Source organism: Polypterus senegalus, chromosome 5, assembly GCF_016835505.1.
Source record: "Polypterus senegalus isolate Bchr_013 chromosome 5, ASM1683550v1, whole genome shotgun sequence".
In the NCBI taxonomy this organism is placed as follows: Eukaryota; Metazoa; Chordata; class Cladistia; order Polypteriformes; family Polypteridae; genus Polypterus; species Polypterus senegalus.
Genome location: NC_053158.1, coordinates 176,673,333 through 176,745,421, shown reverse-complemented (window position 1 = coordinate 176,745,421; position 72,089 = coordinate 176,673,333).

Here is a 72,089-nt window from a genome sequence, read left to right as displayed (position 1 = left end):
TGTTACCATTACAAGGAAAACTTCTGTGAATTTCAAAAAGATGAAATGCTACATGATTATTCATTTTCCAGAGTCCCAAGCCTTCTCAATAAATAAGACATTCAGTTACTTTCAAAGCTGACATAGTTCAAGACACTGCAACAAAAACCTGTAGCCACTGTGGCCTTCACGAACCACGAATGGTCATTGATTCTAAACAGAGTATCCTGCCAGATGGATGGCATGGTATTTCTACTATATAAAATATTATATTATAACACATATAACAAGATATAACTTTCCATGGCATGTCTTAATGTATTGTATGACCTCATTGAAAACAATTACAGGAACAAACACTACACCTTAACACCTAAAAATAAAACTTGCACTAACCCCTCTGTGACAACAGATATTAAAATACATGCTGAATAATTTAATTGGTGTTATTTGCTTCACATTGCCAGGTAAAGTGTGAAGAATTTTACAGTATCCTGTAACAAAAAGGTGTATTTGCCTTGAAGCAGATTTACTTAAGGAGCAGAGCACTAATCCATGACTTGAGAACAACCTTCAAATTATAAATGAAATTTCATTTTACACTGTTTTAAAGCTAGTAGCTGCCATTATTGGGAAAATCATATCCTTGGCCTGCTTGTTTCGTGTGCTTTCAATATATGTATAATTACAAATAAATCCCCTTGTGATTTTTGTAGAGTTTTCAGAATTGTGTTTGTATCTTCTCCATATGCTCAAAAGATAATTCCTCTTTCAAGACATGATTGAAAAGCAAATTTACAAAGTGGAATATGGCCATCTAGTTTTCTGGCTGGTAGCATACAAAATATATGCAAAAAATCACATATAACAAATTGACTAACATTTCTTGTGAGCTATTATTCCTGCTTTAATTTTCATTATATAAATGTCTGCTGATGTAATGCATTTACATTCTGAAACATATATTTACTCTAGAAAAGATTATTTCTGGATATCAGACCATTTCTGCATCCCAGTACCTGCCCTGTATTCATGATGTTATTAAAAGCTGATACTGATAACCTTTACTTATTTTTCTGATTCAAAACAATCAACCCATTTTTTGAATGTGATTAATCAGATTTTTAAGGTTGTGGAGAGATTCAAAGAGTTTTGAAATCACCTGTGGCAAGGCAGGAATCAGCACTGGAGTTAGTAAGCAGTATAGAAGACTAGCATACATGTTTAAAAATAGCACTAATTAAGTTAATTGTTGGATCTTTATTTGATATAACATAATTCACCTTCACAAGGCAAACAAAAGCACCATTGCTAGTTTTTTTTTTCTACCATACTTCATACTCTGCAAATAGCTCCTTTCTGTTGTTGTCAAGCTTTTTCCATCTCCAGATTTAGATTCAAGATGACCATCTTTCTGTTTGTTGAACTTACAACGTACAAAGATCAGGTTCTTTGTCTTCTTCCACTTTTTCTCTTCAAGGAAAGAACAAAAGGACACGGAACACACATGAAATGCATGTTTTCCAAATAACGATATACTTACTGTATTATTTACCCTATACAACCCCAGGCACCTCACATGCAGATAAGGAGCCTTGGATTGAGCTGGGAGACCTTTTTGCCCATTAGCTGAGCTCCATCAAGGCGGGGGATGGGACAGCAGGCTGCTTGTTGCTTCTGTTGATTGACACATTTACAAAACAAAAGACGCTGATGGAGAGGTGCAAAGGGATTTAAGGTGGGCCAGGATTACACGTTTTTTCGCAGGCTTCAGGAATTCATGTGTTAATTACATCTAATGTTTTGAATATACATTACATCATACTCTGTGTCCATCTACCCTTCAAATTCTCAGTCTTATTTAATCTGTGTCAGGGATGTGTAGACCGGAGCCTATACCAGTAGCAGTATGAAATGAAAGGCAGTTCGAGCCCATTTCAGTATACAGTAATATTTCAGATAATGATGTAGGTTATTATAAGAAACTTCACTAAAGAAGGGAGATGTAAAACAAGAAGAATATGGATACATATTGTAATAACCTGGCAGGGATGGAGGTACATTGCTTCCAACGCCACTGTTGCCACCTCGATATTACATGGCGCCTTCCATGTAGCTCTGCATGCTCTACCTATACATGTATGCTGCTGGCTACACATTACAACACTCACTAGGGGTCATTTGCTTCACTTTCACTAGCTCTGGAGAATAACCAGTGGCCATACACTCAGGCCAGTGGATTTTTGCAGAGATGCACCTAATAAATGATTGCATGTCAATGCTCTCCATCTGTGCCCCACTTCCACACTCAGCACTGGCTCCTTTCCAGGCAGTGTGCCAACCCCAATGATTCTGGAATTCCTATTATGCAGCTTCTTCCCTTCTTATAATTTACATTTTGGCTTATAAACATTGTACTATTAATTATTTATATTTATTATTTTAGTATTTTGTGGCATACTGGGCAAATTAAATACAGTATATTAATTTAAAAAACTACTGAAATAACTACAGTACAAGTAAAATAAGATTGTGGTTAGGGTAATAACTTCAATTTCTACTTATACACAGAATTATTAATGGCAATGACGCTCTAACATACTAGTAATTGAACTTACACATGTGATTTGTGTTGGCTTCATTATCATGTGTATATATATATATATATATATATATATATATATATATATATATATATATATATATGCCATACTATACCTGTCAAATAGGTACAAAGAGTACACGATACATGTTTTGCCCTATTTGGGAACCATCAGGTCAGTTGTACCCGCCTTTGCTTTCTTTTGCGGGTACTGAAACTCAGACATAAGTGCCTGACGCAGAGCCTTAGATGTTACACCATGGCAGCTGGTTCACTTACTTTACAGGCTTATTGCGATCAGACGTGTGGATGTAATACTCCGACCTTAACCTCAAACACCCTGTCAAGTAAGCATACCAGCTTTTTATTTTTTTTTACCTTTTTAACCAATAAAGGATACGTTTCGCATTTTTCCAGTCAAAGTTATTTCTTTATAAACATGAAATATATAGATTTGCCGCATGAAATTGTGTTCCAAAGTACAGTGATTTCTATAAATTAAAAAATATATATTTTCCCACACTAGCGCTTTGCAATAGAGGTAACAGGGCATGAAACAGCATGGAAAAATAAAAGCTTCATAATTACTGAATATATCCTCTTTGAGTTTTGATAAAAGAAAACATGTCTTTTGTGTTTCTGATGCATGTTTTTGACAACAAAAGGGATTGGGAAGCAATCATTTTATTGCATATTTCTGGTATTATTTTTCTCAAGGTAAGGATACATTTAATATTCAATTATGTGAGTTCTCAAATACATAAATGAACATCGGTTCATTTTAAATCACCACATATTTGATTAGCAGTACCTTTTTTGTTAACAAAAAGGTGTCAGTATACATACATTGCGTTTGGATTAAGTTTGAGGTACTGTGAAGGTATATAGAGGCTGAGAGTCCTAGCGCTACATGTTTTGTTTATTTGATGAAAAAACATGATATTTAAAATTTTAAATTGACAAATCATCAAAATGTGTTTTTCCTCTCCGTTTCTGGTGGGATCACGGGCTGGGCCACTCAGAGGTTGCTACTGGGCCATATGTGGCCTGTGGGCCACCATTTGAATAGGCTGGATTTAGGGGTTTATGTTGACTCAATATTTTCATCATCTAAGCAATGCACAGAAGCAATTAAAAAGACAAGTAAAATGTTAGGTTATGTCATAAAAACTGTTGACTATAAGTCAAGGGACATTATACTCAAACATTTTAACGCACTACTAAGACCACATCTAGAATATTGTGTGCAGGTCTGGTCATCACATTACAAGAAAGACATAGCAGTACTTGAAGCTGTGCAGAGGAGAGCAACCAAGTGCATCAGAGAACTTAAGGACATGTCCTACTCTGATAGACTCAGAGAATTAAACCTGTTTAGTCTCGAGCAGAGGTGACTGCATGGCAACCAAGTTCATGTGTTTAAAATCCTCAAAGGCGCTGATAAAATAGATCCAGCAATAGTCTTTCAGCTCAAAGGTGAATCATGTACTCAAGGACATCAGTGGAAATTAAGGGGAAGTGCTTCTAATACTGTAGATGGGAAGCAATTTCTTACGCAATGAGTTGTGAAACTCCAACAAACTACTGAGACATGCAGTGGAAGCACCAACCTTGACACCCTTTAAGAAGAATCTGGATGAGATTTTGGGGCAGCTTAGCTATTAGACAAACAAACAAGACTCAATGAAATGAATGGTCTCCTCTCATTTGTCAGATCTAAGTTTATCATGTTAAGTAACGTAGCATTCCTTCATCTGGGCCTTGTTATGAACTTTATCTGTTTTTCTTGAATGAATAGTACACTAAACACATTAAATGGTGTCTTCCCACATTCAAAAAGTGTTGAGTGGTTTTCATCTATAAAATGAGAATGGACTGTTAAGTAAGTGTGACTATTATTGTCTAATTCTTCCACATGAAGCCTGAAAACCATGAAGAGTGATTGAGATCATTTATCTTAGGTAAAATGTCTAGGGTCTCGTGGCCTTGGGACCTCTGCAGATTTTTTTTTTTTTTTTTGTTTTGTTTTTTCTGTCCTCCCAGGCCATCGAACCTTACTTTGATTCTATGTTCTGTCTTTTTTTCTCTTTCTTCATCCTTTAAAGCACTTTGAACCACTTTTGTATGAAAATATGCTATAAAAAATAAATAAATGTTGTTGTTGTGTGCATGCCTGCATGGCATTCCATCCAGATATGATTTTTGGAATAAGCGCTGGTTCCTCTGACACAGACAGAACATTGATAGTCAGGAGATAAATCTGAGTACCCCAAAAATAAAAACAAGCATGCTGACATGGAGAGAGCACACAAACTCCACATAGTCAGTAACCAAAGTGGGATTTGAACCTTCACTAACCTCCTAGACCCACGAAGCAACATCACTAATCATAATGGCACAATATTAAAAAGAAACATCATTAATATTCTTGTCTTATATTTAAATCTCAGTACAAAACAGTTCTACTGTAAAGCTGGATGCTTCAGCAATTATTCTGCACTATATAAAGCATAGATATTTATAGAACAAACACATTAAAAAAACTGTATTTGCGAAACAAGGATATGAAGATGATTTAAAAAGCTCCTTTTTTTGAATGCACATACATATCTATGTATAGACGACATGACAGTTGGTTTTTTTTTTTATGTAAAACACACACAAAGATTATTCAAAATAGATTTTTTTTATTCATGCAAAACTCATAAAGTCTGTAAAAAATTGCCCCTTAAGCTGACAGATCAATGCCTTCTCCTACTGATTTAAATAAAAGGCATCATGTGAATGGTATTTGTATCACAATTGTTCTATTTTGACTTGAAAATCTCTCTAACAGCCTGATATGATTACGAAATAAACAGTTGAGCACTGTGCAGCTCAATGTACTGAATTCTTTACAAAGGTAAACACAACATGGCAATAAATATCAAAAGGTTGTGGAAAAGCAAGAAATCACAAGCAGTTCTGATTTTCATAAAGATTTTGTGATTACTGTTGTCATAAGAAGCTGTCATTGTAATGAAAAAGATTTCTCAGGGGTTTTGATCATTAATATAATGAAGCTTTTAAAGGCACGGCAAACCATCAGAGTGTTTCAGTCGTTTATATCTTATTTATCAGTTCTGCAGTCCAAGACACCGTTTGAAAGATCCCATGTCCAGCATGGAGTATACATCAGGGGATGGAACTGAAGGGTAACCCACAATGAGGGGTGTAAAACATCTTCTAGAAGATCTTATCAGTCTGGGAATTAAAATAAAAATGAAGTAATTCATAATAAAGTTCTAGCTGTCTGTTGTTCAATAGCTATAAAAGACACTAGTTCAAAGCAAAAGCTTTATGTAAATGCTCCATTTTACTTGTCAGCAGAGTTCTGGACTACATGTGAAAGAAAGCAGGACATTTGATGTTATTTGACAAAAGAGGACTGCTTAGAATGGCAGAAGAATACTGTTTGTCTTTGTTTCTCTCTGATGCTTCTCTCATCACATTTTTTCCCTTTCTTTTCATTTTCTGCTTCTCTTCTTGAACTCTTGATTCTTTATTTTTTTAACTCTTATTACCATTCCTCACAATTCTTGTAAAGTTCTTAATTTTCTTAGCCTGATTTTGGTCTAACCGCATTTTTTGTACTTGATTATACTTGTATTTTGACATGATTTCAGCATTAGTATGCACATTTGTATCACAGAGCTTCTTGGTAAATTAACATATATTTTATAATTAATTTCAGATTTTATCAAAATACTGAAAAAAAGATACATTTCTGGTAAAAAAAAAAAAAACCTTAGAAGCCAAATTTGCAAGTTTTCTACTGATTAGCTACAGAATTCTGTTTAGCACTGATGTGTTTTTCTGTTCAGTGTGGACATTCAAAACTGTGCGCTTTCACCAATATATATGCCACAAGGAGCTCTGTGTGTAAATGTGCAAGTTATCCATTTTTTAGTCAACTCAAGTATACACATGTGTGTCATTAGAGTATTTCAGTAATTTCACTCCAAACAATTTATCATCATTGTCATCAGCCTTCAGGTTTTATGGGTAACGGTTCACAATGGCAACATGACAGCCTGAAACAACCAGGGCTCCTTATCTTAAGTAACTTCTTCCATCTTATCCTGAGTAATTCCCAGGCACTGTTAGTTGCACTTGAAAAATATAAACCCTCCAGAAAGACCTAGTTGTTTCTCAGTGAGCCATACCTGGTACACATTCCATGGGTGACATTCAATGCTTGACCAAACCACCTCAAATGAATCATCTTCATCTGGAACAATGGAGTTTTTACTCCAAGGTCCTCTCATACTGACAAATCCCCCATCCTGCTTCTAAAAATTGCCATGTAAATTGAAATGGCATTGTCATCAACTTACTGTAAGTCAAGTACAGAACAGACTGCCTCACCATTTGATTCAGGAACAAAAATCATTAAAAAGCTAAAAATCTACTATGTATTAAAATAATAAGGTACAGTATATGTTTGTTCGATTTTTCAAGGAGCAGTCTGATTGTCAGTCAGTCGGTATGATTGGTCAGTTTGGCTTTGGTGACATGATCAAAAGAGTTTGAGAAACACGATGAAAAGAAAAGGGGTAGGAAGCACGCTGAGAGTCACCTTCAGAGGTAGCAAATATATTATTCAGTCAGTCAGTTTCCAACCCGCTATATCCTAACACAGGGTCAAGGGGGTCTGCTGGAGCCAATCCCAGCCAGCACAGGGTGCAAGGCAGGGCACCAGCCCACTGGGCACACACACACACACACATACAAAGGACAATTTAGGATCGCCAATGCACCTAATCTGCATGTCTTTGGACCGCGGGAGGAAACCGGAGCAAACATATGCAGACATGGAAAGAACATGCAAACTTCACACAGGGAGGACACTTGAAGCGAACCCAGGTCTCCTTACTGCGAGTCAGCAGCGCTACCACCGCGCCACCATGCCGCCCTTTTGTATTATTTCTGATTATTATTTAGAACACCTCCTGTTCTGAATCTTTGTTTTTAATTTAATTTAACTAGCTATTTATTTAGATACCCAGCCTAAGCTGCCTGTTTTCAGTGTCATAAGCTCCTAAAAATATAGCACTGATCACTTATCAACTTACCTTGATTTTTAGGGCAGGAGTCTAATAGTTTCTGAATTTTTGTTTTCATGTTAATTATTTGCTTAAAAACAATTTTAAATGTTCTTTTATAATAAGGTTAAAAGTGTTCATTCTAAGGTAGCTGTTTTAATAAATATATAAAACATATTGGTGGTATGTATCCGTTCCAGTTCAAAAAATGTTTTGGTGATTTTCTTAGAAGAACAAAATATTCAGTAGCAATAATTTTTTTACAGCTGAATGATACTGGAGCTGACTTCATTAAGTGTAAAGCTACATTAACCTCAATAATCAGTTTATAATTAAGAAATCATTTCCATTGAAAAGCTGAAGGCACTGTGCTCCTTCAGACCCACGATTGGCCACCAGTGCTCATAAGCAGTTTTGTATTGTGCCAATATTTTATGCTATATAAACTTATATAGAAGATCTTAAATGAAAAATATGCCTTTTTTATTTAAGATATACAATAACCAATCAATCAGCCTCTTGACATTTTTGTATCTAAACGCATTAATAAAACATCATACTTTTCTGATTTTGAAGCACACAAACGTTCACTGATCGCTAGGACTACTCCAAGTCCTGGAAATTCTTTGGTTTGTCTGGCATGAACAGCATATTGAAGATCTCCTCAAAGTGTCTCAGTGATGTTTTTGCTAAAACCTTCACTTCTTTTTGATGTGACAACTGAAGGATTGACTTGGTCTCATGTTCTGGATCATTATCATATTAGAAAGTCCAAGTGCACCCCATGTGCAGCTTCCAGGCTGGTGAATTCAGATTTTCCTTCAATTTTTCCTGATAACATGCTGGATTTATTTGGCCTCAATTCTGACAAAATTCCCAGTGTTGATGCAACTCATAAACCCTCCAAAACAGCAGAGATACTCCCCATGCTTTATGGTAAGGATGATGGGCTTCTCCTCATAGACCTTATTGACTCCTCTTGAAGCACAGTGTTTATGGTTGTGACCATAAAGTTCCATTTTACTCTCATCACTCCAGATAGTTTTGCTCTATAAGCTTTGAGACTTCTGTAGATGCTGTTTGACATATTGTAAGCTGGCAGTTTTGTGGGAGAAATATTTTTTTGTCTGGCAACTCTGCCATGCAGACCATTTTTGCTCAAGTATCTCCTTATTCTTCATGTTGAAAAAGCCACACCACATTGTTTCAGAGAAGCCTGTGTTTCAGTTGAAGTTGCTTGGGTAACTTTCTTCACATCTCGAACAATTTTTTTGGTAGTTGTATCTGAAATCTTACATGATCTACCTGACATTGGCTTGGTATTAACTGGAACTCTAATTTTCCAGTTCTTGATCAGAATTTGAAAACTACTGATTGGCATCTTCAAATTTTTGGATGTCATTTTATATATATATTCAGTAACCAGCAAAATCAGTGCAGCTTTGGATGAAATGCAAAATTGTTTTTCAAGAGTTAAGAAACTCACTGACTATTTATGTACAGACACTAATTACAATCAAACAAGGCTCAGGCATGAATACTTATCTTTCATAGCCATCTCAACCTGTGTGTTTAAATTTGAGTGTTTTGATCAGAGCAAACTGTGTGATTTCATTTATCATTATGATTACTAAAGGACAAACACAATTCTGGCATAATAAATAGCTGTACCTGACCTCTTTTTCTTAATAAAAGATTTTTTTTTTTTGTCTGGTATGTACGTTGTAGTGCTGGTGCCAAGGCCAATATGGATTCTCTTGCTCTTTGTACAGCTTTTTTAGGTGGTTCACTATCCTTAAAATGACTGCTCACTTTTGCCACACTAGAAAGAATTCTGTTTGTGACTTTGCAGGCTTGCTGTTTTCATAGACGCATCTACTGTTGGTGATAAAATGCCAGTTCATACTGTGGGTGACTCATTCTGGCTGATGTAATTAGTCAGCGCCATTACATAGCTTTTCTTCGAAGTCGCTGTCCCCAGCAACCACTTCCAACACAACACGCAACTCTTTGAAACTGCTCTATCTGCTGCAGTTGTGTTGCTGGTTACAAAATCCAGTATTGTGCAAGTTCACACCTCACAAGAACTAGCTCAAAGTTCCGTTCTCATAGATTAAAATGAATAAATTCACATTCATAATTTACCATTTCAACCAGTTCATGTTTAGTTCATTTTGTATTTTTTAAGGAGTGAGAATAAATGACCCATGAGTTTACTTTTTTCAATTTTGCCTGCCTTATATTAGACTATTACAGTGTTCTTGAATAAAATACAATAATTATGAGTTTTTTATTTAAATACACTTTATTGAGTTATACCCAGCAACAAACACATATATGCTAATATCCTCCCGGTCAAAAAAGAAATTAAATATATGCAAGCATACAGTATATATAAATTACCACTCTATTTCCAACTGTGTGACACAAATGGTGACTGTGGAAGCAGCATGTAGGTGAACTTACCTATTATGCTGTCAGTCAAAATAGTATTTTGCATATTGCACGTCCAACGGGGAAAAATATAAAGTAGCCTCGCGAAGTATGTTTTCCTAAAAGTGAAAGCGGAGCTTCACCGTGTGCTCGTGTCAGCGAGGGTGCAGCTTAAGCACAAGCAGCAAGAAACAGACAGTGCCTATTTCATTTTACATTATTTTTTCCGATAAAACTAAATGGCAAAAAATTTGTCTGCGGTAGGCTGGCACCATTCCCGGGGTTTGTTTCCTGCCTTGTACCCTGTGTTGGCTGGGATTGACTCCAGCAGACCCCCGTGACCCTGTAGTTAGGATATAGCGGGTTGGATAATGGATGGATGGAAAAAATTTGTACGAAATTAATATTTGTAAAAATCCACTGTTTGTGGTTATCCGAATACCATATTCGGATTCAGCTTTCCTCTACATTACCAGGTAAGGCAAAATGTTTAATCTGGGCCTAAACCAGATCCAGAATATCACATAAAACTGAACTAGCTCACGTTCTTCACTTGCAAATATGTTATGTTAAGTTCACCGTTCTTAGACAAATGAGCTTGTTCAATGAACACACTCTTTTGAATATGTTCATGCACAACACTGACACAAACACATCAGTAGGGGTCTTGAGCGTTTCACTGTTACATGGTGCAGGGGGGATGTAGCCTCACAGGAACAGACATTATTCTTGAACAAGAATACACATCTGTGGACAACAGGGTCCTTCCTAAAAATTTGTTCCCAATTCCTCGTGTCTGTGCACTTTAAATGGCTGGGATTTCGGGGAGATGACAGCAGAAGCTGAACTAAAGAATTGGCAATGAGAAGAAACAAAAAGCTACTATTATAGTTATCAGTTCAAGAGAAGTGCTTCTGTCATTTTGACTATTGAATCACTATATGGCATAACAACAGCAAACATAATTTAGATAAGCATTCTGGTCTATGTATATAGTATGTGTTAAAATGATGCAGATATATTTTGACATGTAATATTTGCATTTCCATTTAGATAGTAATGTTAACTCACTTTAATTATTCATTTAGACCTGCAGTCAGAAGGTGGACGCTGTACAGCCTTGGCCTTTGTTTTACTGATGTCACTATGCAAATTTGTTGATTCAGGTGTTTTGAGAACTGAAATCTGCATCTCCTGTGGGTCTTCATTATCATCTCTCTTAACGGCAGTCCTGTTCATCTCCTTTTGATGAAGAGTAACACATCGTTTACTTCAATTGTCTACTTTGAAATTCATTTTTTCACAAACATTGCTGCCAATTCTATTAACCTTACATCAACTTTGACACTATCACCATAAAGAGAGAGCAGACACAGCACCTACTGTACACTAACATATCTTTTTTTTTATCACTAGTCTATTGAGGTGTTCAAATAACAATGCATAATCCGATTTTCCCATGCAACATGTTATGTTTATTTTTAACACATGCAATGTGCTCTCTGCACATGCGACATACATTTATATGTCTACTAGGGGACTTTTTAGGAGATTTTTTGGCTGTAAACGGTTTACTGCAATAAGAAGCTTGCTGTCTTTTGGGTCGTTTTAACAACTTTGAGCGATGCCTTCATGAGGTTCGGATTGGTTTAGAAATGTAACAGTTACTGTAAGTAGTGAACCTTCTGATTATTCCCTCCCAGTTTAAAGCACAGAGCAAACACTGAGTGCTAGGCTATCATTCGGTACAGCAAATGTGTTAAACCCTTCTTTGTGGTGATCTTTTGATTACAAGTGAGCAGGCGAACCTCCTTCTCAGGAAGTGATATTGCAGAAATCCTTCCAGGTCCAGATTTCAGCTTTTCCTTCACTGCTGCTCAGTAACACTTCTGCAATCTGCCTTGTCCTTTGTTTGCACAGTTTTACCAATGACCCTGCTTCACATGACTCATTGGAGTCTGTGGCAATTTGATCTGCCACTCTTTTCCCAGGTCCATAAGCATGAAGCTTCACCTTCATCCACGCACCCAAGTCAATGGACCTTAGCAGATGGAAAAGTGATGGTGGTCAGTCAGCAATCTCTTAGCTGTCTATTTCCCTGTACTGCTGCCACAAACAGCGTTCCAGATCCTGAATCTCAGCTTCAAGCCACTTTTAGCTCCTTGCATGGCTCTTTCAGGTGGCTCACTATCCTTAAAATGCCTGCTCACCATCACTGCAGAAGTTGAAATTTTGTTTGCAACATTGCAGGCCTGCTGTTTGTAATAGGCACTCCTACCACTGGTTATGGAACGCTAACTCCTTCTATGAGAGAATCATCCCTGGATGCAGTTTGTCAGTGATGTTACTATATATATATTGTAATGCATGTGCGCCTGGGGATGACTTTCTTGGTGCTGGTGTGGTAAGCAGTTCCACCCTGGGACCAGACAGGATGCTAACATTACCAGTATATTCTCTTTCCCACGTAACTTCAAAGGCCACCTAACAATGATGCCTAACTATGCCCATAAGACTCCCAAGAAGATTCCATCTCTTCCCACCCACACTGATACAAAAAGCTGCCAACCAGGGAATGTGTCATCACTATTAGACCTGGTTAAGAGGAAGACAGAAATCCAGCTCCTTACCCAAGTGTTATTATATAGCAGATGTTGTTAAGAGCCATATTTATTTTGCATTTTTGCCATTATGTAGCTTTACTTCTTTGATGCCTGACTGTGATAGTCTACTTTCTGGGCCATGTTAGAATCTAAATATATTGTGGTCAAGTGAAAGACTACAAATCCAAAGGAGAAATGTTGGGGCGCCAACACGGTTGTCAATGTTTGATCAAAGGAAAGAAATCAAACAAAATCAAAAATGAGCAATTAGACTTTGTAAAGGGTTTCATGCCCAGTCACCAGGTAGGGGTGCCACCCGGCAGTGTGCTCTTTTAACAGAGTGACACCTCCTTCTGGTGGCCTCAGGATTTATAGCTGGGGGACTGGAAGGGGCGGAGTCAAATGCCCTCACTGAACATCCTGTCAGTACTGTGGAGGGAACAGAAGAGAACATAGTTAGTTTCAGCTCCCCCCTCAGATGAACCTGGAATGTGATGCACTGACAATGTGTGACAATATATGGGTCATTTAATGCTGGCCTCAGGAAGGCTTCGGAGATGGTTGTTGCGACTGGTATACACTTAGTCATTTAATAGAAAAATCACTTTAGATATAATCATTTTAAGTATTTTTTTTAATATTAGAATAACCTTCATTAGAAGAGTTGTCTCTTTAGTAGCCTACAGTAAATAAATGTAGCATAAAATGAGGCTGTTCTTAATCTACACAACTAACATTGCCGCAGTACCAGTCGCCTGTCAAGAATGGTACAGTATACCAGCAGATCCATAATTAAAGATTTAGCACATTCACTTGAAGACTTGCATTTAGATTGATGAAGAGAATCTAGTGAATTATTGAAGGTTATTATAAGAGTAATTGATTGCATACTCTTGATTTAACGCAGTGTGCTTTTCTAGTAAATACTGACCCACTTTCTAACAGTAATAAGGTGCCCTTAAAGTTAGGTCAGCTGCTGATTTTTTAAACTGCTGCAATTTGTATTATTTATTACCAATTCCACAGTGACTTATTGTTTGTCCTGGCCAAAAGGCACAGCAAGTACAGTCTGTTCCCAATTAAACAAATTCAGATTTGGCATAAATTAATGAAACTACATTGGATCCAACATTAAAATTGCACTTCTTAAAAAAAAAGAAAAAGCTAATTAACCCACAATCTCATTTAAGTGTATTCGTTCCCAAGTAAAACAACTAAAATGCCGTTAAAAAGCAGTTCTTCATTTCAGATAAATGATGCCTATTTGTGTGGCCCATAATCACTGTCTCTTTTGAAATGAAGGGAGTTACACTCATTAGAAGCAAGATCTGTGACCCTCTCAGACAATCCAAGAACATGATTAGAATCATTGACCCCTGAAAGAGGTATACGGCTTTACAGAAAGCAGAAAGAGTAGGACAAAGATCACTAATGACCCAGACAAAATGTGGGCCTCAATTGTAGATGATGAGGCCAGCTAATAGAAAAGAAAGAGAAAAAATACAATACCGTTCTTCTTTCTGAAACCTTTCACTATTATAAGATGTGAAACAACAAAATAAATATTAAAAGACAGATTACCAATCTAAAAAAAATAAAATGGTCATGAGCAGTATGTCTATTCAGCCATTTTCTAAAAACACTTGTCATTCACATGAGAAATGCTATAGCTTATCAAAATAGCAAAGGGTGCAAAACAAGACCCAAATGTTGAGGACACTGCACCGCATCACAAGATGGGCTCATGCACAGGCCACTACACCTACCTTGCGTTGTGAAATATTCCTGAGATGAACCAGAGCAAGCAAAGAATTTCCTTCCAAGAATTTTTGGAGAACGTGCAAACTTGCCTTGCAACATTTATTGACCATACAGGGTACTTTAACTTTTTAAACATATTCAGTATCTAAAGGGTGGCCTAACTAAAAGCAAATAACTTTCCATACAGAACTTTTGTTGCTTTATGTTTGTAACTAAAGCCACATTTCCGAGTCTTTCATTTTTGACTGATCACAAAATTATCATTTTTCAGCTAAACAGTTCCTTTAATTTCTGCTAATCAAAAAATCCTTTGGAATGTACACACTGTTTGAGGTAAAACAAAAGCACAAATTGTATTGGTAACCATCAGAAATAAGACAGAAACATGTAAGGGGAAGGGACGTTATTACTATTTAAATAGGCAGGCTACCTCAAGAAAAGCTGTCTCGTGAACATTGATTGTTAAAATGTCAGGACATCATCAGCCTTGGGTGTATAGATTGAAGATGTGTGGCCCCAATATCCATTCCTAATACAGTGGAACCTCGGTTTACGAGTAACTTGGTTTACGAGTGTTTTGCAAGACGAGCAAAATTTATTAATAAATTTTGACTTGATAAACGAGCGATGTCTTGCAATACGAGCAGTATGGATACACTTTGTCTGCTGAGTGTCATGTGATCACAACTGAGCTGATGGTTCTTCTCTCTCTCTCTCCTTACCTCTCTTGCTCGCAAAGCACGTCTTTTTCTCCTTATCTCGCTCACTCGCACTCGCCTCTCTCTCTCTCTCTCCTTATCTCTCTTGCTCGCAAAGCGCGTCTTTTTCTCCTTATCTCTCTCGCTCGCGCGCATCGCGTCTCTCTCTTTCTCTTCTCTTGAGGGCAATTGTCTCCTATTCTCCGTCTGAGTCTGTTTGCCTCACTCATATAGTCATCATCTGTACGAGCGTATACTGTTTACTACAGCATTGTGACTGTGTGTGCGCGCTGTGAAGTGCGATTCCCCATCTTGCGCCCCAAAACTCGAAGCTGAGTCTCATTACTTTAACAACACCAGCTGCCTTCAGCTTGAAACAGCAACAGCGCTGTTATTTATTGCAGCAGGATGTTTATAATGTTTCTTGTATAGCCCTTATTGACGGCAGGCGCTTATAGCATGTCTGTGATCTTTTTAAATGTGCTTATACAGCGAACTGCTACAGCGCTGGGAGACTGCAATTGCTTTGGGACGCTCTTCCGCGTGTCGTCCCGTTGGGTGGAATCCCACATGAGTTTAGAAACTCACTCACACCAGCCATGATTCTTTTTAAAGGTAAAGTGTAGGTTAATTTGTTTTATGTATTTTTACTTTATATTTTGTATTAATCATTTTTATATGAATAGTTTTGGGTTGTGGAACGAATCATCTGAGTTTCCATTATTTCTTATGGGGAAATTCGCTTTGATATACGAGTGCTTTGGATTGCGAGCACGTTTCCGGAACGAATTATGCTCGCAAACCGAGGTTCCACTGTATTTTTAAAAGCCTTCAGGATGTGCTCAATAGAGTATTTATTCTCATGGCCCATTTTGGGAAAAAGTGTTCAGTAGTTTCCTCCATTATTTCCACCAGTGTTTGTGAGTATATGATTCACAGTATTCAAAGTACAACCCCAATTAATAAAAACAAAGTTGGGCCAGTATGAAAAACACTAATAAAAACAAAAAGGAGTGATTTGTAAATTTGCATTTGCTAGTATGCAAACAAAATAGTACAAAGACAGGATATTAAATTTTAAATCACATATTAATCAGATTACTGGGACAGCATTTTTCCACTTAAAAATATAGCAAAAGTTAGATCTCTTATAACTTTGGAAGATGTTGAGAAATTAGTTCACACTTTTGTTTTCAGTCAGCTAGATTACTGTAATGCACTCCTCTCAGGACCACCCAAAAAAGACATAAATCGATTGCAACGAGTGCAGAATGCAGCTGCTAGAATCTTAACTAGGAAAAGAAAATCTGAGCACATCACATCAGTTCTGATGTCACTACATTGGTTAACCATACCATTTAGAATTGACTTTAAAATACTGCTTATGGTTTACAAAGCCTTAAATAATCTTTTTCCATCCTATATCTTGGAATACCTTTCACCTTACACTGCAAATCGTACTCTTAGATCTTCAAATGAGTGTCTTCTTATAATTCTAAGAGCTAAACTTAAAATAAGTGGTGAGGCGGCCTTCTGCTGTTATGCACCTAAAATCTGGAATAGCCTGCTAATAGGAATTCGCCAGGGTAATAGAGTGGAGCACTTTATAAAACTGATAAAACCTCATTATTCTAACATGGCTTTCTTATACCTTCATTTTAGTTTAACCCTGATATTCTGTATATGCATTTAATTATCATTACTATTCTTGATGGCTTTGAAATCCGTACTAACCCCGACTTTCCCTGCTGTTCTCTTTCCGGTTTTCTATGGTGGTGATCTGCGCTACCACCACCTGATCAAAGCAGAGTGCTGTCCCTACATTGATGGATTGAAGGCCAGAAGTCCACGTGACCATAATCATCAAATTCTTCTATGTGAAGCTTGAAAACCATAAGAACTGATTGAGGTCATTTATGTTGGGTAGAATGCTTAGTGGAGGCTGGGTGGTCTCGTGGTCTGGAACACCTGCAAATTTTGTTTTTTTCTCCAGCTGTCTGGAGTTTTTTTTTCTGTTCTCCCTGGCCATTGGACCTTACTTTTATTCTATGTTAATTAGTATTGCCTAATTTTACTTTTATATTTTGTCTTTTTTCTCCTTCTTTATCCTGTAAAGTACTTTGAGCTACATCTTTTGTATGAAAATGTGCTATATAAATAAATGTTGTTGTTGTTATTTCGTGTTTCATCTAATCAATTCTCTGAAGATATACAATATGCTAATTCTCCATTTCTCTTAGTCTGTCAGAGTAGGGCATGCCCTTTAGTCCGCGGGATGCATTTGGGTGATTGCTTGATATAATATCTAAAGCATGTACAGTAGAAGTATTTGATTTAACAATCATCTCCTTTTACTAATAACTAATTCCATTTATTTTTACTAGCTCAATTTTAATTTGCCTTTTTATTCACTTCTGCACATTGCCTGGATGCCTGGATCAAGTGAGGCACTAACATGAAGTCCAAAATTATGAAAATCCTTTTCATTGTTTGCTCCTGTTTGGTCAACATCATCCATTTTATATTACAAATTTATCATCCATTTGATTGAGCTATTGCATTATTTGAATATAATGTAATTTCAACATTAAATACATTCTTGAAGTGTTTTTGCTTAGTTTTAAAGATTTGTATTTATTATGTTTTTCTCTGTAATAACTGGTTTTGCTGTTATCTGCAAATTTCACAAAGTCATGTTCGTATGGATTGTAAAATAACATTGTTATAGACAAACGTTTACAAGAGGCAGAGATATACAGGCAATATGTAAGAACAGTCAAATCAAAACCATTTTTATATAGCACATTGTATAACAAGCATTGTCACAAAGTGACTTTACCGAATTCCAGGCCTTAAATCCCAAGAGAAAGGTCTAACATGTTAGTGACAGGAAAAGTAGCAAAACCCTAAAGTTCTTAGGCCATATCTGGATAATTAATGAACAAAAAAGTTGTCTATATTTTTTACAGAAATTAAATAATGCAATAAAAATAATACAGCACAAAGCAGCTTAAAAAGAAGACAGAAAAGTCAAACACTATGAATTTAAAATATTTTCTTATAGGCCTGACTAATCAAATATGGATTTAGCCCAGATTTGAACACTGAAAAGCATCTGAATCTTTTACCTCAACGGGAATGCTACTTTACAGACGCGGTGCTTTATCAGCAAATACTTTATTTCCAGCTGTGTTATTTTAGGAAATACAAGTATAAGGTTCCTTGATACTACATCTGTTGTTGAAGAAAGATTCACAGATCTTAACTTTGCTGACAATGCTGTTATCTTCACGGAGTCAATGGAGGCTCTGATTGGGGCACTCGAGAGACTGAGAGAGGAGTCCAAGTGTCTTGTGAGTGTCCTGTTTGTGGAGAGAGTGTCGACCTTGTCAAGAGGTTTACTTACCTTGACAGTGACATTCATGTCTCTGATGACTCTCCTATGAAGTCAGTAGATGGATTGGGAGAGCCTGGGGAGTCATGAGGTCACTGGAAAGGGGTGTGTGGCGCTCCTGATATCTATGCATAAGGATGAAGGCACAAGACTTTAGAGTCCTGGTGCTTCTGGTCTTGCTATAAGGTGCAAGACATCGACGCTATCCAGTGACCTGAGACAAAGACTGGACTCCTTTGGTAATGTGTCTCTCCGGAAAATCCTTGAGTACCGTTGGTTTGACTTTGTGTCGAATGAGCAGATGCTCATGGAGTCCCGAATGTGGCACATTACCTGCGTTGTGAAGGAGCGTCAGTTAGGCCACTATGGTCATATGGTGCGTTTCCTCGAGGGTGATCCAGCTTGTAAGATCTTGATTGCTGGGGACCCGAGTGGCTGGACCAGGCCAAGAAATCGTCCACATAACCCTTGGCTGCAAAAGATACAGGGTAATTTCCAGAGGGTGGGACTAGACCTCCTGTCTGCCTGGGGGGTGGCCAACCAGAATCCCAAGTTGTTTTGTCGTGTAGTGGGTGCGCGGCAACACACTGTACCAGTGCATGCTCCCCAACTTGACTTGACTTGACTTGATACTGAAGCAAGCAGGAGTGATTACAAGCAATTTGAAAGCCACTCAAACACTGAGGTGCAAAACCACCCAAAACTTTACAAGACTGCACCAAAATCTTAGAACCTTGCCATTAACTCCAGTGTGTCTACGGCTCAGAATTCTACGTAATTACAGTTAAGACTGAGTCCGACTTGGGGTGACATGTAATGGTCCGTTTATAGTGTAAAGTTTGAATAACTCTTGGGACAACATTCTGCTGCCAGCTAGTAGATAAAATAAGATTATGGTGCAATCAATCTTGAGTATTTGTATATATTTTGCAACTCTTAGGTAACTTCAATATTCATGAGTGGGACACAACCTGCAACAGAACACAATGATGTGTTAACAAGAAACTGTAAAGCCAGTTTTAGAATAAATTGAAACTGAACCATTAGTTGAATCAAGCGATGGTGAAGATGAAGTGAAGACAAAGGCAAATCAGGCACTGATAGAGAAAGAGATGCATACTGTACTGTACGCCTGAATTGCCATGATATTCCCATTGAATTCATTCACTTGAAGGTTCGCTGTGGTGCAAGTGGATCTGTGGCAAAAAGGAAAAGTGTTTGTGATCAAGTTGAAAAGCAAGAAAAATGTTAGCCCCCTAAACACTTTTCACAATGCAGCAGGTGTCAAAGTCACTAAGCCTTGTAGTGTGGTAGCCTATAAAAACAAAATGGGCAAGGCAATTGTGTTGATCAGGGTCTGACATTCTACCATTTCATGCTCAAGCAAAAGTCAAAATAATATAAGAGAAGTACAAAAGTGTACTGTCCTTATTTAGACATCGGGCAGAGTGTTGGTGAATGTTTCAAAATATGTCACATAAAGGATGTGTACTAAACCTGCCTCAGCACCATACTGGACACTACACATACCTTTCCAACTGGGTTTATGTTGATGTTATGATGTTTACATGTTTCTGTGTTATGTAATAACATTTTTTCCTATTAAATAAATTGAATGATTTCACTTTTTTTTTAGGGGGAGTAAACAAAACGCTAAGATGGTTAAGTGAACTTGACATGCAAGGCATTGAAGTAATCCAATCTCAAAGTAATAAATGCATAGATAAGCTTCTCAGCATCATGAAATGAGAGTGTACTGCTGGCTTTTGCAATATTTCTTAAGTGAAAAAATTGCTACTTGTAATATGAGTATCCAATGGAAGATCACAACCTAAAGGAACACCAAAGTCTCTGAGTACTGTATTGGGTATGATAGAGAGGCCATCAATAGTTCAGGTACATTCAGATGTTTTAGCAGCTTTAGAACTAAGCACCACCTCTTGTGTTTTGCTAGCATTCAACAAAAGAATCCTGCAAGCCATACAATGTAATGTATATCAAACAAGATTCTATTTTCAGAAATTTAGCCTCGTTTTGTAGTTACATAGACATGAATATCACCTGTATAGCAATGAAACCTAATGCCATGCTTGTGAATTATACTCTATGACCAATGGGTAACATATACAAAGAAAACAGAAATAGACCAATGACTAAGCCCTGATGTACCCCATAATTTACCCTAGTTACCTCAGAAAATTCATTGTTTGTACGAACAAAGTGATAGCGGTCACTTAATTAAGATCTAAACCACCTCAGAGCCTGTCTGCTTATACCAGTACGTTTTTCCAACCTGTTCAAAAGTATGTCATGATCTACAGTAGCAAATGTGGATCTCAGATCTAATAATACAAGCAGAGAAATGTAGCTGCTGTCAGTGGAAAGATGTAAATCATTAAGTCCTTTTACTAAAGCAGATTCTGGACTATGGCACTGTCTAAAACCTAACTGAAAAACTTGAAAGACATCTTTTTACAATAATATACACAACTGTTTAGCTAGAGATAGTCAAAAAAAGCATGAGGTCTGTAAAAGATGAGATTAATAGCCTCCGGGGAATGTTTCCCCAACCATCGGGAAGAGAACTCACACAAACAGCAAGCCATTAACATGAAATAAATATGTTTTTATTGAGTTCCACATGGTAACCGTCTTTTATAACAGCCTGCAAGGCTCTTCAATCCACAATGAATGTTTTATTAGAGCTTCACTGAAGTCTCTTCTGTTATCTCTCTATAGATTCACAGTGAACTAAATTTAAATGAAAATAATAATACTGAAAATGACAATGGTAAAATCTAACCAGAATGTGTTGCATACATGTGCAAGAAGCAAATGATCTTTTTAAGACTACTGCAGCTAAGCAGAATATAAGTAGTGAAGCATTTGCATCAGAAAGATGTAGGGAGCACTGAAATATTTGCATTTAGATTTAGGTTATGTAAAGCACATGCTCAGCCTAATTAGTATGTAAATGTATTTACTTGGTATCCCTAATCACATATCAGACTTCATATACAATACAATGCATGACGTTAGTCACTATGGGATGAGTTCTAAGAAAATTGAGGACTTAACTAGAGACATTTTAAGTAACTAACAAATCTGTGTGCCACCTGAAACTACACATCAGCATTTATCAGGTTGTATGGTTGCCAATATTCAAATGTACTTTGCATATTGTTATTATTTATGAATATTATCAATAATACATTATTTAATGTGTAACTTAACTCCTGCTTGTCTTTTATTACACCTAATTGCCTGAAGTTATAAATGTAGAAGGAAAGGTGGGCAGAAGTTACATACTACAATACCTTATAAACAGTGGTAGGTCTGTGAGATTTGAAGCATTCTGACAAAGGCTACACATTAATAATACAAAAGGGGAAAGTCTATTCTACCAAGACAAAATATGTTGTTTTGAAAAACATAAAATCATGCAATAATCATGCAGACATCTTCTCAGATTCAAATTCAGAACAGAAGTAGACACAAGATGGCCGGTTCCTTGGTTATATGGTTACATGGAAGGATGGAGTGGGCCCAGACAGATGGACAATGAAACTGGCATCAGTGATGGAGTGTCTGTTAGTCTAATGTTCTGCAGAGGTAGGATAAGAGTAGGAATTAGAATATAATGCCAACTCCTGGTTCCGTGAGTAGTTGCCATCACCACCCTGAGCATGCATATGACAGCAGACCAGGGAAGACAAAAGATCTGGTGACAAAACTAAAGGGTAAGGCACTGTAACATGAAAAAGAAAACAAAGCAGGGTCAAAAACAGAAAATAAACTGAAATAGTGTTAAATGTAAAGGTTTCTTTAGATATCCACACAGTTGGATAGCAAATTACCCTATTTATTCTATTTTGCAACTGTTGCAGGGACGTGACCTTCACAAGGGTTTCACCCTGGACCATCACCTAACAACCGGGTTCCAAAGTGTTGTCTTCCAAATAAAATCAAAATGGTGTCACAATACTTTACTAATCTAGAACAATTAATAACTTTCCAAATGCACCATTTAAAATTAAAATTCTTAACCCAAAAGATTCCTGACAACAAATAAAGTTGTTACAGGGTTAATCCTGTCTAAGGAAAAATGTATCCTTTCCAGGAAAAATTGAAACTAAATGTGATTCATGACAAGTGTACATTACTGCTGGACTTCTACTATGGGAGGCTGAGCCTTAACCCACAAGGGCCCCAAAGGTGCAGAAAGATGTGCCCGCTTTTGTAAGGTCTAAGTATTTAAATGCACGCTGTTGGTCTATTTTTGGTGTACTTTGAAATTTTACTGATTGGCAGTAATGGATCTAATGATATTATTAGAAATAAACTTGCTGCATTAGGATTAAAAGTTAAGATGGAGGTAAAGAATTTAGAGGTAACTGTTGACTTTGACCTGAATTTGAAATCACATATTAATCAGATTACTAGGGCAGCATTTTTCCACTTAAGAAATATAGCAAAGTTAGACCTCTTATAACACTGCAAGATGATGAGAAATTAATTCACGCTTTTGTTTTCAGTCGTCTAGATTACTGCAATGCACTCCTCTCAGGACTACCCAAAAAGATATCAATCGATTGCAACGAGTGCAGAATGCAGCTGCTAGAATCCTAACTAGGAAAAGAAAATTCAAACACATTTCTCCAGTTTTGATGTCACGGCACTGGTTACCTGTGTCATTCAGAATTGACTTTAAAATCCATCTTATAGTTTACAAAGCCTTAAATAATCTCGCTCCATCTTATATTTCGGAATGTCTGACAACACTCCAAATCATAACCTTAGATCTTCAAATGAGTGTCTGCTTAGAATTCCAAGAGTTAACCTTAAAAGAAGTGGTGAGGCGGCCTTCTGCTGCTATGCACTAAAATCTGGAATAGCCTGCTAATAGGAATTCGCCAGGCTAATACAGTGGAGCACTTTAAAAAACTGCTAAAAACTCATTACTTTAACATGGCTTTCTCATATCTTCATCTTAGTTTAATCCTGATGGTCTGTATATTCAATTAATTAATATTATTATTCATGGCATTCATATTCAAAATCCGTACTCACCCCTACTTTCTCTTCTGTTCTTTTTCTGGTTTTCAGGGGAGGTGACCACCACCTAATCAAAGCACCGTGATGTCCCTACATTGATGGATTACAGGCCAGAAGTCCACATAACCATCATCATCAAGTTCTTCCATGAGAACCCTGAATACAATGAGGACGGATTGAGGTCACTGATGTTAGGTAGAATGCCTAGAGGGGGCTCGGCGGTTTCATGGCCTGTAACCCCTGCAGACTGAATTTTTTTTTTTACAGGCGTCTGGAGTTGTTTTTTTTGTTTTTTCTGTCCTCCCTGGCCATCGGACGTTACTTTTATTCTATGTTAATTAGTGTTTTCTTATTTTAATTCTTACATTGTCTTTTTTTTCTCTTTCTTCATCATGTAAAGAACTTTGAGCTGCATTATTTGTATGAAAATGTGCTATATAAATAAATATATGTTGTTGTTGTTGTACTATATTCTGATTAAAGCTGCCACATTGATTACTACTCCTACCCATTGAAAGCAGCATCTCAGATATTGGTACTCATGGGATTCTAGAATAAATTTTGCAATACCCAGTGTACTAACTTTAAAATCAAAATGAGAAAAGGACTGGGAGAAAACACAAGTTTAAAAATCATGTAACAAAGGTCCAAACCAGAGATCCGTGAGAGAAGTGACACAACCAGAAATTCTAACCCATAATTCAAAGTCTTATCCTAAAAATTTGCATGTGGTTCACAAATTAATTTAATCTCGGATACACTAGAGCTGCCAGAGGTGACCTCTATAGATAGTCACGCCTATGATGACATCATTGCATGTTGCATTCTGGTGTGTGTTGCTATGGTAACAAGCAACATAAAATCCTTAAAATCGTAGGACACATAATACTTTAACATAAGGTGTCAAAATGAAAAACTGAAGTCAGAAATAGATTAAGTGGATCAGAAACCACCAGGAAAATTGGCTCAGGAAATGTCAAGAAAAAGTAAATACAAATGTGAATTACAGCACCCAGTAGGGTTAAGGGTAGCCAGTTGACTTAGATCATCAGAATAATAAAATTGTCTGATATAACCAACCAAATTTATATTGTCATTGTTGTTTACTTTGCTCGGGGTTTCTCTTATTGTATGTTTAAAGTAATTTGTTTGAATAAGAAAGTGTTGTATAGATTAGTAACTTAGTGATAATGCAGTAGGACTGTACATGTAAATCTGCGTAAGAGCTCTCAGTCTGTATTCAGTGAAGAGCATTTTACAAAAATAAACTAAATTCAATTAAGTATAAACTCCGACATTTGTTCTCATGATGCCGCAATTTACAAGGAAATTCCTGGGAAAGCCGGAATGTGTGAAAGGAGCTCAAGTCACACTTTACACACTTAACATTTCATTAGAGATGATCCTTGGTTCAGAGCAGGGTTGAATTTGCATTTTTGTCATTATCAATGTATAGTACTCAGTATACGAGGTTTACGACCAAATGCAGTACGGACAGCACTTTGTGTCCCTAGAAGTACGGTGCTGGTTGGGAGTTGTTTTTTTTTTTGTTTGTTTGTTTGTTTTAGTTGTATAATTAGCTTTTTTTTTTTTTTTTTACAAAATTCTGCACTCTTGGATCTAATTTACTAATAATATATTTAGGAGTGAAACCATTCATATACAGTAGCTGGTTGGTAGATTTACAAAGATATCCTTTCTATTCCTGGTACCACATATAATCTGAAAACATGGTTGCATGTGAATCACACATTTCTTATAAGTATTATAAAATCATATTTTCATAACTTTATAGGATACAGATTACTCCCTTTTACAGTATATGCCATGGCAGTCAAAATGACCATTGCAATGGGGTACTAAATCATGATATTTTCCCAGCCAATGAACAATGTCATCTTTCTCCTACCCTTGAAAAAAAAAGCTATAGGCACAAAATCACATGGGAATTGAGATTGGATGAGTCATAGAGATGACTTATACTTACACTTACAGTTTATTGTTTGCCGTTAAGTCACACAGGAATGTGTGCTCACAGTATCTAACCTGCTTTAGCTAAAAGATTCAGTGAAATATAATCATTCTCAGGAAGCAAAAGTAAAAGACTGTGATTCTCCCTCTTTAAGTTTAGAAAGGTGAGATCTCCCCTCACTAATGATTATCTTCGGTGCCAATCAAGTTGTGCAAGTCTTTCTAAATTAGAATTCTTTTAACAATACAAACAAGTGGGAAATCCCCACACATACTGAGAAGGTCTGATGCTTTGCAAGGTGCGTAGGAGCTGTTTCTTCAGTTGGATTTACAAGATAGCAGAACATCTGGTAAGTTCAATTTACTGAAAAAGCAGCCCTTTTAACGTTGACATCATTTAAATAAAATATAAAAAGTCAAAAGAAGATGTAAATACCTAAACCAAGCACACACAAAGATAATTCAAAGGAAGAAAATACATTGGCAGATTTAATGGATCTGAAAGTCCTTTGAGAGGATACGTGTGTTGTGACCAAATGGGGACCAAACAGGTCAGAATGTAAACACAAGAGAGGCAGACATTTTTCTTTGAGGATTTAAGAACTTTGGAGGATAATTGTATTACAGTGTGTTATACAGGGTCAGCCAAAATGAATTACCACATTTTTCAAGGTGAGGTACAGGCAGCCGAGTGGGTTGGGGTGGGGGTCCTATGATAGGCGATCCCTTGTAGTTTTCAGTCTGCAACATGCCTTGGTCCAGTGTGCACTGTGCTTTCACTGTCGAAGCATTCAAAACCAACAAATCCATCATCACTATGTAACACACCTTCCAAACGCACTTCAGCATTCCTCCTAATGGTGACATCCCAAATTGGAAAAGAATTCTTCAGTGGGTGGATAAATTTAGTCAGATGGGTAAACATTGAACGGAAAATCTCCAGGCTGTCCTCAGACTATACGAACGGCTGAAAACATCCAAGTTGTAAGGGCATCAATTTTGCACAAACATGCTTTTGCCTTAGGCATTTCCAACACGTCTTTGATAAGGATTTTACATAAGGACCATAATTTCCATCCGTACAACATTATGGTAGTGCAGGAACTCACTGAGAGAGACTGGGAGAGCCATAGAGAGTTGTGCACAAACATTCTGCAAACTGTTCATTAAGATGCCATCGTCATGTGCAGCAATGAGACACATTTCCATTTGAATGGTTGGGTAAATAAGCAAAACCAAAACCAACCCTTGTGAACTTCATCAGAGACCCCTGCACAGTGAGTGTGTTACAGTCTGGAGTGCTGGTGCAAAATTTGGCGTTGTAGGCTCATATTTTTTTGAAGGTGGGGAGCAACGGTCACTGTCTCTTCCGAACGTTCATTGAAATGCTAGAGAACTTTTTTGCGGCCCTAGCTGGAAGAAATGGATGTGGTGGATGCCTTGTTTCAACAGGATAGAGCAGCAGCTCATACGGTGCAGAGATCCATGCAAGTTTTGCTTATCTCCCTGCACGGCGATGTCGGGTGGCCTTCACATTCGCCTGATCTAACTCCATGTGATATCTTCTTCTCAAGTCGAAGGTATACACACACCTCAAAACCTTGAAGCACTCAAGGATGCTATTTGCCACGAATTCGCCACTATTCCACTTGAAATGGCTGAATGAGTCATGTGAGCATTCAGAAATCGTCTTGAAGAGTGTATCACTAATGATGGCCACCACCCTGAAGACATTTTTAAAACACAATGAAAAATATCTATTTTTTATACCATTTCCTGTGTCATAATGAAATGTATTTATTTTTTTTTTGTTTGTTTTATAGAATAAACGTTTGAAATGTGGTAATTGATTTTGGCTTACCCTGTATTTCTTGTGCTTTAAAGTGTTAAGAAAGACTAAAGACAAATTTTTTCTCAATGATATAACTGTGTGTTAAAACTGTAAGTTCTTGTCTTTCACTTGAACTTTTAACTTCTGTGAAAGCAGCAAATGCTTAGCACAGGAAGAGGATGTTTTAGTAGAGACAGCAGAACAAAGGCTAAACTTGCAAAAACTAAACCTATCACTGCAAAAGTGCAATCTGGCAAGTTAAAAGGTCAGAACGTTATATGGTAAACTGGTCATTTTTCTGGACTTTACATATGCAGTGACACCCTCAAACCATTGGATATCATTGCACATGCACATCTCTTGGCCATGTGCTGATAGGGTCTGTTGAAATGATATTGCACAATGAGGAGTGTTTAGCTTTAAAATGTCAGTAGTTTAAACTGAAAAAAGAGTGAAAACTAGGAAGAACCCAATCACCAAGAAGACACGTGCCATGAGACGCAGCAATGTATACTTGTGACTAAATGTCATACACAATGGATGTATTGGCCAGCATCATCTGAAAATGCTGCTGAAATTGCCAGGTTATATTATTGATGATTTGACACACCCATTTACCTTTATTTTTCTTGTCACATTTATGATAATTAAGAATATTAAAGACTATAGCTTAATTATACTTTATTTGTCCCCAATAAGAAATTAAAATTTTACAGAAGCTCCGAAATAAATACATAAATAAAATAAAAACAAACACTCAGCGCAAACATAAAATCTCTGGCTTGAGTAACAGAGATCTGTTGGTGTCAATAACTGACTTGTAGGTGGCAGCAAGATGAGGTCTGACCTGTTCAGATCGTACCTTTTTCTTCTTCTTCTTCATCATCTTGTTCCACTTCTATGTTCTTGGTCAATCTTCTCTAAGCATCTCGTTACAGATCCTTCTTAAACAGTCAAACCCTTTTCCTTCAGATCTTCTACTTCAGGGGTGTTGAACTCCAGGCCTGGAGGGCCACAGTGGCTGCAGGTTTTCATTCTAACTCTTTTCCTAATCAGTGACCAGGTTTCACTGCTAAAATACTCCTTTTCCCTTCATTTTAATAATCATTTTCTTAAGGATGCAGTCCTCTGAATTGATTCTTTACTTCATTAAATGACAGCCAAACAGAAATGAGATGTGAAATGAGCCAACAGATGACCAGCTAAACTGGGATTTCAAACTACAACCAATCTGTTAATGAGAAGCTGATTGTTGCTGTTAATTAAACCCATTATTTAATTCCATGGCTTGTTGCTACTCTCATTCTGCCACTACAGACATTTCCAAAACTTGATTTTTTTGTTTTTTCTAAGAACATCGTCCAAATGTTTTGGTGACCTGAGAGATCAACCTTACCAAGACCTTCACCTTTCTTTATTTTTAGATATTGTGTGATAGGCACAGGTGAGCTGGTCATGTTCGTTTTGTGTCTCATTATTGTTTGGGTGCTAATTAAGGAAAAAAGAGACAACTAAGGTGTCTGAGTCAAGTTAATTAAAACTAAGGCAAAAGAAGTTAATTAGCCAAAACTGGTCACTAATGAGGAAGATGGCTAGAATGAAATCCTGCAGCCACTGCGGCCCTCCAGGACTGGAGTTCAACACCCGTGTTCTACTTTTTCCATCCACCTCCACTTTGGCCTCCCTCACTTTCTCTTCCCCTCTACTTCCATTCCCATCACTCTTTTGCCCACATATGCATTGTCTGTCCTCATCACATGACCATACAACTTCAACCTACTTTCCTGTAATTTCTTAGATATCTCTACCACTTTTGTTGTATCTCTGATTGTCATCAATCAGTTAATTCTCCAACCTGCTATATCCTAACACAGGGTTACAGGGGTCTGCTGGAGCCAATCCCAGCCAACACAGGGCGCAAGGCAGGAACAAACCCAGGGCAGGGCGCCAGCCCACCGCAGACCTCTGATTGTTTAATTTCTAATTCAGTCATTTCTAGTAAGTCCACACTTCCATCTCAGTATTCTCATTTTTGCCACATCTAACTTCTTCTCCTATACTCCTCTAACTGCCCAAGTCTCAGCTCTAAACATCATTGCTCGTCTTCCAACTGTCTTAAAAACCTTACTTTTAACCTTCACCTTAATTCTTCAATCAATCAATCAATACTCCTCATACCTTCTTCCATTGCTCCATCAATATTGCACTCTATGGATAATTTCTTCATTTAGTTTTTCATCTCAGGCAACCATTGATCCTTGATTTTTAAATTTATCCAGCTCTCCCTACAGGCTAACTTCTGAATGCTGATCAACATTAAACCTCAGATATTCTGTCTTCTTCCTATTTCTCTTCAATCTATCTTCCAAATCCCTAATCCATTCTTCCAACTTCCTCTCCACTTCCATTTTTCTGGTGCTACACAGCAAATAGCATGCACCAGATGGATTGGTCTTTTATCCCATGACTCAACACATCCATAATCAGATCAAAAAGGTAAGTATTTAAAAAAGATCCCTGTAGTGCGAATCTGCTCTAACTGGGATCTGTCTGGTTACCCCAACACTTCTTTTAACCCAAGTCCTCACTCCCTCATATACATATCCCAGACAATCCTCACAAGTGATGCTCAGATGAAGGCAAGTGCCCCGGCTGTCCACAAGACCTACTGTGTTTGATCTCCTAGGAGGAAGCTTAATAATCAATAAGCGACAACCTAAGTATGTTTATGTTAGATTGAAGACCCAGTGGGAGATGGGTGGTCTTTTGGCCGTGGAACTCCTGCAGATTTTGGGTTTTTTTTCTATAACTTATATGGAGTTTTTATTTTTTAATTTTTATATTCCCCCAGCCATCTGACCTTATCATCATACTCATCTTTAGAGATTTAGAATATGGTGAATTTATAAGGATTCTAACCTTTCTATTAATTATATATCTAATTTATATAAGTAAATATTAATTTATTTTTTGTTATTTTCTCATTATTAGTTTTACGTAGTTTCATTTGCTTTTCTTTTCCTGCAACTTATTTTTTGACATCTTGTAAGGCACTTTGAACTGCATCCTATGTATGAAAATGTCTTATAGAAATAAATATTGTTGAAATTATTACTGGCGTCCTTTCCAGGGATTGTTCCTCCTTTGAATCCGCTGCTTGCTAGGATAGGCTTCATTCTTTTTTGCCAATTTAAAGCTAACTAAAATAATGTAATTAATTAAAGGTTTATGAGTATATGGCTTGTTTAATCTGCGTATTGCTTCTCATTTGGAACTGTAGTCTTTTTCTTTTACAGCAAAGCTGTATTTTATGCACAGTCAACAGTTACAAAAATACATCCTGTATACAGAGTATGTTAAATATTGTGTGTATATACTGATGTATGCTGTTCATGCACACAGATTTTTCCTTCACTGCTAGAAATTAGTTTTGTAATATGTTTTTGAAGTTGTCCAATTTACTTGAAATTAATAAACTATGCAGTTAAGTAATAAAAATAAACCAAAAAAGAGACTATATTTATGGACTTTTGCCTTTGATTTCTAGTACAAATTGCAAAGCACTACCTCATAAATATCTGGGGAGCCTTTCTAAATATCATTACTTCTTAGACTCCCCCATTTGCCCTAATTTTCATATCCCATGCTACTTATGAATGATTTTAATGTCAGTATTTCCTTTTTACCCTTCAGTTTTCCTTTAATGAAACTGCTAGTGTAATCTGTTCAGTGTATTGCCAATCATTTTTATTCCTTTATTTGATCTTGGAGCAATTGGTCAGTATTTGTTCTGTATTTAGGTTATTTTATGTTGCAGAATGCACTTATACACAGTGCCCTCCTTATTAGTTACACCAATCTAGTAACCAGACCAAGGTCAGGTACCTCTTGTCTGAAATCTTCTAGGTGTGGATTCAAATGGATGCTGGAAAGTTTTTGCAGAAATATTGGTTGATGCTGAATAGATGTTTATAACTTTGCATTTTATGAAGAAAAGTGGAACTACCATCTCTCTCATGAAGTGAAATCTTTTAAGTTTCTCTTCTGTGGATGGTGGAGTTGAGCAGTGGGTACAGGAGATAAAGGGAAAAAAACTGACATAGGCAGTTGTTGCAGTGGGGCTTTTAACCAAATTGTTTAATGCAATCTTGGAAAGTGAGAGGATGCCTGAGGAGTGGAGAAGAAGTGTAATGAAACTCATTTTTAAGAATAAGGGGGATGTGCAGAGCTGTAGTAACTACAGGGGGATAAAATTGATGAAGGAAAGAGTAGAGGAAGCTAGGTTAAGAAGGGAGGTGATGATTAGTGAGCAGCAGTATGGTTTTATGCCAGGAAAGAGCACTACCGATGTAAAATTTGCACTTTAGGTGTTGATGGAGAAGTACATTGGCCAGAAGGAGTTGCATTGCGTCTTTATGGACCTGGAGAAAGCATATGACAGGGTCGGGAGTGGCAGAGAAGTATGTAAGAGTTGTACAGGATAAGTACGAGGGAAGTGTGACGATGATGAGGTCTGCGGTGGGAGTGATGGATGCATTCAAGGTGGAGGTGGGATTACATCAGGGATCAGCTCTGAACCCTTTCTTATCTGCAATGGTGATAGACAGGTTGACAGATGAAATTAGACAGGAGTCCCCATGGACTATGATGTTTCCTGATATCATTGTGATCTGTAGCGAGAGTAGGGAGCAGGTTGAGGAGACCCTGGAGAGGAATGAAGATCAGTAGGAAAAAGACAGAATACATGTGTGTGTGAATGAGAGGGAGGTCAATGGAATGCTGAAGATGCAGCGAGTAGAGTTGGCAAATGTGGAGGAGCTTAAATACAATACTTGGGATCAACAGTACAGAGTAATGGGGATTGTGGAAGAGAAGTGAAAAAGAGAGTGCAGGCAGGGTGGAATGGGTGAAGAAGAGTGTCAGGAGTAATTTGTGACAGACGGGTATCAGCAAAAGTGAAAGGGAAAGTCTACAGGATGGTAGTGAGACCAGCTTTATTATACGGGTTGGAAACAAAACAAAATATATAGATAAAACAGGAGACAAAGCTGGAGGTGGCAGAGTTAAAGATGCTAAGATTTGCACTAGGTGTGACGAGGATGGACAGGATTAGAATTGAGTACATTAGAGGGTCGGCTCAGGTTGGACAGTTTGGAAACAAAGCTAGAGAGGCGAGATTGTGCTGGTTTGGATATGTGCAGAGGAGTGATGCTGGGTATATTGGGAAAAGAATGTTAAAGATAGAGCTGCCAGGCAAGATGAAAAGATGAAGGTCTAAACAAAGGTTTATGGATGTGGTGAAAGAGGACATGCAGGTGATGGGTGTAACAGAACAAGAAGTAGAGGACAGAAAGATATGGAAGAAGATGATCCACTGTAGCAACCCCTAATGGGAGTAGCCGAAAGAAGAAGAAGAAGCCAGTGAGTTTGTGGATCAAGACTAGGGAGGAAAGGAGTAACTGATGACTCAATGGTTGAGCAAGAGTGAGAGTCACCACACCTGTTGGACAACAGTTCAAGAGGAAAGCACAAAGGGCCAATAGGTTTTATCTTTTGTCAGTTTCTTCTTTTAGTTTTATTTCAATTGTTTGCTATATTCTGAATGAAAAAATGTACTCTTTTTTTGCTTCTTATCATTATCCTGGGTGTGGGGGCATAACAAGAAGGAGCTCTCCCTGTTACATCTATCTCTTCCTTGATAAGCTGTTGCTGTCTTCACAATACTGCAATAATTTGAAAGAGAAAATTCAAAAAGGTGTTGAATATTACACTGCCTATTTATTTGATCCACCTTTATGGATACAGTGGGAAGAAGTGAATTACTTCTTGTAAGAATACAGCCTTGATTTAGATCATGCTTCAGCTTATTTCAGCTTAAGCGGTGGCCTTCAGTTTCTCATCATCTGGAAATAAATAGCTGCCGATCTCCAAATAAAAGATGGGTTTTACATTGGTTCAGGGCTCTGTGCTTAATGAAAACCGCTAGCTCCTCCGACAGAACAGAGCATTACTTTCAGCAGAGAGAATTTTAGGATTTATAGTGAATAAGGACCTTTACTTTTCCCTTATTTATTTTGTTGCCTGGCTGATATTTGCAAAAAAATAAAGCAGTTGCTCAAGTCAGACCACAGCTTGCCTGCTGCCTAAACGTCAAAGGAGAGATGTAGGTGCAAATGATGTTTTTATGGACTAAAGACAGTCTCACCAATTCAACAAAATAGAAATTGTCACCATTTTTCCAATACAGACTTTTGCTATACCAGGGAGGCCATACCTTGAAAATGTGCCAGTCCTTCCCTGCACACATGTTTCTGCCACCACCTTACACAATTCTTTTGTCTTTTCCTTTACTTGATCGTTTTATGTGGATAAAAAATAAATTTGCATTTCCACTTGGGTTAAACGCAGTTGCAATCATTTTCTGGCCAACTCAGAATGTGGTTTCTGTGCTCCATCACCAGCACATTTACAGTGCATCCGTTTTTTTTAGCAAAATCAGCTGCCATCAATTGTGATACATGGAATAATGTATGCAACAAATTCTCACCGGTGTCCAGATTGCCAGACTCTTTCTCTCGACTTTATATGCTGACCAGAACACCCTTTACAGGTCAGTCATGTTGTAACCCGCTTAGTCCTGAACAGGAACGCAGGAGGTGTTGGAGTCAATCCCAGCTAGCATAGGGAGGAAGACAGGAACAAATCCAGTACAAGACACCAGTCTGTCCCCGGGTGAACACACACACACTGACATACCAAACACATTCTAGGACCAATTTAATATCACCAATTTACCTAACATGCATATCTTTGGACAGTGGAAGGACACTGGAGGACCCGGAGCAGACACAGGGAGAATATGCAAACTCTGAGCATGGAGTACCTGGGTTTTGAACCCTGGTCTCCTTACTGCGAGGCACTCTTTACAGATGGTATCCAAAAAGCAATGTACAAGGCTTCACAGAGGTGCTCTTAAGCTGAATGCTTTTCCTTCCATGCAAGTTGGTAGTTTTGTTTTACTGCTGTGTTGTTTTCAGCAGGCATGTCCTTTATCTTTTCTTCCACCCTTATTTCATCATTGTCTTCACTGTGTGGCCTGCAGGGGGCACACCAGCTCCTCAAACCCGACACAGTCAGACACAAGTTCTTTCACACACACAGGCGTTTAATTCAGTGGGAAACACTTTTCAAAAGTTTCCCACAGCACAGTACAGCACAGTCAAGCACCAATAATAAAAGCAACACAGCAATGTTTTTCTTTTCTTCTTTTCTCTCTCTCTTTGTCAGTCTCTGGCCGTTCACTTTTAGTCCTCCTCCAGCAAGCCTCACCCCTCTTCCTACCAAGTCTGGCTCCTGGAAGGAAGGCAGCGGGCTTCTCTTATGCTGTGCCAGGGAGTACTTCCGATGGCCCATTAGGATGGTCTTGAAGCACTTCCACTCCCCTTAGTTTTCTTAAAGCACAATGGACTGCCATTAGGAGTGGTTTTAGGATTGTTTATAAATCCTCCAAATATCAGGAATCAAAATACTCCAAGGCTGAAGTTCTGCCTAATCACAGAACTCAGCAGCTTACACTTTCAATAACAAATGTATATATTTATAGATAGATAGATAGATAGATAGATAGATAGATAGATAGATAGATAGATAGATAGATAGATAGATAGATAGATAGATAGATAGATACTTTATTAATCCCAAGGGGAAATTCACATTATTATGCCTGTTTTATGTTATTATTTTGACTATTATTTATATTATTTTTTCCTATCTTGATACTCAACTATACAAAACTCCCGATCATACAAAGTAGCTGTCATGTGTATCCTTTTTAATTAAATATATTATTATTTACCTTTTAAAGCTGGTATTCTATTTATCAATTAACCTACCCACTATGTTATAATGTTATATTTATTTATTATTTCTAAATAAAAAAACAAATTGCTTTAATCCTGACTCACATTTATATTCATTTACCTAATATTTGTAGTACACTGCTAATTTTCTTTGGCATCATTTATTAAAAATGGAGGGATGTGAAAAGGGACATTTACAGATTCACCTAGGTCAGCAAAAATGCTAGAACTGGTACTGATGCTGACGTTATTTTCTTCACATAATGCTTTTTTCAGTCCGGTGGCCACCAGTATCTCTCCTAACCTATTACAATGGCCAAGAAAAAAGACAATTTAGATTTTATTATAAAAAAATCTTGGAAGGAGATGAGACGTGATTGTCTCAGAGAGACATTTTCACGTCCCGTGAGACAAGTCTTTGTGCCAAGAGATGTAACCACGCCCGGGGCCAGAAGCCCCACTAGACAAAAGCTTATACAAAGAGATTTGGAAAAGTCCTGCATGGTTATGACAGACACATTTCCATAGGTAGGAAGAAAAGATATTCTGTCATGGGCAGTTATACGTTGCGTTGTCACGATGTGATTCCAAACACCGAATCAAAATTCAATGCGATATTGAAGAAAAGGTAAAAGCGAAAAGAGATTGAATATATGGACATAGGTTATATGACAGAAGTGTGCCGAGTGAGATGCCGATCACGCGACACAGCAGCAGCAGCAAGTCAGCAGCTGATCGAGCAAAGAGTAGGTAAAACAAATACTGTATGTGTTCCCCATTGTATCAACATTTAAGAAGGGGTGGCGGAGGAGGGACCACCTTTCTTTTGTGCGTTGAGCCCCCCTTTTCACAACGCAAGCAGCAGAGATGCAAAGTGGCAAGGGCATAGCACAGTTATAGGGGATGGGGGTATGAGGGGGGTTAAGCAAGCGAAGCGAGCAGAGGTGAAGCCCCCTAGTAATAATAATGATAATAACACATTTAATTTATACAGCAGCTTTCCCATATTGTATAATGTCCTGTTGTTCTTTTCAATTTCTGTTTTGCTATTACAAATAGTTTATTTTTCATGTGAGCTGAGTCATGACAATTTGAATTACGGTTGCCTATTTTGGAAAAAAAAAATAAAAAAGACACTTTGATTTCCTTAAAAATTACACAATAAATAATCTCTTAAAATCAAGTTATGAACGTTTTACTTGAATCTATATACAGAGTGAGTCAAAATTATGTTAACACTAATGGTCCTGCTATGTATATACTTATATACAATTTTTGTGGACAATTTATGTGTGACATATAGTACATGAGTTGAACGTGATGGCAAACATGTTGAGACATTCCTGTAAATCATCTTGTACATATGAAGTATGTTTTGTGAATAAATTGTTTCCGCCATTCAAATGTTAACATGATTTTGACTCACCCTATGTAAAACATAAGAGCAATGCTGAAGAGAACAGGCCATCCTGTCCATGGCAGCTTGCCAATTTTATCATCTAGATTTCTCCAAAATAATATTGACTCACGTTTTAACTTCCTTAGCATTAGATCCGAGCGTCACTCGGGCTGTAAATAAAGTGCTGAAAGTGTTAGTCAGAGCACCACTTGGGCAACTGTATAGACACGTCTCACATAAGTGTTAGACCAAAGGATTACTCTGGCTGTAAAAGTACCAACGATGTTAGTGCCAAGTGTTGCTCAGGAAACGATGTAGGCATTTCTTGTGTAAGCGACAGGCTCAACAGGTTCTTGTCCTTGCTTCATAATGGCATCTCACAAGAAATGTTTTTCGGCAGCCCAGGTGTTGCATACTCTTAACAGTGATAGGAGCATTGATGATGAAGTGAATCTGTGTTCATGCAGTAAAATTGAAACAGACAGTGAAATCAAAAGTGATTCTGATGAATCCAAAAGTAGGACTTGTGTCAATCGCACAAGTATAATGTGCTACTGAAACGCTGATCAGTCTGAAAAAAAAACCCACAAGGAATCACTCTAGTATTGTCCTGGCTGTGATGCTGGATTGTGTATTTGACTGTGCTTCAGGATATACCCCACAAACGACACATTTTGACAGTATATGCAGTATTAGCATTATTTTTTATTATTATTATTATTATTATTATTATTTGTATCATTGCAGTATGTTTTCTACAGGTCTGACTTTGTACTTTAAGTGTTTTACAGTAGAAAGATCAGATTTAACAAAATTTTTCAAGCCACAAAATGCAACGCTCTTTACATGTTTTTTGAGAAAAAATGTAATGCTGAGGAAGCTATAGTCCCAACCCTAAAGTTCTACTCCCTACCTCACTACTTGGTTAATAATTCCATATTATGTCTATATTTCTTCATGTGAAGAAAGACTTTCTAACATTTGTGTGAAATGTATCCATAACATGTCTCCGTCTTTGTAAGTTATTTAACTGGAACGTACTGTTCAAAAATAGCCATAATAACAACAGTTTTTAAAAAGAGTTTTGAAATATTTGAGTATAGTTACATGATGACAGTTCGTGCTAGTTTAGGAGCCCAGTACAGGAGTCTCATTTATAAAACTTTGCATGATTTTGAGCATGAAAATATGTGTATGCCAAAAAACAGGAAGATGAGTATGCCAAATGAAATCAAATTTTTAAAACTTGGCATATGCACATTTCTACACAATTTACCCTTTATAAATCACAGCCATCTTGCAAATGTGCGTCAGATGCCACCTAGTTCCACACTAAAACAACCATATATGGATCATGCTAAACAGCTTCATGGATGTGCAATCACGATGCTTCAGACCTTCATTGGCTGGTGGTGCAGCCACACAATGCATCCAGTAGTGTGAGACAGAAGTTCTCATCTCTCAGTCTGAGGCATGCACAGAAGCTTTATTTGTTGGCCTAAGCATGGCAGTCAGCAACAAGCACAAATATGTTGAGTACCATCATGCTGCTGTGAAGGCTATGAGCTCTGTCTGAAATAAAAGAAATAAAAGAAGAGGTCTGATCTGTTTTGTTGAAGTGGATTGCTTGTCATTGGCAGAGGAAGGAGGAAAGAAAACATATCTGCGCTCTCTGATTTTGATTGGAGATGCCTTCTAATGCTACATTTATGCCAGAGCATTCCTGATGATTGTCAGTCTTCTCTTGGCATCACATATGACTTGTATGTTAATAGAATGTAATTTCTTGCAGTTAACAAAAGCAGCTTCATTCTCGTTAGGTTGCCCTTATTGCAATATGAGTGTACTAATATTACGTTAGTAAAATGGACACTGGTGCAAATTGCCTTTTTATGTTGGTAGCAACATGTTATGTTATATGCACTCAAACCATATGAAAACTAGATGAAACACTTCAGCGGTCAGTAAAAGGCTTCCAGCACAGTGGGTGAAGCTTGGCTGAGATATTTCTGACCTGCCGGCCAGTTCCCCAAGAAGTGACAACAGGTAGTCTAAACTGATGAAGAAAAAAAAACCACAAAAGCTCTTCAGTGCAAATACACAGCATTGGTCCTCTTAAAAGGGAACTAAAATACCATCTGTGCATCATATTTATCACTTCTGAGCTTTAATATGTTTGTCACATCAATGCACATTGTAATAACAAGTCGGTGATATGAATTATTATAGTTGCGAGTTGTCATCTTATCATCATTTGGCTGCATGTTCTTACTTCATCGAGGGGTGTTGTTATTTCCCAGTTTCTCCAAAATGTTGTGCATGAGACCCTAAAGACAGACTGTATATGTGTATAAGAAACTGAAATGAACAGGGAAAATAAAGAATAGGAAACCAATTGTGGTGTTCATTTCTGACTTCTTTTCATGGCATAAGTGTAATACCTCCTGAGACGACAAGCTTGCCCTCTATTGGCAAAAGGCATTGTGACGTTATATATAAGGAAAATACTAATCCTAGAAAACTGTAGACATTATTATTTATATTTTTTGTGACCACATTGTAAGTAGGTGTCACAGTTGCGTTTTCTTTTATAAATCCCGACGTTTGCATTGAAAGTTGCGTATGTGCATTTTGAGCCTCTTTTTGTACTTGCGCAAGTTTTATAAATGAGGCCCCAGGTCTGTACAACTTTGCTGCTACATTATCTGAAGGATATATTACAAAGAGCTCTAATGGGAAAACATTAGGTTTAATTTGTAGGTATAACACATTATAAGTATGCCAACCTGCAATAATTTAATTAAGTTCCCTACTTATGTAATATATTACGATTACAAAAGAGACTAGAAAAGCTATACCCTGAGATCTATCATGGGTACTTGCTGTATTATATTAAATGATCTAACAATATAATTTGGACACTAAGGAAAATCAGATATACTTGAAAATGTAGTGCTATTATAAGATTGCACACTGCTAAATAAACTGATTTTATTATAACAATCTAAATTGGCATGTCTGTAAATTAGCTAAGTATTTTGAAATAACTGCACTTCTCTGTTGCCAGTGCAAGCCCACTTAATTGTTTACTGCAATACAAATCTTGTTTCCATAATACTGATTACCAGCTAAAAGCTACTATTCCAATTTCCTATAGGCCAGTTGGCTTTCACTATGCTATCCATTCATTCTGCACTTCTCCCCCTTCGACAGCACTATGAACTGATTATGTTCCTGATGGTGCTGTAGCCCTGTAGCACATTAATCCGATTTTCTTTTGTAAATCTAATAGAACTGCAAAGAACGGAGAAACGACAATAGATAATTGCCATAGAGTGGAAAGAATAGCTTAGTAAAGGGCAAATCAAAACAGGCATTGCTTGGGGTTCTACAATAAATAACAGTTAAATATTTGTTTTTTTCATCTTTTAACTAAGAAATATTGGATGCTTATGAACGTGTGACTCAAAACTGCATGTCTAGTGTGGTATCCACTGGAACATGAAAAAGAGCATAATTTACTGTCTATAATGATTTCTTGTTCTGCTTACAGTCTAATGAGCAAATAGAAATCACTGGAAGGATTTCGCTGATTTCCTACCGTCTATCATTTTAACATAATACAATATTCCCAATCCAGTTTAGGGTTGTGGGGGACCAAGGCCAATCCCAGTAGCATTGGGTGCAAGACAAGAATTAGATTAAGTGAGGCTGAGAATATGATGTTCTATTATATAAAATAAGGAGAGTTGCTATTAAGAAGACATACATTTTAAATGCCCACATTTGATATAATGTATAACTGTGTGCTTGTTTTATAACAGCACCCTCAAGAATTCTAGAGTGGATATGTTAGTGTCCAGGAACAAAATAAATGTTATCACTAGTAGGCCGACAGCAAATTTTTGGACACAGAAGTATCTAAGCATCAAAGTGGAGGTTGTTTTTTATATCTTCTGAGTAAAATTACATTACTGTGAGAATATACATTAATGATTCTCTAGAATTACCTAAAGCTCCCTGCTGAAATGCAGTCTAGGACTGAAAAGACAGACAGAAGCTAAATATGTTCTGGAATAGCTGTGGATACATCACTATACTCCAGCTGGTGAGGCTGAAATGCCAGGTCCTCCTTCTTCATTAGCAAAAGGGGCAGTTTTTGTGCAGAAAGATTTTTTTAAATAACTAAAAACTGCAGATTAGCAAACAGCTAAAGTTTGGTAATGTCTTTAAGCTTGTACAGCTAAGAAGAACTACTAATGTAGCTTCATGTATAAGGGGAGCCCAGACATGAGGAGCTGAAGAATAGAAAGAGATCATCAGTTTGCAGCAACATTTGAAAAAATGATCAATATCAAATAACCAAGCTGTGACTGAGATTTGTGCGTCAAATGTCTTTGCAGACATACAAGCTCAGTTTCTCTATGATTGCATATTTAAATATTTATGTTGTATTTACACTGATCAGCCATAACATTAATACTGCTGACTGGTGAAGTGATTATCTTGTTACAATGGCACCTGTCAAGGGGTTGGATATATTAGGTAGAAAATGAATGGTCAGGTCTTGAAGGTGATGAGTTAGAAGCAGAAAAATGGGCAAGCATTAGGATGTGAATGACTTTGACAAGTTCCAAGTTGTGATGGCTAGATGACTGGGTCAGAGCATCTCTAAAATAGTTGGTCTTGTGAGGTGTTCCCAGAATGCAGTTGTTAGTACAGACCAAAAGTGATCCAAGGAAGGACAACAGGTGAACTAGTGATGAAGTCATGGGCACCCAAGGCTCACTGGTGCAAGTGGGGAGCAAAGGCAGATCCCACATTACTACCATGGAATAAATTGATGAAAAATATAATGCTGGCTACGAGAAAAAAAATTTAGATCACACAGTACCGCTTGTTGTTTTATCATAGAATGGTCAGAGATGCCCATGTAGTACCCTGTCCAATGCCAAAAGCTCCTACAATGGACATGTGAGCATCAGAACTGGACCATAGAGCAATGGAAGAAGGTGGTATGATCTGATGAATCATATTTTCTTTTAAATCACGTGGACACCTGGATTTGTGTGCAGATGGTAGCAGACGGGAGTAGGTAGTGTGATGTTCTGAGCAATGACCTGCTGGGAAACCTTGAGTCCTGGCATTCATGTGGATGTTACTTTGACATGTACCACCTACTTAATGATTACTGCAGACCTCATATACCCCTTCATGGCAACGATATTTTGTAATGGCAGTGATGACTTTTAGCAGGATAAAGCGCCCTGCCACACTGCAATGATTGTTCAGAGAATGGTTTGAGGACAAAGGGTTCAAGGTGTTGACTTGCCCTCCAAATTCCTCAGATCTTAGGATAACTGAGCATCTGTAGGATGTGCTGGAAAACCAAGTCCAACTCAATGAGACTCTACCTCGCAACTTACAGGATTTAAAGATCTGCTGCTAACATCAATAGGATAACTTCAGAGGTCTTGTGGAGTCCATGACTCAATGGCAGAGTGCTGTTTTGTTGGCATGAGGGAGACCTACACAATGTTAGGCAGGTGGTTTTAATGTTGTGGCAGATTGGTGTACATATACATACAGAATAAAGGTACCAAGCTTGTAGTAAAAAAAACAAACTGACTCTACATGAAGTGATGATTATTAAGCTCTATGGGACAAGCGTCATGGCAGATGTAAAACTGAGAGTGCAGGAAAGCAATAAATAAGTCAGGTACAGAAAGGTTTTCTAAAACAATTTTTGCCAGGATTCTCCAGAATATTCCAATCAGGCGCTTACAGTAAAGTATAAATTCTAGGTACATCATTTATTGGTATCATTTTTAAGTGAAATTCGAACACTTCAGAAGGCAGAAAGCAATGATGTGCTCAGTTAAAGGCAAAAGGTCAAAAATACCAGAGAGAAGGTAAAAATACTACAAAACAAGAATCAGACTCAAAATTGAGCAAGCAAGTTCTTACAGTGGATTCACAAAGTATTCAGAATTCTCCACTTTATTGTGTTTTAGATTTAATTTGAAAATGAGTACATTTGCCATTTTGTCCAAGAATCTATACTCAGTGACCCATAATCACAAAGTGAAAAGGTGTTTTCCGAAAGGTGTGCAAATGTATTAAAAACTGAAAACTTCCAAATTGTGATCAAAAATCCAAATTGTGGTCACATGCATTTTGTGTGCTGTAATTCTCCTTGAGCTGTGTCTAGGACTTGATTCGAGTCCATTGATGGCAGACTGAACTGAGCTGACATCATTTACAAAGGCACAAATAAAGTCCCACAGTTCACACTGCATATCAGGACAAAAACCAAACCATGAAGTTCAAGGAAGTCTCTGTAGATTCAGTGATCAAATTGTGGTAAGGCATACATCAGGGCAAGGGTATGAAACCATATCTTAAGCTTTGAGTGTTCCCAGGAGTCCCGTGGCCTCAATAATTTTGAAATATTTAATAGTCTAGAACTGCCTGCTTTGCCAAACCAAATACCATGGCAAGAAGGGCTTCAGCCAAGAACATGACCAAGAGCCCAACGGTCATTCTAAAAGAGATTCAGAAGTCCTATGATGAGATGGAAGAACATGTCGGAAGGAAGCCACTACTAAGTAAAATGCAATATGATGGTCCCCTTGGATTCTGAGAGCAAGAGAAAAATGCTTCTCTGGTTTGATGATACAAAAATTTACCTCTTTTAGCAGAAATTCAAGCACTATGTCAGGCACTACCCATCAGCTGCCTAATCGCTACAGTAAAGCATCGTGGTGCCAACATCATGCTATTGAGGTGCTTCTCAGCAGCAGACAGAGGGAAGTTGGACAGAACTTAAGGAAGGATTAATGCATGCAAATGCAGAAAGAAGATTTGTTGTAGAGTGCAAATAACCTCAAACTGGGTTGATGGTTCACCTTTCAGCTCTACAATGGTACAAAGCATATAGCCGGTATTACATTGTAGTGGCTTCAGGGCAAATCTCTGACTGTCCTTGAGTGGACCAGCCACAACCCAGACTTCACCCCATAGAACAACTGTGTAGAGACCTGAAGATGCTTCCTGTCCAATCTAATGGAGCTTGAGAGGATTTGTCAGCAAAAATCAGATCAGGTTTGCAAAGTTTTTGGAAACTTACCCAAGAAGACTTGAAGCTGGAATTGCTGCAAAAGGGGCTTCTACAGAGTAGTGAATACTTACATGAATGACAGATATCAATTTTTAATAAATTTGCTACTTTTTATGAGAACATGTTTTCAATCTGTGAATATGGGTTTTTGAATGCAGATTGATGGGAAAAAATGGCAAATGTATCCATTTAAAATTACATTTTTTTCTTCAGATCTGTAGTGTTAGGGTGTTGTACCATGTTAGCCATTATGCATGTAGTGAGAAGTTAAGCAAAATGACACCTTTTATTGGCTAACTAAAAAGATTACAATATGCAAGCTTTTAAGGCAACTCAGGCCCCTTCTTCATCTTGCTTGAGTTGCCTCGAAAGCTTGCATATTGTAATCTTTTTAGTTAGTCCTTCAGATCTGATATGAGATTGCCCACAATATGTATTATATAGAGTTTGTGCTGTGAAGTTTGTGTTACTATAAGACATTCTTCACAAATATTGTCCCACCTCAGACTAGGTATATTACACACTTTGGTGACTGTTGGATTCATTTAGTTAGGAAGAGCTGGGTGCACAATGAATGACAAGTGTTAACCCTTCTGTATGATCTGGCTAATGGGGAAATTAATTACAGCAAAACCAGATTAAGATCCTCACAGGCCCCAGGGCATCACACACATAGAAATAAAAATGAAATGTGTTTTCCCCTTGAAAAACTGATCGAGCGGTCACTTGCTGACGGGTATATGAGTAACCACATACATGAGCTACATAGAAGAGCACAAAGCATCACAGAAGCACAAAAATGCCACATTACTGTTTTCTTGCATATCCCAATGCCCCTTGCTGACCAAGACCCTAGGGTGTGCACCCAGGTCACCCTGATGGTCTGTCCCTCCATGGGTTACAGAGAGACAATTATGCTTTAGATAAACGTGTACCGCTCATTGTCATTACTTTCCCTGTGGGGATTACTGGACCCTTTTATACGGTTGGAGTGAATAATGTTTACAATAATGAAAGCCAATCTAATGTAGCATAACGATTGTAATTATTTTTTAATATGTTTACATGAGGACATACATTTTTCTGTGCTTTTAATTCAAGAGGAATGTATATCATGTCATTAATTGAGGGAGGTCGAAACGTTAATTGCCAGGACATTGCCGTTAACTGGCAGATGGCCAGATGAAGCTAACACAAGACTAGCTGTGAATTAGTTAAACTTGGCATTGATATTGTTCTGCCGTTTACTGAGACCTGAGGATCATGTCCTCTTAGTACCATACTATGCAGTCTGGTCTTGATCCACTACTTGTATAGTGCTATCTCAGGTACAGTGCACTTGACTCATGTTAGCTTGTTTTGTGTGTTTATTGCTTGGCAGCCAGTTAAGGGGAACAAACAATTAAGCAAGTCAGTTATAATTAAGGCAAAAGAAGTATGTTTAATTAGCAGCAGTAACCATTTAGTAACTTAGAAAGTGGCTGACATGAAAACCTGCAGCCACTGTGACTCTCCGGGATCTGACTTGGATACCCCAGCTCCAAATCAAGCCCTCTGTACCTCTGGGAGTGTTTAGATCTAGATGGAGTGTGCTTGATTGTTCCGACTTTATTCACGTGGACTGGAGACTACTGTCTGAACAATGCTGCATTCCTCTACTGCTCCACCCAACTTCACCCAAATGGACTGGAGATTTGTGCCTGAATGATGTGCTACACTCCTCTGCCTAGAGGCTTTCCATTTCAAGGAAATCTGCCAGTGTTAAAAGTCAAACTAAGTACTCTTTTTCTCTCCATCAGTCAACCATTTGTCCTTTTGTTGCTGGTTTTAAGTGTATAAGAATTTGAAGTTTTTTTTATAGTTAATAGTTAAAGAAGTGTTTCTAAATCATCATATGTTTTCTGCAGCACAGTGTCTCTGAGGCTAGCAGTTTCTTAACCCTTGCTGCACTTCTGCCGTAGACCAATCATAAACAGCTCAGCAGTAACATAAGTCACAGAGGTCAGGTGGACAGCAGATCCCGCTGCTGTGCATTGAGGTAAAAGGCTGCCTTCCTTGACAGGTGAAAACCATAGGCCATCTTGAGGCAAGCATTCCTACACATCTGGAACTTCATATCAGTTAAAGAACTACCACACAGAGACCTTTGCCATCCAGCATCTGTGCAGCTAAGTAGACCCTTTACATTATTAATTTATAGTGGGGAAAAAAGAAAATCAGATTGCTTTATATCAAGGAAAAGCCTCTGGCTTTCCAAGACAAATGAAACAGCCTCCCTGTGGTGTACTCATAAAGAATAAGCCAAGCTCTTTTTCTTCTGCCTGAAGTATTAGATTTTGGAAAACTAATAAAGCACTGCAAACCTGGTGTCAAAAAAGTGCTCCTTAAATTCGCACTGTTGCCTCCTATTCAGCTTCCTATTAAAGAGAGAAACAAAAAACATCAGATCTTGAGCTCTGAATCTTCCCTTTAACCTCTTTTTGTATAAGAATATATCAGTTTAATATCAATCTTCATTCAATTTACAATTCTCGCTTAAGCTATATATATTTTTGTTTTCCTTTTTGCACTTTCTGCTTTAGGAAAGAGAGAATAGCATTTATGTTTAGTTCATCTTAGTGTAAGTGCTGAACCCTAATGCGACGTATCAATTTCTTCAATTAGGAACAAACTAGTGAGCCGTCTACTTACAAGAGTTTAAATTGATTTTGACTTCAGTGCTGTAATAATTTTTTTCAAATTCTGTAAAACATACCAATTCAGAATATTTGTATATATAGTTATGTGATGCTTTTCTTAAAATATGTTTTCAATTTACTAAAATTTAATTTAATGATGATTTTGATGTGTGGAAATGCAGCATACAGAGATACCAGTCCAATTTTTGTGAAAACGTGAATGTGAGGTCAGCATGGCCAGGCATATAACGGATTAAGTTTGGATGTCTGTTAGTCATGGCTGTGACACGAGAGCCACACATTATTCAGACAGGATGGGTTCATAGTACACACAGGAGCGTGCTTTATACTACTGTTACTGTACACAAAGAATGAGTTGATTAAATGGCTTGCCAGTTGCCTGAAAAAGTGAATAGTTTGATAAGGCCTGGACCATCAGGCTGATTTTGATTCTGCTCATCACTGCAGCTAATATGTAGGTTACGTTAGAAATAATTACATAAATGTGATACCATAAACTCTTTTAGCTGTCAACAATTAGAGTGGGTTACCAGTCTTTACCAGATAGTTAATATTGTTGCAGCGTATACTCAGGGATAGATCAACAGTCCACGGGCTCCTGGGCCTCACAAAGCTACTGGGCCTCATTTGTAAAACTTTGCGTGGTTTTGAGCACGAAAATAGACGTATGCCAAAAAATAAATAAAACCTGGCGTACACACATTTCTACGCTATTTATGTTTACATTTCTTTATTTGGCTGATGCCTTTATCCAAAGAGACTTACAACATTTGAGATACAATTGGTTACATTTCTTTTCTTTCTCCAATTGGAGCACAGGCGGGTGAAGTGACTTTTTCAGGGTCACACAGTGTGGGTAGCAGGATTTGAAAACAAAACCTCAGGGTTTGAAGTCCAAAGCCTTAACCACTGCACCATACTGTCTGCCTTTATAAATCACTAGCTGAAATACCCAGTGTTGCCCGGGAGGAAAATAAAGTTTTTTTTTAATTGTTTGAGAAAAACATAATAAAAAAAACACAACTTTAAAAATAAAAATAAATTAACAAACAATAAACCTGGGTTCGCTTCCCGGGTCCTCCCTGAATGGAGTTTGCATGTTCTCCCCGTGTCTGCATGGGCTTAGTGCGGTGGGCTGGCACCCTTCCCGGGGTTTGTTTCCTGCCTTGCGCCCTGTGTTGGCTGGGATTGGTTCCAGCAGACCCCCGTGACCCTGTAGTTAGGATATAGCGGGCTGGATAATGGATGGATGGGTAAAGACTCACTAATGTGCTTGTCTTGCGGTGTTGTATGTATGTTATTATCTAGTTGACGCTCAGAACTGGCCAACTCTATTTAATTTGAAAAGCAACAGGGGCGCGGTGCTGCTCAAAAATAGAAAATGAATGCTGGCAGTTGCCTGGTACATACTAACTGTGTAAGCCCGTGCTGTTAAAAGCACGGTATCCTAGAAAGCATTTAAATCGTCAGAACTACTCTGGGCATCTCTCAGCTAGAAGGATTCATGTTGCCGAAGTGCTTGCATCGTTTGTGCATTAGCAGCAAAGCGGCTGTCTTTCTTAGGAGGTTTCCTTTTGCCGGTGTACTGGCCTCGCTTGCATATCCTCAGAGCTGGAGCCCTCACTCCAACTCTACATCTCACTTCAGGGCCGGACAGACACACACACCTCCACGTGTAGAACTCTAATTTCAAAAGCAACAGGGGCGTGGTGGTGCTCAAACATAAAGAATGCTGGCAGTCGCCTCCAGTTCGCTCTCTGGTGGTCTTTCCGAGTGTCAACTGAATGATAACATGCATGCAAGACCGCAAGATCACCCCTACCCTACCCAGAAAGGGGTGGGCTAGGGCTGATTTCATCCTACAGTATTTTTAGCCGACCAATGAGAAACATGTGTACCAAGTTTCATGAAAATCACTCCAGCCGTTCGGACGTGATGCTGAAACATACAAACACACATTGACTTTTATATATATAGATAATAATAATCTTGTAAAGGTGTGATTGTTTCATCCTGAAACAACCATATATAAACTATGCTAATTAATCTCATCGGCAAACTCTAAGTCTTCCAATTGGCTCCACAAGGTCCACTGGATTCCATTCCTGGAACACTGGTGGATGTCTTCATGATCCAGTCGATAGCGATGAGGAAGAGGAACGGGGATAACAAGCATCCCTGTCGGACTCCTGTCTTCACTTGGAAGCTGTTGGTAAGCTGCCCTCCGTGGATCACTCTGCAGGTTATTCCCTCGTATAAGCTCTTGATCAGGTTGACCACCTTGACTGGGATGTCATAGTGCCGGACCGCAGGAGCTTCCACAGGGTCCCTCGATCCAAACTATCAAACGCCTTCTCATAGTCAACAAAATTGATGTACAATGGTGTGTTCCACTCCAAGGACTGCTCGACTATGATACGCAGCGTTGCAATCTGGTCCGTGCATAATCGATTCTTCTGGAAGCCTGCTTGCTCGTCTCATAGTTGTGGATCAACGACGTCCTTCATCCATTCTAGGAGTATCCGGTTGAAGACCTTGCCTGGCACTGACAGAAGTGTGATGCCTCTGTAGTTGTTACATTTACTGAGGTCCCCTTTTTTTGGAAGCTTGACTAGGTAACCCTCCTTCTAGTCAGTCAGTATCTCTTCCTCCTCCCAGATCTTCTCAAAAAGGGGATACAGCATCTCAACCATTGCTTCCAGGTCTACTTTCAGGGATTCTGCTGGTATGTCATCAGGTCCAGCTGCCTTCCCATTCTTCATCAGGGTGATGGCCTTCCTGATCTCTTCCCTGGTCGGCTTACCGCAATTGATGGGATGATCTTCGTTGGCTGGGTTGATGTCTGGAGGGTTTGGTGGTACTGGTCTGTTTAAAAGCTCCTCAAAATGTTCAGTCCATCTATTCATCTGCTGCTCTAGTCCTGTGATGACCTTTCCCTCCTTGTCTTTGACGGGTCGATCTGGCCTGTTGTACTTTCCAGATAGTTTCTTAGTTGTGTCATACAGCTGTTTCATGCTGCCGTTGTACACTGCCTGTTCTGCTTCATCTGCTAGTCTGTATATGTAGTCTTTCTTGTCCTTCCTAATGCTCTTCTTCACTGCCCTATGGGCTTCTGCATATTCCTCTTGGGCCTTGGCTTTTGATGCCCTAGTCCTGCTGTTGTTGACTGCCGTTTTCTTCTGTTTCCTCTCTTCTATCTTTCCCAAGGTCACAGCTGTGATCCACTCTTTGTGATATTGTTTCTTCATTCCGACCACTTCTTGACAGTCTCTTTTACTGCCTGCCAACTAATCTGTACACTACTTCCTTCCTCTTCCTGGTGCAGTTCTTGTAGCACCTTAAACTTGTTCTTCAACTGAAGTCCAAACTCTTCCCTGACGCTGGAGATCTTTAGATGGCTGACATCATACTTCACTCTACACTGTGTTGACATCATACTTCACTCTACACTGTGTTGTTTCCTTCCAGTTCTTCTTCATCTTCAGCTGGATGCTGGCCACTACTAGGTGGTGGTCGGAAGCCACATCTACTCCTCTTCTAACTCTAATGTCCTGAAGGGATCTTCTATACTTCTTGCTAATGCAGATGTGGTCAATCTGGTTCTCTGTCAAGTTGTCCGGTGATACCCAGGTGCTTTTGTGGATCCTCTTGTGAGGAAAGATTCTACCTCTGATGACCAAGTTATTGAGCGCACACAGTTCTGTAAATCTCTCTCCATTATCGTTCATCAGCCAGCAGCAGATGCAAGAGAAGACCAGTGTGTTGGTAGCCACATCATCACAGGTTGAACTCAACATCCACACGGAGAAGACCAAGATTCTTAAGATCAACTCCAACAGCAACAACCCAGTCACCCTGAATGGAAGTTCCCTGAAGGAGATACAGTCCTTCACCTACCTGGGCAGAATCATCGACCAGCAGGGTGGAACAGATACAGACATCAAGGCAAGGATCAGCAAAGCAAGAGTTGCCTTCATCCAGCTCAAGAACATCTGGGCTTCCAGAGAACTGACCTTCACCACCAAGATACGTCTGTTCAACGCCAATGTGAAATCAGTACTGTTGTACGGGACCAAAACCTGGAGGACAACCTAAACCACCACCTGAAGAATCCAGACATTCATCAACACCTGTCTCAGAAAGATCCTCCACATTCGCTGGCCAGACACCATCAGTAACACCAACCTATGGGGAAGGACCTGTCAACCTTTAGTAGAAGCAGACATCTGGAAGAGAAGATGGGGATGGATAGGGCGCACCCTACGTAAACGGCAAACTAGCATCACCAGACAGGCTCTCAGATGGAACCTCGAGGCAGACATCGCAAGGATGGGCTACAGCTGGAGTCAACTAGAAAGAATGGCCCAGGATCTACCTTTGGCGGCCCATACCCCAGAAGGGATGGAGGGCATAACTAACTAACTAATTAACCTCATACATATGCAGTCACAATGCAGTGCAGCCACATGACGCATCCAATAGTGTGTGACAGAAGTTTTCGTCTCTAAATTAGAGGCATGAAAACAACTTTTATTTGGTGGCCAAAATGCGGGTGTCATCAACAAGTTACTGCTGCTGTAAATGCTGTGAGCTTCAGCTGCACCATCCATTACATTAAAAAGAATTAAAAGAATAAAAAAATAGAAGGTCCAATCCCTGGTCAGGAAGTGGAATGCTAGTCTTTGAAAAGGGCACCAGTCAACCAAGAGCCTGAACACACATATAACGAGCTAATGTAACACCGCCGATGCACCTAACCTGCACGTCATTAGACCGTGGGAGGAAATGTGGAGCAACCAGAGGAAATCCACATGGACACAGAGAGAACATCCAAACTCCGTGCATTGTTCATCTGGGGTGCGAGCGTTGGTATTCTTACTGCAGTGCTGCCACTGCGCCTCCCCTAGACTAAAATGATCTGATTTTAAATTGTTCATGTTTTCCAGGGGTTGATCTACTATGAAACTAATTAAGCTTAAGCTTCAGGGTCCCTAATCCTGGAGGGTTTCCAAAAGTGACTTTAATGTTCACCCCCCCTGTCCCCCATAACTTGAAAACTTTGAGGCATAGGAATTTTTTATTCACAGCAGTGACTTTGACATGTGAGATAATCCAGTACAACAATTTTAATTAAAATCTGAGGTGTAGTGGTTACATTTTTATAAGATTTGTTGTGATCTGTCTTGGAACAACCCCACTGAAGAAGGTAATAATAGTTAACCAGACCTCGTTGCTGGTTCCAAAGCAGCCCACATAACAGTTCAAGCTTCAAGTCCCCAAAATTGTAGGTCCGCCATTGTTGTTTTCTCAAGTTCAATCAGTACTTTCTCACTTTACACATGGAGGAATTGAATTTATTTTGTGCTGCTGAAGGGGAATCTGTGAATGGGAATCATATATTTTCAAAACCCTTTTGCACTGATTTACAAAGTTTTATTTTTTCAGGAATTAAAGTCATAATTTTTGGCAACTTTGAGGAAGGTTTCAAATATAATATAAAGTGAATAAAATGTGTGAAATATGCAGAAGCATAAAAACCATTTGAATTATGTAAAAAATATAATTTGGTTACATAAATATTTAATTTGTTCCTTCTGGATTTAATTAATGTATAGAATTAATGTTCTCCCTTTCTGTGTAATTTATATCTTAATCTTTTGTTTGTATGTTTATGTAAAGCTTATTATAATTAATAAAGAATAATTTACTTTAAGAAATTGCTGATGTTACACCCATCAACATGATTTTTTTTGTTTTATATCTTAACTCGAACAAAAACAATAGGCCAACACCTAACACCAGTTCTAATTACAGTAGAAAACACAACCAGAGTAGAAATACTGGATATTAATTCATAAATCTGAGCCTTCTGTCTTACCAAAAAATTTACCTCTTAGGGGTGCCGAAACCCTTAGCAGGGCAGCTGGGTTCAGCTTCCGAAACTGGGCTGGTTTAATTTTCATGAGGGCTCTGCAGACCTTTGAGCCCCAGGGCCTGGGCCCTCCAGAGATACATCTATGAATATACTTTACAAATCTAGGGGTGACATATACTGTACATGAAGAGCCTACTGTATATTATCAATGTCGACATGTATGCATTAATTTATGTGAAAGTCAACTCAAACAGGAAAGATGATTACCATCAGACAATGAGATTTCAGGTACAAATGACAAACAGTCTATAAAGAAGTGGAATCAAAACGGTACTGTAAAAATTAATTTTAATTAAATCATTGAAGAGGTTTTTTTTAATGCACAAAATTAAATAATGTTTATTTAAATAAGGAAAGTTTTTGTAACATGGACAGGCTAGTTGGGGAATTTTGCAAAGAAGATGTCAACATCTGCTCATTCAGACAGTATTTCTGTCTCTCCCTTGTTGACTCAGGGGCCAGTGGTATGGAGATGACAGCTGAACCTTTTTATTTAAGCGATTTAAACAGGATGTGTTGCAGTCTCAGGGTTCAGCTGTCCTGATATCATCAATTTGCATGCTTGCACAAAGGTAAATGAAAGCATCAGTTTTAAGCATTCTCACATTATATTAACTACAAGCTCTGAATTAAAATAAACGTGGTACACTGCATACTGACTTGCAAGTCCGGGGACCTAGCTAATTCTACTAGTAAAGGTTACTTACAAAAATAAATAGATACATTTCTTTTAATAAAATGACTTTTTTTAGGAATCCATTTTTTGATAAAGAAGTATTACTTAAAATCTAAAATGAGTTCATACATCGTGCATTAGAAATGAGGCAGTTTAAACCCATTTTAGAAAAATAATACATACAGCCATTAGCAATTACTATCTGGGCCTTATAATTTGAGCACAAATATGACTGTTTTGACAGCTGTTGTTGGCATATTATGGTCTAATTGGAGCTCCTGGAAAGGCAAGAAGGAACATATTGTTTTGGAATTAACAAGATTTACATTTTTTACACTTTAAGTTTTTTATAAAATGTGTGCATTCAATCAAAAATACATTTAAGTGCACATTGTAATCTTAATATGTTGCCATCCGTGTCACATTGTTGTCAGTATTACACTGACTAGATGATACCACTTACAACCTTGTCACGGCCATCAAAATTTTAATCCTCTTCCCTTTTTTAAGCTATTCCTAATACATTTTTTATTTTATTAATTCCTATTAACAACATTCCCTATTACAATGCAAATTAATGGACAGGTATAATTATAACACACTGGTTGGTGTTGTGAACCTTGGCTTGGGAAACTTTAGATTCATTTTTGCATTAATTGGCCTTTTTTTTTTCAAAAAGTTATATATGTTGTCATGCATGCTCATCAGTGGATCATTCTCCGGGCTTTTATGATGTATGTACTACCACCCCGGGTCAAGAGGGGACGCTAACACTAATCTTATCCACTTCTGTTCCTTTCAAAGTGCTGAGAAGACACCCAGTGAGAGCAGTTCCAATTTCCTAGCTATATATCCCACAGTCCTCGGAAGAAGGCATCACAAGAGCAATACAAGAAAGCATTGAAGAACAGCACTCCTAACTCTTTGACTAAAGCAGGCATTGCAAAGATGAGAGAGGTTCCAAGGATTAAGGAAACCCATGTTTTGTTTGTTTATAGCGCCATTGAGCATGTGTTTTGTTTATGCTATTTGTTTGACAACCGGGTTGACGTCCCAACATTTCTTCTTGTGGACCTGCAATCCTTCCATCGACCACTGCTTTGTCTTGGTATATTACTCTACTTTTTTCTTTTGTATTATTAATATGTAGCCTTGTCCAGAATGCTTCAAATCAAACAGACTTACCACTGTTTATAAGGTATTGTACCATATAACTTCTCCCCACCTTCCCTTCTACATTTATAACCTCAGGCAATTATGTGTAGTAAAAGACAAGCAAGACTTAAGTTACAATTTTAATAATGTATTATTGATAATATTCATAAATAATAACAATATGCAAAGTACATTTGAATATTGGCAACCATACAACCTGATAAATGCTGATGTGTAGTTTCAGGCAGCACACAGACTTGTAGTTATTTTAAATGTCTCTAGTTCATTTTTGGTCAGCTTTCTTCAGAACAGGCTGCACGCCTGTCTCAATATGGCTGCCGAGCTGTGCTCTTCATTGTGTGTGAGATGCTCTTTCATCAGATGTTTGTAAGAGACAGAGTGAGGGGTAAAGCAAGCAAATTTATAGATTCTCTGTTCAAACCCTACAGCCAATAGGGTGTCATGTTACTTAACAGCTTCTGATACAAGCCAATTCCAAATACCCATACTTCAGACCAATAGGGCACAGAGTACCTTCACACCTGCCCCCAAAACCATTTGTTGAGCTGATAGTTGCCAGCTAGGCAGTCTGGCTTTCCTGTGGGGGTTGACTGAGAGAGTCCTGCAGGGAACTACTTGCCAAACTGATTTGAAGCCCCAAACCTGCTGTAAAATTACAAAGGACTGGTTCTTAACCATCAAACCATTGCTGTTCTTATAAATGATAGACATTAGAGTTATAAGTTACAAATAAAGACAAACAAAATATTTCTCAACTTATATGGAAAATTTCACACCACAACAACCATAATGTTTATTTTGTATTATGATGACATCATCCCAACACCACTATGGAAGTGCTGCCATTTTACACTTCATTTTCTTGGCTGTGGTCATAGTGTTTATTTCTACGGCAACCATTGCTAGTCATGAGACCTAAAAGAAAATCATTAATAGAGATTATGTAGAGTCACTAGAAAACAGAGCTAGGGACAGTCACGGAAGACTTTAAATCAGTTGCTAAATATAACAGACATGAACTCACAAATACAGTTAGGTCCATAAATATTTGGACAGAGATAACTTTTTTCTAATTTTGGTTCTGTACATTACCACAATGAATTTTAAATGAAACAACTCAGATGCAGTTGAAGTGCAGAACATTCTTGAATGGCCAAGTCAGTCACCTGATCTTAACCCAACTGAGCATGCATTTCACTTGTTGAAGACTAAACTTCGCACAGAAAGGCCCACAAACAAAAAGCAACTGAAAGTAAAGCCGCTGCAGTAAAGGCCTGGCAGAGCATTAAAAAGGAGGAAACCCAGCATCTGGTGATGTCCATGAGTTCAAGACTTCAGGCAGTCATTGCCAGCAAAGGGGTTTCAACCAAGTATTAGAAATGAACATTTTATTTCCAGTTATTTAATTTGTCCAATTACTTTTGAGCCCCTGAAATGAAGGGATTGTGTTAAAAAAATGCTTTAGTTGCCTCACATTTTTATGCAATCTTTTTGTTCACCCCACTGAATTAAAGCTGAAAGTCTGCACTTCAAGTGGATCTGAGTTGTTTCATTTAAAATTCATTGTGGTAATGTACAGAATCAAAATTGGAAAAAAGTTGTCTCTGTCCAAATATTTATGGACCTAACTGTAAATTTGCCAAACACAGAATTCTTTCTCTGGTTTTTTTGTGATTGAACAATTTAGAAAATTGGACAATTAATAAACGTAGAAAAAAAAGGCTGAAAGTAAGCAAAAACAACACCACCATCCATTGGTGTCCACCCTATCAACCACCCAACCCTACCCTTCCAAAATCACCATGGTAAAGGAGTTTCTATAGGATTAAGTTACTGATGCTTGTGTAGTCCAATGAGAGAGGTTCAACAGACACAGGAAGGCAAAGAGGAGAGAGAAGAATTGGAAAAGGGAAAAACTAAGGATTTAGAATAGTAGTTTGATGCAGATCCCCTGCCAACCAACTCTTCACCAGACATGCAGGATCTTACCAGTTCTCTGTACAGGAGCCAGATGATCCATTGATCATGGCCAAAAGTTCAAGTAAGATTAGTTTAAAGAAAAGGGATTTCCAGATGTTAACAAGCAAACCAAGGCTAAGATAATTTTTGCAGTAGTGACATAATAACCTCTGCTGGACAGAAGTTGGGGTAAGAGAGAAGAGGTTTAGGAGAAAAGACTTTAGATATTAAATATTAGATTTGTGGATATTAGAAATACCAATTCAGAAAGCAGAGACTGGAGAACAATACCTAAACATATAAAGCAAAGTGCCAGTGACATTTTAGGTACACAAGTGACAGATGGGATTAGCAGCCAAATGTACAGCATGCAGTATATGAGGGGTGGCATATAAGCAATGTATAGATTTAAAGTGAGTTTTCTGATAATTGGGGCTTTTAGAGGATGCATAGATATTGTTAAGTATAGCCTTTCATGGGATAGAGAAAGCCACCATGCCAGACTGAAGATAACAGTAGAACTCTAGCAAATACCTCACACAGACATACAAGGATGTCACTGGTTTGTAGTTTGGAGATAACAAACAGGAACAATTATAAAGAGTGTAGGGAGTACAGTACACAGGAAGGTAAGAAATTAGTACAGAGAATATTGGGATCCCTTTTGGTTTAACAACTGAGCAGAAAGGAAGGAACTGAGAACGTGGACCACAGTAAATACTGATCGGATTCCAATAAATGTCATTAAGTATCCTGATGCTTTAACCAGTTAACATTTGAATAGAGATGGGCTTTCCACTAATAAAAAGGGCAGGACTCTGGGAGACGGAGTTGTGACACAATGTTTCTATTCATTGTTTTAAGTTTGAACAAAAAAACCTTTCCATTGGAAAATTTCAGACACACACTGCTGCCTGTGACTATCATTTATATCATGGCTGATGGGATGTCATATGGCATAGGTATCACATGCCTAGAAACCACCCAGCATCATAGAGTCAGAAACACAAAATGGCAGTGTCTATCATCAAATGACTTTAATAAGATGTATTAGTTATCAAATAATGCTGAAAATAAAATTAGTAACAAGCTTCTGACAGCAGCATGGCTGATCTCTAAGATGGGCCACAGCTCATTCTGGGTTAGTTACTGCTTTCAGATTTATGTTGCCTATTGAAACTGTATTCATTATTAATATTAATATACAGGAATGCACTGTGTTGTTGCAACAATTTGTGATGTCAGTGCAATTGTTGTTAAATGAAAATGGTATTGACAAGATAATAGTTCTCACTTTAGTTGAAAACACAGTTTCATTTGAAATTGTTATGAATTTCCTACCCTCAGATGACAAAGGAGGCTGGGAAATTTCTGAATATTCACCACCCAATTTATCTTTCAGGCATTATTTGTTTATGTAAGAATATGCCTGGCAAAGGGCGTAGTAGCTAGGGTACTAAACTTCAAACCACATGGCTGTCATTTTTTTTCCCAGTTGTCAACTCACTCTGTGACCCACTGCAAGTAACTTAACCTGCTGTGGTGTTCTTGTGCAATAATTTATTTAAATAAATGTAATGATACTGTGAGTGCTGTGCAGAGTGGAGGCAGAACCTCTGGGGTTTGTCAGGAGTTTGTTTTTGCCCCTACTCCGTTCAATGCTTGCATGGACTGGGTGTTGGGCATGGTCGTGGGGACCAGTGGCTGTGAGACATTTGTTGGTGAAGAAAGATTCACTGATTTTGACTTTGTTGATGATTCTGTGATCTTTGTTGAGTTAGTGAAGGCTCTGATCTGGACTCTCGAGAGACTAAGTGAGGAGTCTGAGTGTCTGGGCTTGTGAGTTTTCTAGGTAACAAACTAAATTTAGGCCTTTAATGACTTCTTAGGCACAGCCATCAGCAGTGTTTCTGTCTGCAGAGTGAGTGTTGACCTTGTCGAGAGGTTTACTTACCTAGGCAGTGACATTCATGTCTCTGGTGACTCATCCTATGAAGTCAGTAGACGGATTGGGAGAGCATGGGGAGTCATGAGGTCGCTGGATTGGGGTGTGTGGCACTTCCGATATCTTTGCAAAAGGACGACGGTCCAAGTCCTGATGCTTCATGTTTTACTATAAGGTTGCGAGACATGGACGCTATCCAGTGACCTGAGACAAAGACTGGAGTCCTTTGGCAATGTGTCTCTTCAGAGAATCCTTGTGTACCACAGATTTGACTTTGTATCAACTGAGCGGTTGCTTACAGAGTCCCGAGTGAGGCACATTGCTTGCATTGTGAGGCAGCATCAGTTATGGCACTATGGCCATGTATAGAGCAATTCCCAGAGGGGGATCCGGCTTGCAGGATCCACATTGTTGAGGACCCAAGTGGCTGGACTAGGCCAAAGGGATGGCCATTTAATACCTGGCTGCAGCAGATAGATGGTCATTTCCGGAGAGTGGGACTTGACTGCATGTCTGAATGGGGGGTTGCTAACCAGAATTCTGAGCTGTTTCATCATGTGGTGGATGCGGCAACATGCTGTACCAGTGCATGCTCCCCAACCTGACCTGTAATGTATGTTATGTTTCAGTCAGGATACTCCCTCTGGGTGGGATTCAAATGTTTCATATATCTCTATTTTGTTAACTTTTTTATGTTAACAGTGTGGCTTATTTAGTTTTTATACGTCAATATACAGTTGTGCTTGAAAGTTTGTGAACCCTTTAGAATTTTCTATATTTCTGCATAAATATGACCTAAAACATCATCAGATTTTCACTCAAGTCCTGAAAAGTAGATAAAGACAAAACCAGTTAAACACATGATACAAAAATATTATATTTGGTAATTTATTTATTAAGGAAAATAATCAAATATTACATATTTGTGAGTGGCAAAAGTATGTGAACCTTTGCTTTCAGTATCTGGTGTGACCCCCCTTTGCAGCAATAACTGCAATTAAAAGTTTCTGGTAACTTTTGATCATTCCTGCACACCGGCATGGAGGAATTTTAGCCCATTCTTCGGTACAGAACAGCTTCAACTCTGGGATGTTGGTGGGTTTCCTCACATTAACGGCTCGCTTCAGGTCCTTCCACAACATTTCGATTGGATTAAGGTCAGGACTTTGACTTGGCCATTCCAAAACATTACCTTTATTCTTCTTTAACCATTCTTTGGTAGAACGTCTTGTGTGCTTAGGGTTGTTGTCTTGCTGCATGACCCACCTTCTCTTGAGATTTAGTTCATGGACAGATGTCCTGACATTTTCTTTTAGAATTCTCTGATATAATTCAGAATTCACTGTTCCATCAATGAAGGTAAGCCGTCCTGGCACAGATGCAGCAGAACAGGCCAAACCATGATACTACCACCACCATGTTTCACAGATGGGATAAGGTTCTTATGCTGGAATGCAGTGTTTTCCATTCTCCAAACATAATGCTTTTCATTTAAACCAAAAAGTTCTGTTTTGGCCTCATCCGTCCACAAAACATTCTTCCAATAGCCTTCTGGTTTGTCCACGTGATCTTTAGCAAACTGCAGACGAGCAGCAATGTTTTTTTGGAGTGCAGTGGCTTTCTCCTTGCAACCCTGCCATTCACACCATTGTTGTTCAGTGTTCTCCTGATGGTAGACTTATGAACATGAACATTAGCCAATGTGAGAGAGACCTTCAGTTGCTTAGAAGTTACCCTGGGGTCCTTTGTGACCTCGCCGACTATTACACGCCTTGCTCTTGGAGTCGTCTCTTTGTTGGGCGACCACTCCTGGGGAGGGTAACAATGGTCTTGAATCTGTACACAATCTGTCTGACTGTGGATTGGTGGAGTCCAAACTCTTTAGAGATGATTTTGTAACCTTTTCCAGCCTGATTAGCATCAACAACTCTTTTTCTGAGGTCCTCAGAAATCTCCTTTGTTTGTGCCATGATACACTTCCACAAACATGTGTTGTGAAGAGCAGACTTTGATAGATCCTGTTCTTTAAATAACACAGGGTGCCCACTCACACCTGATTGTCATCCCATTGATTGAAAACACCAGACACCTGACACCTCACCTTCAAACTAACTGCTAATCCTAGAGGTTCACATACTTTTGTCACTCACAAATATGTAATATTCGATCATTTTCCTCAATTAACAAATGACCAAGTATAATATTTTTGTTTCATTTGTTTAACTGGTTTCTCTTTATCTACTTTTCAGGACTTGAGTGAAAATCTGATGATGTTTTAGGTCATACTTATGCAGAAGTATAGAAAATTCTAAAGGGTTCACAAACTTTCAAGCACAACTGTATCTTGTTATGTTCCTTGTATTTTGAGGATGGTCCCCCAAGAGGTGAGGGCACCTGCCTATCACCACAAGACATATTCTTCAGCCCTTGCGGTTCATTGAGTGTTCTTACAGTTGTGGTGGGTTTTTTTGGATTTGTGATTATTTCTTGGGCTTAATTCAGCATTTCTAAACCTTTAAGTATTTGCGACCCGAGTTTTCATAACAGTTTTAATCGCGCGGCCTCCCATTTTTTGAAATGTAGATGCATATTTTATTATACCTACTTAACTTTTATCGACATTTATCTAACTCTATATTTATTGTTCTAGTATCAGAATGTAGTTTAAGTTAATTTGTTTTGGTTTCAACAGATTTTTTTTTCATATTTTTGATTCTTGTTTTCTTTTTTACACATCTTCGAGCCCCCCTTTTTGTCACTGCACGCCCCCCTAGGGGTCTCGCCCCACAGGTTGAGAACCACTGGCTTAATTGATTGCTGGCTTTTTGACTGCTTTTGTTTTTTTGAATTGTGTATTGGAACTTGTTTGCTTCTGCATTGTCTTTGCCTTTTGCAAGCAACTCCTTTTGCCACTTGTGCTCGTAGAAGTTTAATTTTTGTTACAAAGTATTTTTTTGTAAAAATACATAATTTTATTTATAGAGGTACTTGGTTGTCCTCTTTGCGACTAGCCGGGATTTAATTGTCTTTTCCCCACTTCTGGGCATTTTTGGATTATTTTGGTTTTGTCATAGCAACATTGTCATAGCATTTTAATTCACCTTAGGGTAAGGGGCTGCCCGAATCTAATAATAATAATAATGTGCTGTTGTGACTGTGCATCATGGAGCCATCATTAGGCAGACGCTTTTATTTTTGACACTATTTATAGAAGAAAGTATAAATAGTTCCAACTACATTTACCAATAGTAAACAGAGTGATGCGGAGTGGCTCTCTGTTGAAAATGCCTTTGCAGAGACACTTTGGCTGGAGTGTGTGAGAGACTTGGTAGGACTACATGTCTCCACACATTTCTGAGGAAAAAGGGACCAGTCACACCAGCGTTAGTTCATCACTATTGGTTGGCAGCAGAGAAAAGGCCCAGGTTAGCATATATATAAAGCCCAAAGAGTTGAAGATGTGAAAAGAGCGATTTGTGAATATAACTCAGATTTAAGGAGCAGTAGAGGTGTTGAGAAGAGGTGGTGAGCTGTCTTATCTATTTCTAAATTATGTAAATTTTCCTTCTCTGGAAGACAAATATAGTTTATTTTTGTTTTTTCTTTCTCTTTATAGCTTTAGTGCCGATTAACTATGTTTCATTTTTGTATTTTTCATTTGTGCCACTGCTTGCTGACTGTTTTTGAAATGATGGTGCGACATTGAATTGAAACGTTTGGTAGTGGCACTTGCGTTTTGCATGACATTTTGCTTGTCTGTGTCTCTCATTCACCCACTGGTTAGCTCGGATGTGAACGATAGGCTGCTCAGGTTGTACTCATTGTTCAGGGTATCACAGCAGTCCACAGTATGGTAACCTTGAGTCCAAATATTCCCTGGCTAAGAGTACAGCTCTGGATAAAAGACTTTTAAATCATTTTAACAAGACTTTAAACTTGCACACTCCTCTGTGTACATTTATATTATTCTGTCACCAAGATGCTACAAATATAGATATTCTGCTGTCCTTTGACAGCAAGTATATTGTATCTTTTTAGAGAAAAAAATCTATTTCAGAATAAAAGCAGGTCTTTTCTTTTTTGTGACCCCAGGGATTTAACAAAGTTACTTTATTCTCATGGAAGACTAGCTGCAAGTGTAGCCCTTTGAGCAGGCACATTGTGGGGGAAATGAAAGGCACATTATTGAAGCTAACAGAGCATATTCAGCATGGAGCAGGCAGAATTTGTAAACAGTGTATAAAGTATATTTTTTAATGCCATAAGAAGTACACAGGAAGCAGCAACTAAAGATCATCATTGGCCAGGCAGGCATTTGTTTGCCTTCACAAAATCATAGCAGCCGTTTTTTTTGAAATGGTCATGAGCTGAGCTGTTGTAAGAAAGCAAGAAAGAATAAAATGCTTGCTATTTAACAATTCATTAGATTTCAAGCCTTGCTTACACAGCTCTTTCTTGTGAATACCTCCTCTCCCTGTGCTGTCCTTCCACAATTCTTTTATTCCTCAGCAGTATTTTATTTAGCACACTATGCAAAGTAATTGTTTTCAGCGCTGTGATCCTTTCAGTCAGGATGCATTTGCTTTGGCTTCTAATCTTGTGTAAATAATTAGGGTTAATTAAGCATGTATTATAATTTCTAAAACATTGTACTTCAGGGGGCTATAACATCACTCTCGCAACTGGGTTTTAATCCGTTTATTTTAGTCCCATATGGCGTATTTCCTTTGTAATGTAATTTATGGCAGGAATAACATCTTCCAGAAATCTTGTAAAATGCTCAATAAGTTCTTGGCACTGGCACACAATGAGGCACACAGTTTGTGTTAAAGATTGAGAGGTTATATTTTGTGGGGCAGTACAGTGCTTATTTCTATTTTTATTTCACAGAACTGCAGCAGCTCTGTAAATAATCTTAATTAGATGTTTACTTTCATTCTACCTTATTTTGGTTTGTGTTATTTTCTTGAACATTTGTAGACCTTTATGTTCAAAAAATGCTTCAGTTTGCTAACCATTCCCCCAGCATTTAAAAATGGCAGCTGACCCTGACACCGCTGCACAAGGGATGGCTGAACACAAGCTGTAAAAACCACGTGAAATTGACAAGGGAATACAACTAAGCCAACCCAGACAGGATTTGACCCTGATTATCTCGAATGGCGCCACAAATGTATCACATCTGCACTACTCTAATTTCCTCCTGTACCTCTATTCAGCAACTCTGGCCTCCCATCCTCTGTCCAATTGAGTATTTGCCAACATTTACCATCTCAAACACCCATCTCCAACCACTAGTGTAAAATCCTCATTTTCTGAAACCTGTACTGGTAACAATAACAACAACAACATTTATTTATATAGCACATTTTCATACAAATAATGTAGCTCAAAGTGCTTTACATGATGAAAAAAAAGAGAAGTAAAAGACAAAGTAAGAATTAAAATAAGACAACAAACACTAAATTAAAAAAAGACAACACTAATTAACATAGAATAAGAGTAAGGTCCGACGGCCAGGGAGGCTGGAGAGAAAAAAATAAAATCTGCAGGGGTTCCAGGCAACGAGACAGTCCAGTCCCCTCTGGGCATTCTACCTAACATAAATGAAACAGTTCTCTTTATATATAGGGTTCTCATGGAAGGACTTGATGACGATGGTCATGTAGACTTCTGGCTTTTAATCCATTAATGTAGGAACATCATGGTGCTTGATTAGGTGGTGATGGCGCAGATCGCCACCACAGAAAACCGGGAAAAGAAACAGAAGAGAGAGTAGGGGTCAGTACAGATTTTAGAGCCACCATGAATAGTTATGATAATAAATTGAATATACAGAGTATCAGGATTAAATTAAGGTGAAGGTATGAGAAGGCCATGTTAAAGTAATGTGTTTTCATCAGTTTTTTAAACTGCTCTACTGTATCAGCCTGGCGAATTCCTATTGGCAGGCTATTCCAGATTTTAGGTGCATAGCAGCAGAAGGCCGCCTCACCACTTCTTTTAGGTTTTGGTCTTGGAATTCTAAGCAGACCGTCATTTGAAGATCTAAGGTTACGGTTTGGAATATAACGTGTCAGACATTCCAACATAAGATGGAGTGAGATTATTTAAGGCTTTGTAAACCATAAACAGTATTTTAAAGTCAATTCTGAATGACAGGTAACCAGTGTAGTGACATCAAAACTGGAGAAATGTGCTTGAATTTTCTTGTCCTAGTTAGGATTCTAGCAGCTGCATTCTGCACTAGTTGCGTTACAGTAATCTAGACGACTGAAAACAAAAGTGTCAACTAATTTCTCAGCATCTTTCAATGATAAAAGAGGTCTAACTTTTGCAATGTTTCTTAAGTGAAAAAATGCTGTCCTAGTGGTCTGATTAATATTTGATTTAAAGATTCAGGTTACAGTCAACGGTTACCCCTAAGTTCATTACCTCTGTCTTGAATTTTAATCCTAATGTATCAAGTTTATTTCTAATAATCTCATTGTCTCCATTATTGCCAATCACTAGAATGTCTGTTTTTATTTAACTTGAGAAAAATTACTATTCATCCAATTAGAAACACAAGTAAGAAAATTGTGTTAGTGAAACAACAGAGTTGGGGTCATCAGGTGCAATTGATAAATACAGCTGTGTGTCATCAGCATAGCTGTGGTAGCTCACATTATGACATAAGATAATCTGACCTAACGGAAGCATGTAAATCAAAAAGAGCAGCGGACCCAGGATAGAGCCTTGTGGAACACCATATAAAATATCATGTGTCTTTGAGTTTTAATTACCACAACTAACAAAGAATTTTCTACCTGCCAGGTAGGATTCAAACCAATTTAAGACACTGCCAGAGAGGCCCACCCATTGACTAAGGCGATTTCTAAGAATGTTGTGATCAATGGTGTCAAATGCGGCACTCAGATCTAAGAGGATGAGAACAGATAAATGGCCTCTGTCTGCATTTACCCGCAAGTCATTTACTATTTTAACGAGTGCAGTTTCTGTGCTGTGAATTGTTCTAAAACCTGACTGAAATTTATCAAGAATAGCATGTTTATTGAGATGGTTATATGACTGCGTAATGACTGCCTTCTCTAAAATTTTACTTAAGAAAGGCAGGTTAGAAATGGGTCTAAAATTTTCAAAAGCAGAGGGGTCAAGATTATTTTTCTTGAGTAGGGGTTTAAAAACAGCAGTCTTAAGACAGTCTTGGAAGACCCCCGCATCTAATGACTAGTTTACTATGTCAAGAATATTATTAATTAGCATGCCCGATACTTCTAGACCAAACCTCCAAAATAAATGTTAATTGTGTTCATAAGAATTACTTATGAGCACTTTCAGTTTTTTTGTCCAGAACCTCCTGACTCACAGGTACGAGAAAAACCCCACATATGATATACCGTTTGACTCATCTTGATCTCTAGTTATGCAAGACATTCATGTTTTGGGGGTACCACCCATCTTGTGGCCCTCTAAATCCAAAAACCCTCATTGCAGACCATTTTGGATGAAATTTTGTGCAGGAAATTACACCATTAAGATAAGATACACCATTAAGATCTTCAACAAAAACAACCCCAGGGTTTCACCCTCTAATGAGATATGAGGGGTCAAATTTATTCCTATTTGCAAAATTGTGAAAACGATGGGGATTGGTAATATAGGCATATGGAGGTCGTTTAATGTTCACTAAACCACACTAAACTAGGAAATACAAAGAATTAGTGTTCATGGTCCCAAACCAGCAATGAGTTACATCAAATATGGAATCCAATCATACAAAAAAAGACCAAAAAAGCAAAGAAATTAACATTTCATTGAACAATTGCAAAAAAATAATTTACAAAACACATATATTTTCTTTCCTACCTACCCTTATACAACTATACCCAGGTAACAGTGGGTACTTCTGCTATTTCTGCTATTAGTTAAATAACCTTTACTTGGATATGGCAAGCACCCAGAACAATGCCTCTTGGGTACTGTGTAAGTAAGTGCCTTGTGCCACTCTCCTTTATGACCTATTTCTGCACTAGTACTCTTGACTTGGCAGTGCAAATAAAATTTCTGATACTATATATATATAAATATATAAGTGACTGTTGCTGGGTAAGTGGGCTGCACCTAGGCATCATCCTAGCTACATCCAAAACCACCTCAACTGCATCCACAATAATTCTACTGTAAGGTCCTCTCACAGATTTTCGTCCTGTAGACAATTGTACACATTTTTAAAATGTTAATATACCAAACAACAGATTCCCTCATAATAAATCGATATTGGTCCAGAGGGAATCTGGTTGCCCCTTCTGTATTTCTTTATTTATATTCTTTCTCTTTGAGAAGTATGCAGAGCCTGTCAAAACACTACACTACTTGAATAACCAAAGAATTGTTACCATTAAGTATATTGTAACAGAGCTTGTTTTGATATGCACAAAGTTTGATAGTAATTGTGTTAGTTATTAAAAAAAGCAGCAGGTCATTTCATGTCAGATAATCCTATAGCATAAGAGCCACTTCATTTCCATTTTGGAGGGTTTTAATTCAATCACACTCATCTTAGGTTAATAACACTAAGGAGTTACTAATGAAATACAGCCAAAGCAATAATTAAAAAGCAAGTAAAAGAGAGAAAACCATTTCAAAGGACAAAAAACGTGTATTTGGAACCCATTAACACTGTAACATTGCTGTTAATGTTATTTTATGTTATTACGTTTGGATTAAATGAGAAAACATGATGAGCTGGAACCTCACAATAAAAAGTATCTTCACCACACTGACGGAAACAACTCTCCTGATATTTCCAAGGCAAATCTCCTTAGTGGTTTAGTTAGAAGATTTTTCTTAATGCAGAAATAGATTAATTTAATTTAAAGAAAGTTTCTCTTTGAACTGGCCCCAAAAGTAATTATGGATGCTTTTTTAAGCTCTAGTTCCTTTGAGGTTTTGGGGGTCTGCAAGGTAATATTTTGCACAGGGCAGGCCCCAGTCTTGTAAATCACATTAAATGTTTCTCTCTGTTCTTTATTCATGACATTTTCAAAGTAATTTTTGAACAAAAAAATAAGAATCACTCTATCTTATCTCTACTGCCCTCTCTATTATTGTAATTATTACAGTTTCCTTCTACAAAGATTCCCATAGGTGGCTAGCCTTAGAATAAATGGCAGCTATCCAGAGAAAATGCTGATAGCGCTACATGGTGATGCACCCTTGTGACCCCAGATATCACTACACTGCTTGTTCAAACAATTCTTCCCTTAAAATAGCCTAAGCACTTTTCGTGTTTATTTTTTCCAACAAGTGATGCGTTTCCTTGTTACCGATCAAACAAAGAATGGAAGACACACAATGTGACCTCCCTCCAATGACATGTTTCTGTTGGCTTTCAGATGAGAAAAATAGGCAGCAGGAATCCGTCAGGCCCCTCATGGACCCCATGATCATCAGAGGTGACTGTGTGCAGAGGGTGCAGACCTTTAAATATCTGGGAGTGCAGCTGGATGACAAATTGGACTGGACTGCCAATACTGATGCTCTATGTAAGAAAGGTCAGAGCAGACTATACTTTCTGAGAAGGTTGGCATCCTTCAACATCTGCAGTAAGATGCTGCAGATGTTCTACCAGACGGTTGTGGCGAGTGCCCTCTTCTACGCGGTGGTGTGCTGGGGTGGCAGCATAAAGATGAAAGACGCCTCACGCCTGGACAAACTTGTTAAGAAGGCAGGCTCTATTGTAGGATTAAAGTTGGACAGTTTAACATCTGTGGCAGTGCGACGGGCATTAAGCAAACTCCTGTCAATCATGAAGAATCCACTGCATCCACTGAACAGGATCATCTCCATACAGAGGAGTAGCTTCAGTGACAGACTTTTGTCACTGTCCTGCTCCACTGACAGACTGAGGAGATTGTTTCTCCCCCACACTATGCGACTCTTCAATTCCACCCGAAGGAATAAATGCTAACATTAATTTTATTTTAATTTTTTTCATTTTTATTACTATTTAATTTAATATTGTTTCTTTGTATCTGCTGGATTATGTGAATTTCCCCTTGGGATTAATAAAGTATCTATCTATCTATCTATCTATCTATCTATCTATCTATCTATTTCATATCCAATATAAAAACAAACCAACAAGAACATTCCAATAAATCCAGATAAGAAACAATTTCTAAATTTTATAAAATTCACAGAAAAAAAAACATAGGGTTCTGCAAAGAAACACAAAATTATTACTGTTTGTGCCTTATTTAGACAAAGGAGATTTAGTAGCACTATATTTGAAGCAATAATGACCTGGGTTTCATTTCAAACCAGATACATTAGATACACTTTTGAAATCTCTTCCTAGGCTTCCTTTTGGGCAAAGGAAATGAGGTAATTGAGATCTGAACCAGAAGTGATGCTATTGGTGCCAGGTGGAATTTCCTGTAACTGGTCTGCAGAGGAAAGAGAGAAAGAGTTAGTGCACTCCTCCACCCCCTGGTCCGGCTTGGAATTACTGTCATTTGAGACCTTTAGCTGTCTATATGTGATATGTGATGTTGTGTAAATATACATTTGTATTTATTCCGCTGCCATTTTGTTTATTTATCAGTGGCACCATTTTGAGCTCCCTTTGTTAGGGCAACACACACATTGCTAGTGGTGTGCCCTCGGAGGTTATAAACCATCAATCATGATGCAACTGGACAAAAGTTGTTTCCGTATCAGAAGACACAGATTTCCCAAAAACCTGTTGTTATTGCTCTGATTAAATACTCATTTTGATTCTCAGTTTTTTGAATGTCTTTGACCTTTTTCTGACTACAAATTTTGGCTTGTGTTTTGACTTTGGTTGCCAGAATTTTGATCTCCTTTTTGTTTCTGACCTGGACCCTTCTCCATATTGCCTATTAAATTGTAGTGCTTGTTTGTTTTTTTCTAAGCACAACACCAGGTAACAATGTCTTGGGAAAACTTAATTATTTTGAAGGTTATTGACTTTGATAACTGATGTACACATCCCAATAAAAGAGACTAATAAACAGGAAGAGTTTGTCTGCTGTTCTGATGTTTACTAGAGAGCCTGATGGTCGCACTTTGACCTTTTCACAAATTTTAATTTCTATAACAAAAACAACCGTTTTGTTTCTAATTATGCAAATTTTGTTTTTCACTGTTGCACATTTGTGATGACTCTCTGATGGTTTGTCGAGCAAAGTGATGTTTCTTGTGCTCATTAGGAGCTAGTTTGTGTAGGATCAGGTTAGAAATCAAATCCTTAGGGGTTCTAGTAAAGGGGCTTTGACTTCTAAATCCTTGTACCCAGGTTACTGTTAGAGCCTGTGCAGAACTACAGAATCAAACATTATTTTCATTTTGAGTCTTTCTGTTTCTGCTTATAAATCCAAGCAATGTAAAATCAAAACTTGAACAAAAAGACCAGGAAAAACTCAGTTTCCAGATAAAAAGAAAATATTACTTTTATTCCAAAAATCTATAAATAAAATCTTCACAATCAAAATAAAAATCTCTCCGCTACCAAGAGCATTAGTAGTTCATTATGTGGGTCACAATTTATTGATCATCTCCAATGTATTTCCTTGCCCAACTACTTTACTTCACAGTCTGCCAGTTTCATCCATCTATCCATTCATAAGGGTTTTGCTCTCTCTCTCTCCATTTGTCATTTTCAGTCTCCTTTCCTCCTTCCAGGCTGCCCTTTAACCTTTAATTATTCATACATTACTTCTTAATATCTGCGTGACAAGATTGACCTCATATTTAAATGCTTGTCAACAGATGTCCAAATGATAAACCACAAAGTTGTAAACGCACATACATAACACCATAATGAAACCAAATAGTAAGCTAACCACATACAGAAAACGTACACTCTGAGCAATTGTATCCTACTAGCTTGTCAACTTCATAGCAGTCATGCTTAAGCAAGGGCTATCGTACCCTTGACTTTACTTAAATTTCTTTTTTTCTGTCTTCTTTCATTTTTCATTGTTTCCTGCTTTTTCTGTTAGTAATGTTCGGTTCATGTATTATTTGTATTTTCTGATCACTTTTTTGTTTCTATTATTTAGTTTCAATGTGTATTATCCTGTTCTCTGATAGTCCATGCATTTTGGGGATAGATCCTCAGGAGGTGGGGCCACCCTTCCATCACCACTAAGGGACCACCCTCAGTCAATAAAGGCATGCTGGGAAGTGAAGTCCCTTTGTGGTTCATTCTTAAGCCCTCTTTAGTGGAGTTGGACAGTTATTTTGAGTGTTACTTTCTTCATTGTATTCTGCCCTTGTTTTCAGGTTTTTTTTTTACTTGGTTTATTCTTATCAATTTCAATTTTGAACTGGTTTGCCTTGGCTTGCCTTTTTTGATTATTTTTGGCTCTTGTGGTCCTTTTGTTGTGTTTTTCCCTTTCATTAAGTAAATCCTCCTTTATAAAGATTTCTTGTGGCCTTGCTCTGTAGAAACCTGGGGTTGACAGTGATTCTCTCCCTTTAATTTTTATTGTGTTTTCTAACATTACAGAATATTTTTTGAATTTAGAGAGTGAAAGCTAGGCTGCCTTTTGCTGTACCTCTTCTGGGCAGGTTCGTGGGATCCTGGTCTGCTTCCCTGGGTGAGGCGTCACTCCACTTTGGCTCCTTGTGATCACAACAACAATAAATTATGGACTACAGGTCCATGGCTTATGTGGATCTAAGTGCAGAAACATATTCTGAAATGATTTTGACAGAGTGTGACTGCAGCCTGCAATGTGTACAATATCACTTGTGACACACTGACTCAAGGGCATCATTCTAATTAATTTCTACCAGTGTCCTTGAATCAGGTCAGGTTGTCAGGTCAGAATGAAGAGCGTGCACGGGTACAGCGCATTGCCACACCCACAACACAACAAAACCACTTGGGATCCCACTTGGTGTTATTGAAAAAATACTTTCCTCTGTATTCAAATAAATCATTCTCGGAGACCAGATGAAAATGCAGAATGGTTCTTTATTTGCAGAAAGATATGCACAAATGTCTCAGTCCATGGAGTGAGCAATCATTAATATAATTCATTCACTTTTATACTTTTCTATTACCATTACCTTATTTAATACATCACGTCATCTGACTCTCAATATGCAAAATTCTATCATTTTACTCATTCGAATACAGCCACCGGTAACTTCGTATACATGTAGATTCTTCCATTATTCAAAACATCGCTTTGTTAACAGGAGTGTCCTATGGGTTTTCCCATTGATCTCATCACCACTTCATAAGAGAGGTGTTCGGGCTTTCTCACTAGTTTGTACTCGATTTTTAAGGGAGTGTTCAATACACATCCACTTCGTTTTAACCTTAGAAACTAAATTGGTGGCTCCTCTAGATTAGGCAAAAGCCTCACGTTCCCAAGCTTTATACTCTTTTAGTTAATCCCTTTAGTTACCTTCAGTTCTTTTCCTTACGCTTTTAATAATCCAAAATTTGTTACAACTTCATTTAAGTATATGCTTATATTAAATTGCAAAAATTATCATGTATTGATTAAACATTGTTGATTAAAATTCTATATTGGTAATCCCCTAGGCAGACACGTTGCCCAGTCCCATCCTCTGGAAATGGCCATCTATCTGCTACAGCCTGGTGTTACATGGGTGTTACCTTGGCCTTGGCCTCAACAATTAGGATCTAATTGTAGGTGCTACATGGCCATACTGCCATAACTGACATTCCCTCACAACGCAGGTAATGTGCCTCATTTGGTACTCCATGAACAACTACTCATTCGACACAAAGCTTAACCAGTGGTACCCAAGGATTTTTCAAAGTGACACAGTACTGAAGGAGTCCAGTCTTTGTCTAAGGTCACTGGATAGCATACATGTCTCGCAACCATATAGCAAAACAG